The sequence below is a fragment of the Pseudoliparis swirei genome, chromosome 12 (genome assembly GCF_029220125.1).
Source record: "Pseudoliparis swirei isolate HS2019 ecotype Mariana Trench chromosome 12, NWPU_hadal_v1, whole genome shotgun sequence".
In the NCBI taxonomy this organism is placed as follows: Eukaryota; Metazoa; Chordata; class Actinopteri; order Perciformes; family Liparidae; genus Pseudoliparis; species Pseudoliparis swirei.
This window is the reverse complement of record NC_079399.1, coordinates 6,018,454-6,090,045: the sequence shown is the minus strand read 5'-3', so window position 1 is coordinate 6,090,045 and position 71,592 is coordinate 6,018,454. Positions and strand designations below refer to the sequence as shown.

Genomic DNA, 71,592 nt, shown 5'->3' with positions numbered 1-71,592 from the left:
CAAAGATGAGCAGACAAGAAAGTTAAGGAAAAGTTTCTTCTTTTAAAAAAAAGATATATTGGTAAATTACCTAGGTTGGTATTGTAGCCTATATATAGGTAAATATTCAAATTGTTTACAACATTACTATTACTGTTATGTATAGCTACATCTATATTGACTAGTAAGGACAGATGGTCTTAATGTTATTTGAAATCCAGCTTTCAACATCCCTCATGTTGACACGTTACTCTTTAACCCTCCTATTACCTTTGGGGTCAATTTGACCCCATTCAATGTTTAACATCTCTAAAAAATTATTAACATAATGTTTTTTGCTTCATATTTCATGACTTTTCCTAATTTATTGGGGACAACTGGAAAAACCTAAAATTCACGTGATATGTTTTCGATGTCCTGAACACAACTTGTACACATTGGTGTTCTTTGGGGTCAATTTGACCCCAGGCTCTTTTTCACCGTGTAAAACATATAAGAAATATCAACTTTTTTATTTATTTAACCCTCCTGTTGCCTTAGGGTCAATTTGACCCTATTCAATGGTTAACCCTCCTGTTACCTTTATATTTACTGACATATTTTACCCTTGGGGTCAATTTGACCCCAGCAATTAAAACCTCCAGAAAATTATTAGAATTAATATTGTTTTCCAAGTTTAAGTGTGAGGTACTTTATGTTTGTTTGTTGACTACCTAAATAGCCCTTTAAATATATAAAAAAGTTGATATTTCTTATATGTTTGACACAGTGAAAAACAGCCTGGGGGTCAAATTGACCCCAAAGAACACCGACATTAAACATTGAATGGGGTCAAATTGACCCGAAAGGTAACAGGAGGGTTAAAAGGTTGTTTAGGTAGTCAACAAACAAACATAAAGTACCTGACCCTTAAACTTGGGAAACTATATCAATTCTAATCATTTTCTGGAGGTTTTAATTGCTGGGTAAAAGATGTTAGTACATTTGAAGGTAACAGGAGGGTTAACCCGAACACGCTCAGGATGTAAACGACAACAATATGCTGCGCGCCGCGATGCAGATCTTGTGACCTTGAGGCAGCCGCTCGCCGTTTCCCGTCTTCGTGCTCGCGCTCTCTGCTGCCTCTAGCTTTACGGAGGCCGACGCCATAATAAATCTGTTCTTTTATATTCAACCTTTTAAATTTACTTCTAATGGATTTTTTCTTTCTTTTCTCCAGCTCACAATAGATAAGGTGTTGGAGCAATTAGCCTCCCAGCATGCATCTGTGATACGTCACGTCGCGTACTACACGGCTCTCGGAAAGCACCGTGTTTGACAAACTAATAACACTTTATAAATGAACTCAAAAGACCTTTTCTGCAAATGTGCTGCGATGAACACCTGCTGTCTGAAACACAAGCGCTGACTCGCGTGTAAATAATTCCGCTTTTCTTAACCCAGCAGAGGTCGTGTTGTTCTTCAGACTCCGTACTGTTCGTAATGTCGTTAAAACCCTGGGAAGGTGAAGGTTTTAGTGCTGCTGCTGCAGTATTTAAATGTGTTCTCTCTCCATGCGCCTTGGCTCGTTGTCAGGAGACAAACACACACATTACACACACCAGCGGACCATTAGACGCTCAGTAAATTAAGCATGAAAAGCACATCGACGGGTCAAAGTGCAAACATGTAAATATATAAAAGCAGCGCGCGTTTGTAATTCATTCAACTGTTCATCCAGCAGCTGGGAAAATTATGTTTTTAAAGCAGCTTGTGCGAGTAAAAGAGAGTGCTGGGTCAGGGGTTTGATTATTTATGTATATATATAGATATATGTGTGTGTATATATATATATATGTATGTGTATGTATATATATGTGTATATATATATGTGTATATATATATTTATATATACAGGACTGTCTCAGAAAATTAGAATATTGTGATAAAGTTCTTTATTTTCTGTAATGCAATTAAAAAAACAAAAATGTCATGCATTCTGGATTCATTACAAATCAACTGAAATATTGCAAGCCTTTTATTCTTTTAATATTGCTGATTATGGTTTACAGCTTAAGAAAACTCTAAAATCCTATCTCATAAAATTTTAATATTTCCTCAGACCAAGTAAAAAAAAAGATTTATAACAGCTGAGTGTTTGTCAAGGCTCAGGAAACCCTTGCAGGTGTTTCGAGTTAATTAGACAATTCAAGTGATTTGTTTAATACCCTACTAGTATACTTTTTCATGATATTCTAATATTTAGAGATAGGATATTTGAGTTTTCTTAAGCTGTAAGCCATAATCAGCAATATTAAAAGAATAAAAGGCTTGCAATATTTCAGTTGATTTGTAATGAATCCAGAATGCATGACATTTTTGTTTTTTTAATTGCATCACAGAAAATAAAGAACTTCATCACAATATTCTAATTTTCTGAGACAGTCCTGTATAGGTGTATATATATGTTTGTATATATGTTTATATATATATATGTATATATTTGTATATATATATGTATGTGTATATATATATATGTGTATATATATGTATGTATATATTATATATATATGTGTATATATGTGTGTATATATATATATGTGTATATATATGTATATATATGTGTGTATATATGTGTGTATATATATGTATATATATATGTGTGTATATATATATGTATATATGTATATATATGTGTATATATGTATGTTTGTATATATGTTTATATATATATGTATATATATATGTGTATATGTATGTGTGTATATATATACACATATGAGTATATATAAATGTGTATATATGTATGTGTATATATATACAGTATGTATATATATATGTGTATATATATATATAGTCACGTTATATTTAACGTTACAAAAGTAAACAGGTTTTGGGGGGGGGGGGGGGGACGGTTCCGACAGACTACAATAACTCAAACTTCTTCCTTCTTAAAACGTTTTGTAATGATTGTTTGCGACAGCAGTTTTTTCATCGTATTTAATGTGTTTGGATGACATTTGAGTGTTAACGTACTTCTGTGTTATCCCATAATAATTGAACGAGTGAATTAAAAACCGACTCCCTGCGGGATTGTTACCGAGCCACGTGAACAGATTAAAGGGCCCTAATGAAGACTTTGACTAAACCCATTAACAACGGACAGATTATACTTTTAATATCACTCTATTGATTTTCCTCCTTCGGGGTCATTCAGTTCACAACAGAACAACATTAAGATCAACTTGCAGATATAATCCATCAAAGTAAAGAATTAGCCGCCTTTTAAAAATGTTTTATTAAAGCAACTAATTAAAAACATAAAGAAAACACTCCTACGTTGGCGTGTCCCGGGGATTATGAAATGACCCCTGCAGCCACGCAATACATCATCTTGATAAAAATATAACACTGAATATGCATAATTAAAAAAATATTGTCACTGTGATTCATTGCTTATACGAAGTATTAAAAACGTTGCCGGGTGATTTCCACTGCGCCGCCTGGAAGGCAGGAACCAATCAGAAAGCTGCTTTGGGAAATGGTCGTCCTGTAAAAGGATTTAAAAATACATCATCCAAGAAACTGCTTTACGTTGGGAGCCTGAGATAAGCCGTGTGTGTTGCACTTTGATCGGTGTGTGCGTATATATGTGTGTGTGTGTGTGTGTGTGTGTAGTCACTGTGGCTTTGTGTTGTGTGCACAATGATAAGAAACAGGAAGAAGATGGTGGCATAAAAAAAGAAGAAGCGGAGGATTTATTGATGGTTCTCGTTTATGTCTCGCCCTCTTTTAAAGGTTTAATATTTACATCCGACGGCTTCGAAATTGTGATTTATTGTCGACTGTGTGAAGAACAAAAGTCCAATGTCACCAGCAAATGACTCTGAGTATCCTGTGTGTCGTGTTACTGACCACGACAAGTACACGTGTTGCCGAGCAGCACAAACACACATTGAAACTAGAACGGGCACTCGGTAGAGCGCATACCTTCACATATCACAAGATTGGGCATTGAATTATGAACATTTTGGCATTAGTTGCATGCCAATTGGATAGAAATTGACCGGTCTATGGTAAAAAGAAGATTTGGACCTTTTCATGACCTTGACCTTGACCTTTGACCCGATCGATCCCAAAATCTAATCAAATGGTCCCCGGATAATAACCAATCATCCCACCAAATTTCATGCGATTCGGTTTAATACTTTTTGAGTTATGCGAGTAACACGCATACAAATAAATAAATAAATACACGGCGATCAAAACATAACCTTCCGCATTTCAAAGCGAAGGTAATCAATAAAATATGTTTTATTTTATCCCGTTCGGAGCTCAAAATCTGATGTTTTTATGTAAATGAGCCCTTTAAAGCCGTTGGAAAAACAGACTTTGTTCTTGAGGCACGTGAACAGATTAAAGGACCTCATGAAGACTTTGTCTAAACCCATTAACGACAGACGGATTATACTTTTAATATCACTCTATTGATTTTCTTCCCTCAGGGTCATTCAGTTGACGACAGAACAACATTAAGATCAACTTGCAGATATAATCCATCCAAGTGAACAATTAGCTTCTGTAGTATATTCTCGTGACACCAAATATGTAGTATCTTCTCGTCGACCGTGGAAGATTGAAGAAATGATGATGAAGAAGGAAAGTTCGAGCGACTCAGCACTTGATAGGGATACAAAGTTTATTCTACAAGATACAGGTCAACAACAGACGCCTAGAACGACTGGAGACTTTCAGGAGCCGGATTGCGAAAGTCCAAAGATGTGACGTTCTGCTACAAGTTATATAGGGAGAAGGAAGGGCCGTTTAAGGTCACAATCTATAGGCCGGCCACGTCAGCTGGGGCTAAAAGTGTGCTTCTGACCCCCACCCTACATGGTCATCTTCTGCACCAAGGCCTTCACCCCAGTGGGCTTCTATTCTCAGAGCTTCCCCCGACCTACAGCATTGATACTTGACACTGTTGTACACCACAAATTCCCCACACTTCCTTTTCCTTATTTATTTTCATTAAGGCAACTATTTAACACTCCTTTGTCGGCGTGTCTGGAGGCTGACGGGAAGCTGTTTTTATTTAGAATTTATCTCTGCAGCCACGCCAATAAAACATGATCATCTCCACTGCGCCGCCTGGAAGGCAGGAACCAATCAGAAAGCTGCTCTGGGAAATGGTCGTCCTGTAAAAAGATTTTAAAATACATCATCCAAGAAACTGCTTTATGTTGGGAGCCTGAGATAAGTGCAACACACACGTGTTGCACTTTGATCTGTGTGTGTGTGTGTGTTCTCAATGATTAGAAACAGGAAGTCTGTGGCATAAAAAGGAATCAGAGGATTTATCGACGTCTCTCTTTTGTGTCTCGTCCTCTTTCAAAGGTTTATTCATTATATCTGACGGCTTTGGAGTCGACTCGGTGTGGATATCCGTTTCTTTTGGGTGTTTCCTCCCCGTAAACGAAGCAGGAGTCAGATTCACAACAAGCTGCTCAGAGAGTGGATCCCTGTGAGCGAGACACACTTACAAGTGTACACAAACATTCCCGCCCACGCGCCGATAAAGTATCCGCAAATATCAGCTGCTGTCTCTCCGCGAAGAAGCCGCGGAAGGAACTTTCCTCGTGGGGGTCAGAGGTCACCCACGAAGAAGTGTTGACACCAGCTGCGCCGAGCGGCCGACGCGCTCCAACCTCCCGGCAGACAAACGGGTTTCGTTCTGGACAAATCTTCTTCTGTCTTTGTGCGTTCCGTCTCATGATCACTGGGTCGTCATTTCTTTGGCCATATTGCTGATTTCCATTCAAGTTTCAGGTTTTAATTTGTCCTTTTGGCAGATTTCAACCGGAAAATTCACCGAGCAACCGTCGAGGAATGAGGAAGAAGATGTTGTTTTCCTCTCCCTTCATCGTCACAATACCATCTGGAGACACACACACACACAGACACACACACACACACACAGTCAGTCTTGTTTTCATGATCTATCATTGACTTACTATCATTACCTGACTTACCATAAACCTAACCATAACCTAACCAGCCTAATCCTAACCCTCCCTTTAATTTAAACCTAACCATAACCTAACCAGCCTAATCCTAATCCTCCCTTTGATTTAAACCTAACCAGCCTAATCCTAATCCTCCCTTTGATTTAAACCTAACCAGCCGAATCCTAATCCTCCCTTTAATTTAAACCTAACCAGCCTAATCCTAATCCTCCCTTTAATTTAAACCTAACCAGCCTAATCCTTACCCTCCCTTTAATTTAAACCTAACCATAACCTAACCCTCCCTTTAATTTAAACATAACCATAACCTGAAACCATGAACTATTTACCCTAAAGTACAATGAATCACATTATGGTTGAAGACTTGTTTGTCCCCTAAAGGAAGGTGAGTCCCCACAATGTGACTGTAATCAAATTAATGTCCCCACAAGACTGGTTAAACACACCACACACACACACACACACACACACAAACACACTGCAGCTATTACTGCTTCAAAATGGTTTACAGTCTCAGAAATTAGTCACCAGCACTGACCCTGACTAAGCACTAACAATTCAACACTGTGTGTGTGTGTGTGTGTGTGTGTGTGTGTGTGTGTGTGTGTGTGTCGTATTCGTAGAAGTACTCGTTATTGTGTCACCAGAATAAAGCTTTTCCTTTTTGTTCTTGAAGTTCTGCTCTTCGCATTTTTTTTTACATTCCTCATTTGCAACTTCAGCTTCAGCTCCGGCGGCGACACACCGACGCCTCAGAGTTACAAAGCGTGTCGAGACTCAGAGTGTGTGTCAAACAGCAGCCACACACACACACACACACACACACACCGCTGATCTGCCGTCTCAACCGGGACACGTACTGCAAAACACATTTGCATTTAATGATCGATGTCTGTCGCTGCTTTGAATATTTCGTGATTGCATGTCAAAGACACTCACATTGGAATCTGTGATAGTGCTGCTGCTTTTTTTACATCTATAAAAAATCTATTAAAACATTAAAACGCCCTGAAACCCAAACGGTACCGCCGATGACCGACATGAACCCATTATTCCAAAGGGATTTCTGTAGGATTACCTCTGAGCACCAATCAGGATTTAAAAAAACAGCTGGATTCAAATGTCATGAGGGTTGTTGGGTTGTTTCCTCACGTTGATTTTCATAAATGCTGCTTATTGAATGATGAACATTTGATGTGTGTACAGGATTTAAAATAAAGTCTTCAGGGCTTTACCAAACAAAGACAAATAAAATAAGGGTGTCATTTATGTGATTCAACGTATTCTCACATTCATTATGTTCTACTTCCAATCATATTAATTTCTTGATTTACTTATTTAAGATGAGATGAGATGAGATAAGAAGAGATGAGATGAGATAATCCTTTTTTGGTCCCACAGGATCACAGCAGCACATTAGAGCATTAATAAAAAAAAATAAAAACCAATACTAAGTCCTAAATCCTTTAGAGCTTTTTGGTATTTCTACAGCCAGCCTGACGCAATGCATTTATCATCCATGGATTTATTCTGATTCCTCTTTCTAAAAGAACAACCCGATGCTGCCCTCTTCGTCTTCGTCTGTCGAGTCGTAATTCTAATTACTGTGCAGTTAATGGCAATTATGTCAGTAATGACACATGCACACACACACACACACACACACACACACTGTGGAGGTGCGCTCTGCTCTGATTGCACCTCCAACATGGAGCAGGTGTGTTGTTTTTTAATGGCGTGCCAGGAAGGAGGACGATCGACTCCCATCACCAGTAGGGGCCTCTTCTCGTGTCTCTCTGGTCGGTCTCCGCCTTCACACCTGCTCTGTTCTCATCGCCCTTCATCATCCTCTTCCTCCGTCTGTCCTGTCACTCCTCGAAAGAATAATAAAAATAAAAAAATTAGGTCGTCGAGACGAGATTTAGAACGATGGGGTGAGAAGATCAACACACACACACACACACACAATTGAAATACTTCAAATCAGAGAGGCACACTCTACCTCTCTATTAGAGGCCCTCCCATGTACCTGGTTGCCACGGCGACCACAGATGAGGAAACGTGTGTGCGCTCCATGGACATGTGTGTGCGTTTCGCGGCCGCAACATTCCGTGTGCGTGGCGAGCGAACGCGGCTTTGTGCGTCTGTTTGAGGGGAAATGAACAAAAGAGGAAACGATGCCGTCTCTTTATAAAAAAAGATCTGTTAACGTGTTATTGAGGCGTACTGGAGGAACAATATATTATAAAAGTAGCAGAAATATGAATATTTCTGAGTGATATATTTAAGAAGGAGATGACCTATAAGACTTATTGGTTATTGATATATATCATTTTGGTTTTTCCTTTGTAGACTTAATGCAAAGACCCAAGACGAAGCAAAAAATTGTTTCCTAAAATCCCAAATCAGAATCAGAATCAGAAACAGTTTTATTGCCAGGAATGTTTACACAAACGAGGAATTTTTTTTGGCGGAAGGTGCAACATTTTAGACATGACAAACAACAATCAACACGACAGCAACATTGAACTTAAGTATCAGATGAGATAAGGTAAAGATAAAGATAAAGTGCTCAGACAACAAATAATGTTAAAGTGTTTAGGTGTGTGCTTCAAGTGATGTGTGTTTTAGTTAAAAGTGTATGTTACATGTGACGTGTGTTTAAGTTAAAGTGCATGTTAAAGTGGCATGTGTGTGGAGGAGGCCTCCAGGAGGGAAGAAGAAGGAGGAGGGAGGAGGAGTAGGAGGAAGAAGAAGAAGGAGGAGGAGGAGGAAGAGGAAGGAGCGGGAAGAAGGAGGAGAGAGGAAGGAGGAAGAAGAGGAGGTAGTCCTGGGGGTGACAGTCAGTGGGGGACCCGGGCTCCATTGATGAGCCCGACTTCAATAAAATGAATGTATCGTAACACGACGGGAAAAACGACCGATTTATATCCAATGTGGTCGTGTGAATTCATCACAATTGGAAATGCTAATTAGGAACATTTGAGGTGCCAATTTTTTTTCTACACTGTTTTCTCCCTTGTGTTTTTACTTTATTGGTAGAAGCTCCTTTTTTTATTTTATAAACATCTTAAATGTAGAGTTGTTTTCTGTTAAAATGTAAAGATATTCACTTAACAGTACGCAGGGCGGATATTTCAATTTTTGAGATGTGAATACAACTGTATAATATCTACAATGGATTTTTAGTTCTTAAAACTTTAAATTTTCAAAAACATATTTTTGATAATCAAAGAAAAAGTCCTGTATATCCAGTTTGAATTCAAACATCTGGTCTGCTGCAGCTACTGACGCTATAAATACATATTGTAATATTCAAAAATTGTGAAGTCAATGTATTCATTGGGCTTCGAGCTAAATTCTAACATCGGCCTATAAAGTTCCTCGTGAACTATTTACCAGGACATCCAAATTTAGCACGTTAGCACGTTAGCCCTCGACATAAAGTGCAGCCGATGGGAATGCCGTTCATTTAGCTGTTTTAAAATCATAAACCAGATTTATTTTCTCAAACTATAATGAAGTCAAAAAGATGAGAATTCATCTTTTGGGGATCTTTGAAAAGCTTCGTTAAATAAAATAAAAACGATCATTCCAAGGTTGAGACGTTCCCCCAATACGTCGGTTGGATGTCTAAATGTATAAACTACTCCCCAACATAGTGCGAAATAACTATGCATTTGATTATTGTTTATTCAAGTGAAGAAATATTGTACATAAGAACATTCTACTTCCTGATGGCGCCGCGGACGGCCGCCTCGGTGTGTTGGTGCGCGATGTTTTTTGTTGTTTTCGTTTTAAATACTGTTTTCTGCTGTGATTCCCAGAGCTCTTTCACCAGAGAAGAGCTCATGAACATCAGGGGAACAACTCCAGCGGATTTATTTCCAACGTTTTTAACTTCTGTGGAGTTACTGGACATTTTTGTAAAAGGTGTGCTCACCTTCGCCCACGCGGTGAAACGCCGGCGGAGAGGGAAACGCTCAGGGCGCTTATGCGGCTACGGAAGCGGGATCTCGTACAGCGGTGCCGGGCATATTTCTCCAACGTCCGCTCACTGTGCAACAAACTGGACGAACTCCAGCTGCTGGTGGGGAGAGACAGAGACTTCTCCTCATCCTCCGCCCTGTGTTTCACGGAATCATGGCTTAGTGGATCGATACCAGATTCTGCGCTCCAGCTCGCTGGCTTCCAGCTGTTCCGAGCGGACCGGGACACAGAGCTCTCCGGAAAAGCAAAGGGTGGAGGAATCTGCTTTTACCTCAACAACGGCTGGTGCAACGACGTAACGGTGATCCTACAGCACTGTTCGCCGGACCTGGAATCTTTTATCATTCACTGCAAACCCTTCTACTCCCCACGTGAGTTCGCTTCATTCATCCTGGCCGGAGTTTACATGCCGCCGCAGGGAAACGTGCACGAGGCACAGCGGACCCTCGCCGAACAGATACGGTGTGTGGAGCGGACCTTCCCGGACTCTTTAGTTATTGTACTCTGGGATTTTAACAAAGGAAACCTCAGCCACGAACTCCTAAATATAGACAGTTAATAAAATGCCCTACTAGAGAGAAGAGCATTCTGGACCACTGCTACACAACAATCAGCAGGGCCTATCACGCCGTCCCTCGAGCTGCACTGGGAAACTCTGACCACGTCATGGTTCATCTGATTCCCTCATACAGGCAGAGACTAAAGCTCTGCAAACCTGTGGTGAGGAAGTTCAAGAAGTGGACCAGTGAGGCTCTGGAGGATCTACGGGCGTGCTTGGACTGTACTGACTGGGATGTCTTCAGGACTGCTACCAACAGCCTGGATGAGTACACAGAGGCTGTAACTTCCTACATCAGCTTCTGTGAGGACAGCTGTATTCCATCCAGCTCCAGGGTGAGTTATAACAACGACAAACCCTGGTTCACAGCGGAGCTCAGGAAGCTAAGACTGCAGAAGGACCAGGCATTCAGGAGTGGGGACAAGGACCTGTACACAGAGTCCAAATACAGGTTTAGCAAGGCGGTGAGAGATGCTAAACGTCTGTACTCTGAGAAACTGCAACAGCAGCTCTCAGCAAACGACTCTGCTTCTGTCTGGAGAGGGCTCAGGCAGATCACCAACTACAAGCCCAAATCACCCCACTCCATGAACAATGTGCTTCTGGCAGACGAGCTAAATGAGTTCTACTGCCGCTTTGAAAGACAATGGAGCAGTCCTGAGACCATCCCCACAGCCCCATCAACAAGCCACAGACCATCAGCCCACCCTCCCCAGCCCATCAGGGGCTCACACCTCTGGAGCACCCTCCATCAACTCAGCGACGACCCTCGTCATCCTGGGGAGAGCGTCAACAGGCTGTTCAAAAAGCAGAACCCCCGCAAAGCAGCGGGCCCGGACTCCGTCTCCCCCTCCACCCTGAAGCACTGTGCTGACCAGCTGTCTCCGGTGTTCACCGACATCTTCAACACCTCCCTGGAGACATGCCACGTTCCAGCCTGCTTCAAGGCCTCCACCATCATCCCCGTCCCCAAAAAACCCAAGATCACAGGACTCAATGACTACAGGCCCGTCGCCCTGACCTCTGTGGTCATGAAGTCCTTTGAACGCTTGGTCCTGTCACACCTCAAGACCATCACCGACCCACTCCTGGACCCCTGCAGTTCGCCTACAGAGCCAACAGGTCTGTAGACGATGCAGTCAACATGGCCCTTCACTACATCCTCCAGCATCTGGACTCCCCAGGAACCTACGCCAGGATCCTGTTTGTGGACTTCAGCTCTGCTTTCAATACAATCATCCCGTCCCTGCTGCAGGACAAGCTCTCCCAGCTGCACGTGCCCGACTCCACCTGCAGGTGGATCACAGACTTCCTGACCGACAGGAAGCAGCACGTGAGGCTGGGGAAACACGTCTCAGGCTCCCGGACCACCAGCACGGGTTTCCCCAAGGCTGTGTTCTCTCCCTCTGCTGTTCTCCTGTACACCAACAGCTGCACCTCCAGTCACCAGTCCGTCAAGCTCCTAAAGTTCGTGGATGACACCACCCTCATTGGACTCATCTCTGGTGGGGACGAGACCGCCTACAGGTGGGAGACTGACCACCTGGTGACCTGGTGCAGCCAGAACAACCTGGAGCTCAACGCTCTAAAGACAGTGGAGATGGTTGTGGATTTCAGGAGGAATGCAGCCCCACCTGCCCCTCTCATCCTGTGTGACTCCCCCGTCGACGCTGTGGAGTCCTTCCGCTTCCTGGGCTCCATCATCTCCCAGGACCTCAAGTGGGAGCTGAACATCCGCTCCATCACCAAGAAGGCCCAGCAGAGGATGTTCTTCCTGAGGCAGCTGAGGAAATTCAACCTGCCAGGGAGAATGATGGTACAATTCTACACGGCCATCGTTGAGTCCATCATCTGCTCCTCCATCACCGTCTGGCACCCTGCAGCCACAGCCAAAGACAAGCGCAGGCTGCAGAGCATCATCCGCTCGGCCGAGAGGGTTATCGGTTGCAATCTGCCTTCCCTCCAGGTCCTGTTCACTTCCAGGTCACTGAAGCGGGCCAGAAAGATTGTCGCTGACCCCTCCCACCCTGGACACTCCCTGTTCGAGTCCCTCCCCTCGGGGAGGAGGCTGCGGTCCATCAGGACAAAGACCACCCGCCACACCAAAAGTTTTTTCCCGTCGGCAGTCGGGCTCATCAATGGAACCCGGACTGACTGACTGTCACCCCCAGGACTACCACCTCTTCTTCCTCCTTCTTCCCGCTCCTTCCTCTTCCTCCTCCTCCCTCCTCCTTCCTCTTCCCTCCTCCACACACGTCACTTTAACATGCACTTTAACTAAAACACACCACTTGAAGCACACACCCAAACACTTCACATTATTTGTTGTCTTTCTGTCGTGTTGATTGTTGTTTGTTTTGTCATGTCCAAATGTTGCACCTTCCACCAAAAAAAATTCCTCGTTTGTTTGTGAAAACATTCCTGGCAATAAAACTGTTTCTGATTCTGATTTCTCTAATATTATAACATAAATCCATTTAATTTGAAACCTTCAAAATAAAAGCACGGGATATTTTTCTTACATTTCTTGAAGAAAAGGGGATGAATATGTCTTTCAGGTTCTCAGGGCCCACGTAAAATGATGAGGCGGGCCGGTTTTGGCCCGCGGGCCTTGTGTTTGACACCTGTGATCTAATGTGAGGCAACCGAGATCAATTCATGACATAATTGTTCCCTCTTTGGTTACGAGTGGGAAGTAATAATATTTGAATAGATCTCATTCAGCTCTCAAAGCAGATTAGTATAGTTCAGATGGAGATACAACGTTGCATTCAGGGCCCGGGGTTTAACCCGCGAGCCCGGCAGCACACGAGATGACCTACATCTCAGCCCGGGCTTCTAGGGAGAGATCATGCTGTGATTCACACACACGCAGAGGAACGAGGACGGGGATGGCGTCAGCGGCGCGATGCGAATACATCGAGGTCGACCCCGTGGAAACTTCTAACGAAGAGTCGTCGAAAACTGAAATCGGTATTTCTTTACACGAGGCCGCTCTCCTCTAAAGCCGCGTTCCAGGTGCACGTTAGTCTCCACGGAGGAGCCGGTCTCTGATGTACTTCAGCACGCGGCTCGCAGGATGTTTGATTCATAACGTGATTCAGTTCCAGCCGGTGAAGAGATAATATAAAACCGAGAGAGAGAGGGGGGGGATTATCGGTCTCAACGTGGCTTCTCTTCTACGTATTTCATTTCATCGGGATTCACATATTGTGCTGAGGGGAACGAGGGCGGCCTTCACCTCGAGGCCATGAAGAGCTCAGAGACTCACGGAGGATCAAAGACGTGATTAAGGGTGGAGGAACCTGAGATTCTAACCTTACATATATACGTGAATATATGTATATATACTAGTGCTGTGAAAAATAACGCGTTAACTCAGTTAATTCAATTACAGGTTTAACTAGTTATTTATTTTTAACGCATTTAACGCATGCGCAGAATGAGCTTCCAATCCGTCTGTTGTTGGTCGTCGGGACGAAAAAAAAGCCACTTGCAAAATGAGCTTCCAATCCACCACTTCAATCTGAACTCTGTCCGCTCTCATGCAGACGGTCTGTTCATCGGTAATGATCCTTCCGCAGGTTCACCGACGGAAACCTTGTTACGACTTTTACTTCCTGTAGATCAGGGTCTCAACACGTCGATCGCGACCTGCCAGTCGATCGCGGCGTAGTGTCGGTAGATCGCATGACATTAAAGAGATTGGCCCGCCCCCTGACATGTTCTCTAGAGCACGTCTTTGTTCTTTTATTAAACTAAACGTCTGTTGTTGATCGTATCTCCACAGCAGCATGTCATTTCTGTCTCTTCGCGTTGCGTTAACACTACACGACCGGTGGCCCTCACCTCGGTGGTCATGAAATGCTTTGAGAGGCTGATAAAGGACTACATCTGCGCCTTCCTCCCTTCCTCCATGGACCCGCTGCAGTTTGCTTATCGCCCAAACAGATCCACGGATGATGCTGTCTCCCAGGTACTGCACACCACACTCTCTCATCTGGACAGCCAGAGGGGGGGCTATGTGAGACTGCTGTTCATTGATTATAGTTCAGCTTTCAACACCATAGTCCCCTCCAGACTGGCCGGCAAGCTGATTGAGCTGGGACTGAACACCCCCCTGTGTGCTTGGATCCTGGACTTCCTGACCGCCAGGCCACAGGTGGTCAGGGTGGGCAGACACACCTCCAACCCCCTCACCCTGCACACAGGATCCCCAGGGTTGCGTCCTCAGCCCCTACTGTACTCCCTGTACACACATGACTGTGTGGCCAGGTTCAGCTCAACACCATCATCAAGTTTGCGGATGACACAGTGGTGGTGGGCCTGATCTCCGACAACGACGAGAAGGCCTACCTGGAGGAAGTTGCTGATCTGTCACTCTGGTGCCAGGACAACAGCCTCCTCATGAATGTCACCAAAACTAAGGAGCTGATTGTGGACTTTAGGAGGGTACAACAACAGAGGACGTACTCACCACTGGGGATTAACGGGACTACTGTGGAGAGGGTGAGCGGGTATAAATACCTGGGAGTCCACATCACCGAGGATCTGACATGGTCAACGAACACAGACACTCTGGTGAGAAAGGCAAGGCAGCGCCTCTACCACCTCAGGCAGCTGAGGAAATTTAAAGTTTCCCAGAGGGTCCTTCTACTCTGGAGCTGTAGAGAGCGTCCTGACAGGAAGCATCACAGCCTGGTTTGGCAACTGCTCCGCTCAGGACAGGAAGGCTCTGCAGAGAGTAGTGCGTTCGGCTGAACGCACTATTGGAACTACACTCCCCACCCTGCAGGACTTGTACACCAGGAGGTGCAGAACCAGAGCCGGCAGGATCATGAAGGATCCTCACCACCCCAACAACAGACTGTTTCAGCTGCTGCGGTCAGGCAGGCGCCTCCGTAGTCACGCTGCAAGAACAGAGAGACTGAGACGGAGTTTCTTTCCTCAGGCCATCAGGATTGTGAACTCCGACCTCACCAGGACCCCCACATAGACCCACACAACTGCCCCTCTTAGGCACACACACACACACACACACACTTAGTGTAAATATTGTACTGTAAATATTGTGTTGTTTTTTATTGTAAATAGTGTGTACTTGTTGCCCTTGCACATTCCTGCTGAGCATTGCCACTTTCATTTCACTGCACACCCTGTGTGTGTATGTGACAAATAAAACATCTTGAATCTTGAATCTTATCGATCTCCGTCTCGCACGCCACAGAGCTCCGTGCGCGCGCATCGGGACCGAGCAAAAAAAAAGTCACTTGTCAATCTGTCCACCTTTAGATTGTATCATGGTGGAGTTAATGGTTGACAAACAAGAGAAAAATGCTCTGTTTAACCCTCCTGTTACCTTTACATTTACGAACATATTTTACCCTCAGGGTCAATTTGACCCCAGCAATTAAAACCTCCAGAAAATTATTAGAATTAATATTGCTTCCCAAGTTTAAGTGTGAGGTACTTTATGTTTGTTTGTTGACTACCTAAATAGCCCTTTAAATAAATAAAAAAGTTGATATTTCTGATATGTTTGACACAGTGAAAACAGCCTGGGGTCAAATTGACCCCAAAGAACACCGACATTAAACATTGAATGGGGTCAAATTGACCCGAAAGGTAACAGGAGGGTTAAACATTCTGTTTAGGATGAAGATGTATTAATGTTCCATATGGAAGAAAATTGCTAAATAACTACTGAGTTGCAGCACCATTGTATAGAAGAATGTATAAATGTATATATCCGTCTTTTGTCATAAATCTCTATGTTCTCACAAAATATACCGAGAATATCGGTAATATGTGATTAATCATGATTAATCCACAAAAACCTGTGATTAATCCGATTAAAATTTTTAATCGTTTCACAGCCCTAATATATACATATATACATATGTATGTATATAGATATATATTTACATATGTATGGATATACACATATATATATATATTTACATATACTGTATATACATATGTAAATAATATATATATATATATGGTTCTTTGAAATAAGTTTTTTTGAGAAATCATAGGTTAGGGCACTTGTAAGCTTGATCGCTTCAGCCTCGACCCTTTCGGTCAGCCACTTTCTTCTTTTGTTGAATTCTTGCTTAGATGTCACGTGACAATGTTTCCATGGTGACGGACAAGGTCGCGGAGATCGAAGGCACTGACAATAAGTGACTTGATAGCTGTCACTGTCTGTCTGTGATATGCTGGTCTAACTTATTTGTTTAAGACAAGAATGACGGCGCCAGCCATGGCAAAACCCGCTACTGCCCCCTACTGGCGAACACGAGTATCGCCCTGCAGCCACTTCAGGTGAAAGCAGGATAAGGAGGTGAAATAAGGATGATTGGGGCAAGGTACTAACACACTGCAATACAATAACAATTCTCATGACAATATTTGCCCTTCAAATATCCAGGGTGCCACTTATGTATATATGTACTTATGTGTGTGCATATATATGTATGTGTGAATGTATATATATATACATATATGTGTATATATTATATATACACATATATATATATATATATATATGCTGTCAGGTGCTGAGCAGAGAGAGGACTGATGGTGTCTAGATCTTATTATATGATCAGAAAACTTATTTCCGTTTCTATGATTCAGGATTATCTGTTTCTGTGTTTCAAAGCCAACCCACCAACATCTCCTGAGGCGCCGTGGTCCCCGGGAAGGGGCCCCGACCGCCACAGAAAACTGTCACGCTTGTAGTACTCGGCCTTCTGGGAGTTCCGGTGCCAACTGGGTGCTCTAGAGTTCTGCATGTGAAAGGATGGGGGACCGGAGGACCGGCCTCATCTGAAAACAAGTGGGCTTTGTTGTTGGGATTCTGTGCTCGTCACCGATTGGTCGGAACAAACACCACGTCGGAGGCCGAAGGTCATATTTGATTCGTCCAAAACAAAACATGCAAAAAGTATCGAATAACCGTCACCACGGTGGCTTCAGAGATTACTCATCAGGTCATTTCTGTATTTCTACAGTGGAGGATGATCAACTTGTAAATATGATAAACAAACACGTTCATCTGAGCATTTAGCACAAAGATGACATTCCAAAAAGTTCGGGGTTGAGCGAGTTATGATTTCACATAATTTGAAGTGAGGCGCATCAATTCCCCGGCTTCCTTTAAACACCCAGAGGCTACACTTTAGTTATGATTAGATTCGACTGACCCCACAAATACCTCCCTGGGATTTGGAAACAAGTCTTTGTCTCATTCCAATTTTCTAATGGCAACAATCCCAGATCCAACTCGCTGCCAAGTGTTCTTGGCTCGCTTTATACATCACGTGATGATATGTCTTCAGATGTTTTACAGATATCCATCTGGACGGACGTGGAATGGGCCCACTGGGGGTCTGTAAAGCATCTCTGTGGTCCAGTGTTACCGGGCAGACTGAAGGCGACTGTACATGACTCCCCCTACAGGAGTCAGACAGGCTGCCATGTTATTACAGTGTATTACAATGTGTATGACACGGTAGCCGAGCGTGAGATATGATCGTTAGCAACGCAAAGTACCAAGTAAAGACAACTATACATTAATTTTGGATTCTGCCGGATGCTTTGCAAAACACTCAAAGTATATATATACTTTTTTTTGTATGTCTATTTTTTTTTGTTAATATGTCTAAACAAATAAAAAATGTAAGTATCAAAAAATAGAAAAGTCCACTGGAGAAAATAAATAATTCATGGGCTGACACACACACACACACAAAGCTGAACTCAGATATCCAAAATCTTGTTTTAATGAACTAGCAATAATGTACAATATTAAAAGTTGACTAAACAGAAAAATAAAAGAGACGCCATGATATTCACAAGAAGTTCGTGTCCTCGTGACTCCTGAATCCAGCAGAGAGGGGGAGGAGCTGCAGATTCTTCACCTCTCTAATAAATCAGTTCCGCTGATTTCTGTCGAAGAAGTTGAGATTGTTGCACGTTGACTTCATGTACTCGTGATTTTAAGCGAAAAGGTATACAATGTACCTCTGCGGGTTTCTTGTTTATAAAAATACAATAAACATTTTTCTTAAATCCTTACTTTTGAAAAATTTCGTCGGTGATGCGGATAAGTGCGCGAGAGGCCGCGGTCATGATTGTAATTGTGTGTGTTTACCTACATGGGTGTGTGTGCCTGCTGCTGCTGCTGTGTGGGGACAGGGGAGGCGACGGCAGAGGACGCCGAGAGTGAGGAGGTGGGGGGTTGAGGGGCGGAGGAAGAGGAGGAAGAGGAGGAAGAGGAGGCGGCGGCAGCGGTGGCGGTGGCAGCGGTGGCGGCTGCAGCGGCGGCCGCGGCTGATGATGAAGTCTCTATCAAGCTGCTGTGTGTGATGAAGCGCAGTCGCAGCTTCATGGCCGGACGCAGAGTCATGATGATTTTCTCGACCTGGAGAAAGATGGAGAGAGAGAGAGAGAGAGAGAGATGGAGTGAAGCACAGATTTACAGATTAATTACCAGCTCCATATGCATCACATTCATTTAAGTAGCATCAACCCTGTTGAATCTCTTCACCCAATACATCTCACACACACACACACACGGTATTGTCTCTTAAATTTAATTACACCGGTCCAAGCCTCGAGCACAATGGCGCTATAGTTTAATCTACTCCAATTAACTCTGGCGTCGTGTCTGGCCACCAGCGGGGATGCTTTTCGCCGCACAGGTGGCGACAGATTCGAGCTAAAAATACGGGAAAATTACAACAATCGTCTCCCGAGGAGCCGCGGGGGTCACAGCTGTCATTCTAATTAAAGTCGGTGTGAAGAAGGTCTCCATTCGTCATCTGATATGTTGTGACATTTAAAAAAAATAAAAAGACACACACACACACACACACCTGCTCCTTGACGCTGTCCCCGGTGTACATGTACTTAATGTGGTACAGGAAGTCACAGATGGGGTCCATGTAGCTGAGGTGTTGGCAGTGCTGGTCCACCGCCTGCAGCATCTCGTAGAAGGCCACGCTGATCTGACGCACACACGGACACGAGCAGACGTTGAGACAGTGAACGCCTCACCACGACGGTCTCAATGTGATGACACATTCTATATGAACCGAGATCGGATAAACTTCCAATCATACTTCTGTTTTAGGTGGTTTAGGTTATTTCAGGGGAACAATGAGTTGGAATAGTTACACAAATCAATACGTTTCTTTTCTAAACATAGTAAATATAAAGCTGTGTGAGGCCCTGGTGTTTTTGTCCCGTGAACTAGACTAAAGGCCTTTTTCACCAGCATTTCTGACTGAGTATCTGTGACGTGTGTGTGTGTGTGTCTGTGTGTGTGGGGAGTTGTTGGCATCAGCGCCTCTTGAGAAAGCAACAAGCACAAACACCACCGGCCAAACCACAGGTGTCAAACACAAGGCCCGCGGGCCGAATGCGGCCCACCACGTCATTTCATGCGGCCCCTGACGGCTTAAAAGACACATGATCACCTTTATATCCCGTGCTTTTATTTTGAAGGTTACAAATTAAATGGATTTGTGTTATAATATTAGAGAAATGTTCTTGTGTGCAATATTTCGTCTCTCAAATAAACAATAATCAAATGCAAAGAGAGTTATTTAACAACATGTTCGGGAGTAGTTTAGATACCGGCCCTTTAAGAGGCTGCCGTGATGCTGATGAGTTTGACACCCCTGTGCCAAACAATGGTCTTCTTCTCAACGGGCTCTGCATTCGTACAGCTGAACATATCAATCTGACGTTAGGGAACATTATCGTGCGTTATTTTGTGCGTTTTAATAATAGTTATTGCACTTGTCCTCTCCGGTGAGACGACCGTGTACCTCCAGCATGCATCGAGTCCTCTCCTGCTGGAAGCGCTGCAGGAACGGCCCGACCAGGTGGTACACGTAGAGCAACTGGAACTCCGTCTGCACGACGGGCTTCAGGGTCTCCGACAGGAATCTTCAAACACACACACACACACACATTATGAAACATGACACCTATGACTGAAACGGGGACTCAAAGAGCATCAAGGAGGATGAGAGGGTGAGGGGAGACGTCCTCACTTGGGGATCAGAGACAGCTGCCCGATGGACGAGTGGTGCCACACGGCGTGCGCCAACGCCAGCACGTAGCTGCAGTTCATCTCGCTGTAGCTCTGGTGGCAGGCGGTGAAGTCCAGCAAGGCGAAGGGATAACCGGCCCACTCCGTCTCCGACGTCAGCACCGGGGAGCCGATCACGGACACGATGCGGTCTTGGAGAACGATCCAGTAGGGCTCCTAGAGGGAGGGGGGGGGACACGGGGAATAATCTGGGCGTGAATTCATCAGATGGTTCGCGGACTAATCCGATCTGTCGGGGAGCGGTTCTGCTTACAGGAAGTGCGGTTATCACAAGTCCGATGGCGTTCATCCACGCTGTGATGTTCTCTCTGGGAACCAGAGGCTGGCTGAACGGGGGAAGAGGTTGTGAATCATCACACACACACACACACACACACGACCAAAGCGCCCAATAACCGTTCTCATTACAAAAATAGCCGGGTTCTACATTCAGGGGCGGAACCTAAAGTCCGTTGTACCTCGTCAACACCACGTCGAGCAGAGCGTTGCCGACGTCTTTCCCTGAGACGGCCAACGCCATCAGCTCCACGCAGGTGACGTGCAGGGCGTGGGCCGCGGGGTTGGGGAACTCGTTGAACCGCCAGTCACAGGTGGGGAAGGGACCGGGAGACTTGCCCGCCATCGGTGAGAGAGAGAGTTAGGGAGGCCAACGGGCCCTCAGAGGACAGAGGCACGAATGTGTGACGCGTCCCTGCTTTTAACGACACGCTCGAACTCCGTCTATCGATCCACGAGACGCCGCTTCCATCTCGCGTTCGGCGCCGGACTAAAAAGCTACATCGGCTGCAATAAAATGAGATTAAATTAAGTCGTAAAACTACGATCTTGCTGACCATAAATCAAAAAGCTATTAAGGGACACTAGACATATTTGCAGTGGGGTAAATGTATTATTCAGGGACCCCGGGGGACCCATTACTTTTTATTAGCCAGCACCAGGGTCAGTCAGAGAGGGCTGTCTTCGACTAGCACGGGGGAGATTCATGAAGGATATTGTCCACCAGGCGTCCAATCAGCTTGCAGTAGTAGGTGTCGTCGGGGATCCACACGTTGTCCTCTCTGGCGTTCATGCCACACTTCAGATAGGTTTCACTCAGGCACCAGCCTGGGGCGCGGTTGTCCTAGAAAGAAACCCCCAAAGAACGTCATCTGACAAGCGTTGGAGTTGTTATTACATAAAGAGGAGAAACCAACGGAGAATGACTATATGCCGGAGAAATGTACGGTTTGGATAAATAATACATCCTCTAAACGACGAAACGAAAAAGCTCTCGTCTCCGGTGAGCGTGTCCTCCTCCCTCTACCTTCAGTGACGACATGATGGCGTGCACCAGTTTCCTCTTCAGGTTGGTTCTGTCTCTCAGATGTCGCTCGTAGTAGTGGAGTGTGTTGTACAGGTAGGTGACTGGGCGGTCTGCACACACACACACACACACACACACACAGAGAAGCACATTCACATCGGCGTGCACAAACCATCTCCCTCTTTCATCCCCGTGTATTCCAAGTGAACCGCACTCACCGTGGAACTTGTACAAGCCTCCCAAATGGTCCAGCAGCGTCTCCAGAGACTTGGAGACGGGAAGCAGCTCCAGGAAGCGGTGGATGACGATGTCGAAGACGGGCAGGAAGCGCAGGCACACGTTGCCAAAGTAGATGGGCAGGTACTGCGGCTGCAGTTGCATGGGAGGGTTGACTTGCTCCGCGAGTCCCTCAAAGTACAGCTTCTCGGGGTATTTCTGGGAAAGAAACAACAAAACACGGTTGACCTCAGACCTGGGTTTCTCTCCATCAAATCAGATGGATCTTCCGTGGCGAGGATGTACTTTTACACTTTTACAAGCGTGTTGTTGCGCACCTTGTGGTAGCTCATGTGCTTGTTGTGCCAGTCACTCTGCAGCCAGTGCTCCGGAGAGTTATCCTTGACAAAATCGTTGACCCGGTTCCGGAAGTCGTTGGGCTTCAGCAGCAGCAGCTGGATTATGAAGTAGCAGACCTGAGCCTCGTTGCCCTCGTGGCTGCGCATCGCCTGGACGCAGAGGGGAAAAGGGACGGTGAGACACACAGAGCGCGTTCATAGTGTGAATATATTTCTACAGCGCGCGGGCGTCTCCTCACCAGACACAGGATGAGTCGGTCCAGGGTGACGATGTTGTACTTCCAGACCATGTCGTTGAGTATCTCGATGCACTTGTTGAGCTGCTGTCCGCCGGCCGACGTCGAAAACTCGTAGACGAGAAAGTCGGCGAACGTTCTCACGTGGGCCACCAGCGCACGAGCCCCGATGCGCTCCAAGACCCTGAGGGACGCACAAATCAGTCGCGAGTAAGCTCATCATCATCATCATCGTCTCAAAGCAGCACTGTATTCTCCCGCTGGGGCAATTAGCCACAGAGGTTGCTTAGCGATATGCGAACGTTTCCCCCCCCCCCTCGGGCCAATTAGTTGAAACTAAATGCCTGAACATCGGTGGTGAGATGCAATGTGTCGGTGTGTGTAGTAAATAAATGTGTGTTTACGCCATCGGACCTGAAGCCTATCTGGTTGATGTAGTCCGTCTCCAGCAGCATCTTCCACAGCAGACAGAGGAACAGTGGGGGGGAGCCCTGCATGGAGAAGTGAGTGATCATGTCGTTCTCGTTGGCCATGGACTTCCACTTCCTGTACTCCTCCTCCACGTTCTTCTTCAGGTTGAATCGAGACTCCTGGGGAACGTTGTTCTGTTTGAAGAACGCCTGATGGGGAGAGAGCGAGAGAGAGAGAGAGAGAGATTCATGATAACAGGAATAATGCATCCGATTTGAGGTGAAATATATTAGAGTTGGTGTCATTGAAGCCTAAGTGACCGTAGTGCACCTGTAGTGGCGCTGGGAAGCAGGACAGCGTGTGTGAGGCCCAGTTATGAGGCGTGAAGGTCATGATGGTCTGGAGGATGTCTTTACACCAAGTCCCCTGGATGGAGTCGGAGCCCGTGAAGAAGTCTAGACACAGATTGACATTGATTTCAGGCGTCCCCATGCAAAACCATGTTGACATGGTCGAGTCTTGCATGTATTTGGGCATCACGATGATAAAAAGACGACCTTTCACAGGAATACGTGTGTTGCAGTTTGACAGATCCCTCGTGACATTGTTTTAAAGCATTTATCTTTCACCTTATGTCTTCACCTTTTCATTCATTTGCCGGCGTGCCTCTCTTAACTTCAAACAGAAAGACGCGTGAACGAGGGTGACGAAGGTCAGCGACACAATCGTCGGCACTCGGCAGAATATTTCATTTGAACTTTACAACAAACAATAGTAGAAAGAAGGCAGAATCCATTACACCTGGGAGCTCGTATCGACCTGCACTTAGAATTCAAGTTCCTGTCCTCTGGTTCCCACCTCAGACAACTATTAAAAACAAACGGCTATAAATCACCACCTCTCCAACATTCTCTTGTCCGCACGTTCTTTCTTTTCTTTTAAATATTGGAACTTTTTGACTTCTTGTGTTCACCTTTAACTCTTGTACGTTTAATGTGATAGTTATGCATGTTTCTTATAATATATATATACACATCAGTAACCTGCCTGAGAATTACATTGTTCCATGAAAGTGTAACATAGTAATATATATATATATACACACATATTTATATATATATATATAAATAAATATATATATATAAATATGAATATATATATATAAATATATATATATGTCTCGTGTGTCTCACTTTTGTTTTTATATCTACTTGCAGAACAAGAAAAAATAAAAAGATCTTGAACTTGTAACAAACTGGAGAATAACATAAAAATAAAAGTAGAAGCAGAGCGAGCGCTAACCTGTGATGTGCGTGGCTCTGGCCAGAGTGAGGATCAAGGCGCGGTTCAGCTCTTCGGACTCCGCCGACAGAACCGTCTTTGGGTCGTTGAGGAAGCGAGTGAACTGGGGCTGCACCTCCGAACTCCCCAGAGCCGTGATCAACCGCAGAGCCGTGCTCTCGACACTGGGGACGAGACGCAAAGTCAGACGTCTACGAGAGAGGCCGTTATCGCCCTGGAGACGGCCTCGTTGGTGTGTAACGTTGTGAAGTATACAGGTGCTCAGGTGGTACATCTTATTTTAACGATACAACACTCTTCCAGACGCATCATTCAACAACCCGGCTAACTATGCACTGCATCATAGCGATGAGGCAGAACATGTGAAGAAACCCGATGCTTCACCTTTTCTGCAAAGAGACATTTAATGTCTCTGCAAACAGAAAGACCAGGACACGATAAAATAGACTAACCGTACATTTTTCTGCAAGATCGGTGGATCGTGTGCAACTCACTCTGTATGAATAAACAGTCTCCAGTGTAGAGAACACTGGTTCTCATTCTTTTGACGTCGAGTGTGCGACCACGTTACCATAGATGCAGCTGGTTCTGGTTGGTCTGAGGCACGGCAGCCAGGCTGTGCAGGTGACTCAGAAGCTGGACCCGGTAGTGCGGCTGAATGTGGTGCATCCTGTAGCTGAACATCTCCAGGAGCGTGTGAAGGATTCCCCACGCGTGAGACTTGAACACGTTCGGCAGCAACTGGCCTGGACGGAGAAGCGAGAAGAAAGAAAGAAAGAAGAAGAACAAATACTTTTATTGTCATGTTACATATAGTTATATACAGATATGAGATGGATTCTCTGCATTTAACCCATCTTTAGTTATTGTGGACACTTCGACATGAAGCTGTTGGGTATAGCGGGGATCGAACCGACTACCCTGCGATTGCAGGACAACCACTCTCTGAGCTCCAGCCGCCCCAAGAAGAAAGCGTCACATCATCCAACCTGCTCAACACAGTGGCCCTGCAGCGAGGACTGAATTTAAAATCGGACCGGGACGCGGCGGAAGAGTTGCAACACTCCTGTAACGGCCGACAAATTATCCTTCAGGTTTGTAAACTACGCTCTGAAAAGTTTTCCCACACGGCGGTGAATTAAAAAAAAAAGGGTTTCTGTAACTCACTGATGAATCCTTTGATGCCCAGGGACTCGATCTCCATGTAGACCAGCAGCCGGCTGTATGTTTCCACCAGCGCGGGGGCCAGGGTGATGCTGGATTTGGCTTGGGCCAACTTTATGACCCGCGTGGCAATACTGTGGATCAGACTGCAGAGCGGGGGGGACAACGACACACATTAAACCATCTGCTCTAGTCTTATTTTAAAATTATCTTCACATCATTCCGTCTGTTTCTTTATCCACGCGTCATCCCCTTGCCTCATCTTGGCGTGCACCGTGAGCGAATCCAGCAGGCTCATGGGCAGCGGGGTGACCGACCCGGACGCCATGCAGTTGGTGCCGGGCAGGTTGATCCTCATGGACCCGTTTCCGTAAATGGTCTCGACGAGGACGCCCATCGGCAGGGTGAAGCACTCGGAGTTGGTGCTGTAGGCGTTGCACAGCAGGGCGATCTTGTAGTCGGACATACCCAGAGTCTTGTTACGCAGCGACTGTTGGAGGAACCTGGCAGACGGGAGGCGGGGAAGCAGAAACGATGAGAGCGTCGACAGATGACGGTAGTTTTGGTTTCGGGGTATTTACTGGATGCTGAGCACATATTTCAGGATGCGTTCATTTGAAAAGAGGCGTACTCGTGGTGTAGCTTCAGAGAGTGGGGAATGGGTATCTGCAGTTTGGAGTTGTCGTTCTGAGCTTTGCGGTTCAGGTGGATCCAGATGCAGGTCATGGCAAAGGAGTGAGTCGACTGGGGCTTGTTAATGTCTGGAACCGGAATGCACTGGAGTGGGAGACAAGACAGGGATGAACGTGACGGCACCGCCGCTAAATTATGATCACGAGCACAATCACTTCTACAGAAATCCGTTCAGACCTCCTTTTCTGGGTAAAGCAGGTCAAACAGCTTCATGACGGGCAGGAAGTCCGCCAAGGCGTTCTTCTGAATGCTTCCCGATATGAACTGCAGCAGGACCCACATCAGGTGGTCTCTCCCTTTTATGAGACCTCTACCTGCAAGCTACAGAGGAGGAAGTCAACGACACGGGTCACATCAGTGGACACGGGTTCTGAATTTGTTTTTAACCCACATTTCAGCGCAATAAAGACCAGAGAGCTGGTATTAAGTTCCTCCTTTTTACCTAATTTTACTGGCATTTGGTTGATTTGAATATTCTATGGCCTGCTTTTTATCTTCTCCGTTTGTTTATTTATTCTATTGCACCATCTTTTACTGTGTATTTTACTTTGCTCTTTTGGCCCCTGTTGTTACTAAATTGTATTAATTGACTACTTTGTCTGTGATGAGCACAATATAAATAAACTTTACTTAATTACCTTCAGCCGATGGTTCTACATTTATCTTCAATGGATCTGAATTAGTTTATTCCTCTTTGATAACTCTTAATAGTTTGGGCTGGCAGCTACTTCTTAATTAATTTATGATTTATCATCTTGAGCGTGCATGTCACTTCTCTGACAAGATATCCTCTTTTTAAAAAGGTGTTCGATATTTTAAAAGTGTTTAGGCTTTCTGCCCCAAAAAATAAAAAAGTTCAAACAGAACTCTATGTTGTACGTTACAAATATTCATAAGAATATGATATTCCCCAAATCAAGACAAAATGCTTTTACCCAATACTCTGCATTGACAACTTCCTGTGCCACGCCCCCCCCCCCCCCTTACCTTTTGATGCAGCGACAGCACCATGTGAGGGAAGCTGGCGAACTGAAACAACACAAAGAAGATGAGCTGGGAGGAGAGGTGCTGCCACAGCAGCTGGCTGGTGCCCCCGATGTCGGCGTCAAAGTGCTCCTCGGTCTCGGAGCGCTCCATGGCGTACACCACCAGGTCCACCAGCTGCTCCTCCAGCACCGGGCAACGCTGCTTATGCTGACGGGGGAGAGGGGGAGGGTTGGAGGAAAGAAAAAATAAAGTGGGAATAAGAGAGAGAGCGGAAGTTAAAGGGAAAAGGGAAAGATGTCCCGAGGACAGAAGGAGAAGAAGAGGGTGAGGGGAAACATGGGAAGACAGAGAGGGTAAGGAAGGGGGGAGGAAGAAAGGAGGGAGGGAGAAACCATTGTTAAATTACTTCATATCCACATTTTCATGTTAATAGATACTCAAACAATTGTTAGACGTATAAAAAACAACATCATCCCATCCCTCGCATGCAGCACGGCGTCTCCTCCCCGCCTCCGTCAGCTGGGTAAACATTCCCCACCTTCATCCCCACAGATTCATTACGTCGAAGCAGATGCTACACATTAAAACGTCCACTTAGCTCGAGCTATTTGCCAAGTTGTCATTTTTTGGACCAGTGAGATACTGTTCAGATGTTCTGCTGCAGCTCCAGAGCAAACACGGCGCAGCGATCTCACTGGAAGGGTTTTTTTTGTTTCACGTGGCGGCAGAAAATAAATCACAGAGTAAGGTTCGTGCGCTCGAGGGCCGTTATGATATGTGAGACTCGACAGCCAATCAGCACTGAACTCACAAGCTAATCCGGACAAATAAGTATAAACATTTGTCGAGAATGTAATTGGTTTTACAATATTGCAGTTATTGAGCTGATTGCTTAACACCCCCACACGTACCTGTTGATGAAATGTGCATTCCCCGTGTAAATAAAGAGAGTAAACGGGATTAAAATGACGGAAATAATGTTAATGCAACGGCGAAACCAGCGGAGGTCTTGAAGATCAAAACGTGTCGGAAACTAGAACGGGCACTCGGTAGAGCGCATACCTTCACCGCAACCACTTCTTTGGTACTTTGCATGAGAGTGTGGGGAGCTTGATGTCATGTGAACATTTTGGCATTAGTTGCATGCCAATTGGATAGAAATTGACCGCGCTATGGTAAAATTAAGATTTTGACCGTTTCATGACCTTGACCTTTGACCCGATTGATCCCAAAATCTAATCAAATGGTCCCCAGATAATAACCAATCATCCCACCAAATTCCATGCGATTCAAGAAGATTTTGACCTTTTTCATGACCTTGACCTTTGACCCGATCGATCCCAAAATCTAATCAAATGGTCCCCGGATAATAACCAATCATCCCACCAAATTTCATGCGATTCGGTTTCATACTTTTTTACTTATGCGAATAACACGCATACAAATAAATAAATAAATAAATACACGCCGATCAAAACATAACTTTCCGCATTGTCAATGCGAAGGAAACAAGACATTTATTTACAGAACTACATACGAAAGAAAATGGGCAAAACGGGAGAGAATGGAGAGACGGATGGTGACAGGAAGACACATTAACAAGGTCTTAAAAGGGTAATAACTTTGGTCTTTTTCCACCTGGTCCCTATTTTCCCATGTTTGTGCGTCTAAGTGACTAACGGGGATGACATTCTTTGGAATTGCTCCGGTATTGAGCGAGACCTCTAAACGGGCCGCTCGGGCCCATCCCTCACTCTTTATTTACTTCCACTAGAAGTACTGTTGTCTTTACTGAAGATTTACTCAGATTGTTTTTGTCATTAGTGTGTGATGACATTATGGAGAGAAACTTTGCAATTAACTTTTTGCTTGAAGCTCTGACCACACACACACACACACACACACACACACACACACACACACACACACACACACACACACACACACACACACACACACACACACACACACACACACACACACACACACACACACACACACACACACACACACACACACACACACACACACACACACACACACACACACACACACACACACACACACACACACACACACACACCTGGCTGGAACTAAAAACACAGTTTTTTGGTGACAAAAACTGAAGTCCAGAGAATTTATATCCGTCTCCGACTGAAATTAAACTTGTATGATGAGCGCCAGTTAACTCAGTTGACATTAACCCTTGTGTTGCCTTCGGGTCAATTTGACCCGATTCAATGTTTCACCCTCCTGTCGCCTTCGGGTCAATATGACCCGATTCAATGTTTAACCCTCCTGTTACCTTTATATTTACTAATATATTTTACCCTTGAGGTCAATATGACCCCAGCTATTAAAATCTCCAGAAAATTATTAGAATTAATATTGTTTTCCAAGTTTAAGTGTGAGGTACTTTATGTTTGTTTGTTGACTCCCGATAGAACACCGACATTAAACATTGAATCGGGTCAAATTGACCCGAAGGCGACAGGAGGGTTAAATATTGAATCGGGTCAAAATGACCCGAAGGCAACACAAGGGTTAAGGACCATCCAGGGTTGTAAAATAAATCTGAAATGATCAATTTAGGGAAATTGGGCATCGACTGCAGCACGAATAATATAAATAAGAATAGAGGGAATGAGATGTAGAAAATTACTAGAAGATAAAGAAAGGAAACTCAAACATGAACATAACAACCAATTCCAATATTGCATAAATATTGCCATTTAACCATTTATGGCCAATTATTTTCCCTTTATAAAAGCCTCTATTATTATAATTTTACAGAAAATATTGGCCATCTGAGGCTTCAATCAATACATGTTACTGTATTGTGTAGTTATCCTGCTGCTGTATTAAAACCAGAGGTATGGTTTGCACATAAAACAAAATCGATGCAACTGAAAACGACTTCACTTACAACAATAAAGAAAGAAAGACATTCATGGTTAATGATCTGTAAACACTGATCAACCCGCTGTCATACTTTGAGTCAGCTTGTCTGTTTGTGTACCTGCCCAGTATTTACTTGGCCACATCTGCCTCTTTCCAGAGTCTCTCCAAAGCCCTGCTGTGACCATCTCAAGCTCTGGAACATTTCTCGTCACTTCATCTCAAGTTATATATATATTGATTTCTTTTCTTCCCAGTTTCCCATTTCTATGACATCAGCGTGCCTCAAAAAGACAGAAAAAGCTAAGCGTCCAACGGGCTGGTTAGTTGGGAGGTCAGGTGACCGGGAAGAGAAACAACGACATACCTGGGCAATGTTCAGAGTCTATAGAGCGCATGGCAGAGAGACAAACAAACACAACACACAACCAGAGGACAATAGAGAGAGAAAGAAGGGGAAAGAAAACAAAGGGGGGGGGGGGGGAAAGGAGAGACATAGAGAGAGAAAGTGGTGACTAAGGAGCTAGGTTGTTCACCGTCCGTTCAGCAGAGTTAGCGTCAACTCAGCCAATTCAAAACAGACAAACTGCATTCTGGGTTATTTGTTCATAGCCGAAATGAGAGGGACGTTAAGAATCGGAGGTCTGGGTCAGTTTTGATTGTTGCATCATATGAGCATCAACCGTTCTGAGAGCTGGTCAGTGAGCTGGGCTGAGTTGAAACTGCATGAACCCAACAGGGAAAACGAACACCAGTGCATTATGGGTCAAGCGCACGGCACGTCTGATATAGCTTGTGTTACCAGGGTAACCAGGGAGGAGAGCGGTGTGAAATAAGAAATAAAATAAATGTTTAGTTTTTTTTAAAGAAAGGAATATGAGGGATAAAAACTGGGTACGGAACAAATAAAGCGAAAGAGCAGAATTGGATGAGGTCGAACAATAAGGTCAAGGAGAGAAAAAACAACAGATGAGGAGCAACGAGGGGAAATGAACAGAAGCGGCAGGTAGGGGGACGAGTGTGAAAAGAAAAGGGGGATTAACTAAAAGGGGTGAAATGGACAGGAGCGGTGAGTGCAGGTGAAGGGCCTGTTACAGGAGCAACGCAGCTTAAGCAGCAGAGAGGGTCGTCATACCTGCTTGTTGAGTCCTAACATGTTGCACACCATTTCTCTTGAATATGGCTGTTCTAATACGTAGCGCAGCAAGCCCGTCTGTGGCTCAAACAGGTCCTACAAGAAGTATAAAAAACATACAATTTAAAACTGCTTATGTCTGCATCTGTGTGTGAATGCCTGCGGATTATGTGAATATATTACCTTGTCAAACGGCAGCATGCCCCTCATAGGGAAGTGGAGGGTAGTGGGGTCTAATTTCCAGGAGTTACAGATGGCCCCGCTGTTGTTCACTACTGGTAACAAGCTGCACCGACCTGTGGACACGTTCACACACGGAATAACTACACTTCAGTAGAGCTTCGGCAGAACGTGAAGAAGAGTTTGACCCAGACGAGAACTCTCGATTAACAACTAAACTGAAAAATCTGAAAAATGCGTCTCTTACCACAGATGGAGTTTATTCTGGCTGTGGGTCTGAAACTGTCCACAAAGTCTGATATCAAACTGCCGAGAAGCTACGCAGAGAGGGAGATAGAAATAAATTAGAAATATCGGCTTAATTATGACATCATAGCTGCACAAACACACAATACACTCGAGCGTACCCAGTGTGATAGCTGCCCTTCTGGATACATTTTTCTAATTTCTGCGATGGCAAAGTAGGCTGGCAGGAGGCAGGCATTTCTGTCTAGGATGTACTCCACCACCTGGAATACAAGAAGTAAGAAGTTAAAGTGATAGATTTGGTGTGCTTCCAGATCATTATTCAAACTAGTTAAGAAAAATAAAGAAATCAAGTTATATTTAATAAGAATGAAAATCACCTCTCTGGCGGTCAGAAGCTGTTGAACTATAGCCGAGCTGACAGTGGTGGGAATGGTTTGTATTTTATCCAGTACAGCTTTCAACAGATCTCGAACACCCTGAAACACACACACACACACACACACAGGGTGATGGTAGATTTAAAATCCCACCACTGTCAGAGGTAAGGGCAACACGTCTCTTGAAAAGAATGAATTATGCAACTTTGAGATGTGCCAGAAATGTACTTGTTGATAATTGATCATTGTGTGTGTGTGTGTGTGTGTGTGTGTGTGTGAGTGTGAGTGTGTGTGTGTGTGTGTGTGTGTGTGTGTGTGTGTGTGTGTGTGTGTGTGTGTGTGTGTGTGTGTGTGTGAGTGTGAGTGTGAGTGTGAGTGTGTGTGTGTGTGTGAGACCTTATAGTCCATCCCTCCGATGATCTTGCGAATCAGTTTAAAAGTTAAGGCCCACAATTGAGTCCTCTCCCACTCCAAACTGTCCGAGCTTATCAGAGCTACACACACCATCCTTCAGACAGACGAGATTCATCAGATGCACAATTAAGACAAATAACTGACAACAAAGCATTACATTGTATTTGTACATTTAATTATCGATTTTAAAAACTCAGAGGAACCTTGCATGGTAAAAACAAACAATATAAACATGAGATGACAAAACAGTAAGAAATGAAAATAAAACATACATATCTAATATCACAGGTTAAAGGCAGATTTATGTCAAATACATGTTAATGAGACTTTATGTATCCTATAAATAAGTAATATTTGTAATTATGGTATTATCATAAACCTTAGGGATGATTCATCCATTCTATGTATATCTTAAGGCAAGAACAGTGATACTGCAGCCTCAACATACAAAACTAAAAACAATTAACTGGATAAAATGTCATTCTGTCAAGCCCCAGAGTATATATTCATACTTATTTAGTGTGTGTGTGTGTGTGTGTGTGTGTGTACCTGGGCGGTAACAGACTGGTCTCCACAGCCATCGCTAGACAGTCATGGAGGAAGGAGATCCTTTTGGGACTGTGCTGGCTGTGTATGAAGCGCACTATCCACTGCACACACTGTTCATGAGACTCCTGCAGAAAGACATGGAGGGAATTGATACATCCAGCCAATCACACGTCATCTTGTGTGCAAGCGTGTGTGTGTCTTTCGATACCTGTGGCAGAGTCCCCCAGTATTGCCTGAAGGCTCCCAGACAACTGATCAGTTTAGTCCTCTCATCTTCATGAGTGTCCATCAACATCCTAAAACACAATAGAAATGTCAGAGCATTTTTATTTATTAGTGTACATTGGAAGATATTCTTGTTTTTTCTGCTCAAACATAAAGCGTGTAACTCTACATCAACATTGCACTTTCTACCGTGCAACTCGTCAGACCCTGCTTCAACCACATACTGACAAAACGACAGATGCTGCGAGAGTGTTAAGTGCCCCATCTTACCCAGCGAAGGCCTCTTCTATCATCTCGGTTTTCTGAGGAAAGGAAAAGAACAATTAAATTGAGAAGATTTGGGAGGAAAATGGGTTTGATTCGATTTTTTCATCATAACAGTAATCACAATAAAAACAGTTATCTGCTCTGTTGCCTCAATACTATGGACTGTAACTAATAGTTGTAGGGAGTATACTACTTTCTTAGTATAACTTAATATCACAAAACCATTCACAATTGGTTTGAAAATGAAAACACCCTTTTCAAGTGAGGAAACGATACATTCTAACGGTAATCTGCAAGTCTACATATACAAATAATAACATTAACGCTAGTTAGCTACGTGAGTTCCTCTCTTAGCTGTTTGTTTGTTTGTATATATCTAGATATATTTAGATATATACAATAGATATCTAGATATCTATATATATCCACTGTATTCAGGAGTTCTGTGATCTTTGCTTTGTTGTTCCGGCTACTAGTTTTCACATTAGGTTTATTAGTGGACATATGATAAAGAAGGCTAACGTTGTCTGACATGCTACCGAATGTTAGCATTAAAACCAGTTAATAAAGGCACACATTACCACAACATCCTCAAAGATGCTCTGGAGCTGCGTTTCCATCGATAGCGCCATGTTTTCATTAACAAAAGTCAGATATTTCAGAGAAACATTGTACAAAACGAGCGAGTTACTGCTTTCATCCAGTCAGATAAAGCTCTCAACAAGCTAAACGCTAACAGCCACTACGATGCGTGCGCGGCAAGACGCGCAACCTCATAAACAATCCGTAGTGATCGTGCGCCAGACGCACAGTTCCGCTTTATATTTGTCATCATGATGCGTTCGCGGAACCCAAATTCCTGTGTCATTAACGTGTGAACTTATTTATATATGATTGAAAAAACAAAAGCGTGTGGCAGAGTGGTAGAAAGATGAAATGTAAAACTTAATACGGGATGGAAATGAAAAGACGATATACAAAACACATGACCAAAACTATTTTGCAATCTTACATATCAAACGTATCAGCCCTGTTTAAAGTATGGATTACTTTGCCTTAACAAAGCGACTAAGAAATATTTTAACGATTATTTTTCAGAAGTGTTGAATGTATTGCTAGTTGTACATACAGGTACTAGGCAACGAGCACTATGACACACTTACACGGTCACGTTGCACAGGTGTAATGTGCACAAACGAGTCAGGTCACATTCCTTTTCACACACGGAAGCTCGACGCATTGCAAGGAGTTCATAGCTGTCGCTGAGGGATAACATTCAGCTATTCAGACTTAATCCGCTCTTTGAGTTTTGTTTGTTGAAGCTGATTCATTGTGATCGTGCGGGGACACATCGGGTCACGGACAGGAGGGGGACCCAGCCCCCGGAGCCCTAAAGGCGGCGGAGCGGAGATGTTTCTGGGGAACTTGTGAAAATATGAGCGCTCCTCACAGCCATGTGGACGGTGTTATTCTTTCTGAACCTGGGAGCTCTGCACTGTACAGGTATGCTTTTTTAAATGAGGATTATGAGTCCTTTAGTTGTTTTCTCCTGAACAATTATTTACGTTTTTATAACGATAAGTAGCAGCTCAAGTTATATGAAGTGTTACTTTGAATATGGCACCAAGTGAAATGTGCAGATTCAATCAATCATTGACTGAGCTGAAAAGAGAAGATATGATTTAGGGCCCAGGAGATGTTTGATGTGTACCCAATTCAAAGGGCTATCTTAACACAAAGTGTTTCATATCCTGCATTGGAAACATTACGCACATATTATTAAGTAACTAATTAATTTGTGGTGCCAGACTGCCAGGTATAAAACTAGCATTATGAATCTGATATTTGTTTTCTCCTATCCACTCTTTAACAATTATTGACATTTTTATAACAATAAGTAGCAGATCAAGTTATATGAAGTATTGCTTTGAATATGGCATCAAGTGAAATGTGCAGATTCAATAAATCGTTGACTTAGCTGAAAATAGAAAATATGATTTAGGGCTCAGGAGATGTTTGATGAGGGCTACCTTAACACAAAGTGTTACATATCCTGAATTGGAAATATTACGCAAATATTATTAAGACACATATTAATTTATGGTGCCTTTAAAGCCCCTGCAGGATTGCCATAGTTACACAAGTGATACAATAATGAAGAATTAATTGGTCAATATTAAATAAACATTATCTTTAATGATAACTATATAACTAATTAACATGTAATATGCACAAAGGTTCCAAGGCATTGATGAACTTACGCCTTCATATTTTATTGTGTTTCATAAGAAGCAAATAATATCACAGCACAACAATATGAGGTATTAACAAGTACTTTTATCATACTGTCAATACAAAAGGAAGTCTGCCTGGAAACTGGAAATATTCTGATGACAAACACAAGTCCATATGTGTCTCTTATCATTCTCAACCCTTTTCTCCTCAGTCTCCCGCTTTCCCCCCAGCCCAATCAATGTGACTTTCTCTTCAGTCAATCTGTGGAATGAGCTGCAATGGTTCCCAGGAAGTGGCACACCGGATGACACGCACTTTAAAGTGGAGTATGCCATGTAAGTAAAGTAAAGAAAATGTTGTTTATTTAACCGAAGTGGCCCTGAGAACACATGTATTGTCTTCAAGCTGCTTATACTTTAAGTTATTTCCTCGCTGGCCCATTACAGTAACTACGTTGGACTACCTGGTTAAACATTAAATCAATATCTTCATATACGCCGACCTTCAAGAAGTCTCAAGGGAATTTACAGACAAAAAGAAGCAGATAAAAGAGACGAAGACAAAAGAAAAAAAGTAACTAGATCTAACGAATGACTCGTGTGTGTAAGCTGAAGCTCTTCGCTTGAAGGGGGGACATGCACAAGGAAACCGACGTGATTTAAACTCACTCCCTTTGTATGTATTGGACTCAGTCATCGTCTGATCTCTGTGGGCCTGCTCTGTCTTCCCCCAGCTACGGGGACAGTGTCGAGGGCAGCAAGGGCAGCAGAGAGAACTGGAGGGCGGTGCGCCGGTGTACCAAGATAGTGCGGAGCCGGTGTGATCTGAGCGATGAGACGTGGGACCCGGAGGAGGGATACTACGCCAGGGTCCGCGCCGTGAGCCGGAGAGCGGTCTCCGCGTGGGCCTTGACGCGCTGGAGATTCGATCCAAAGACGGACAGTAAGTAAAAGTGAAATTCTGTCTGAAAATGACACAATGATGCAATCAATATTTTTTTTAACTGACCTCAAATTAAATATGTATTGCCCTATCTGCACAGCTAGTTTTGGGCCTCCACTGGTCTCTGTGGAAATAGAGGACAACAACGCCATCATCACTCTGATGGGACCAATGAGATATCAGCCTGATAACCACTCCCCAGCGATTTCCATGGCAACACTATACCCCCAGATGACCTACAACCTCTCCATTGAAAATCGCGGCACCACAGTGAGTACAAATATACACTACCGTTCAAAAGTTTGGGGTCACCCAGACAATTTTGTGTTTTCCATGAAAACTCACACTTTTATTTATAAAATGAATTGCAAAATGAATAGAGAATATAGTTGAGACAAGGTTAGAAATAATGATTTTTATTATAAATATTAATTTTGTTCTTCAAACTTTTTATAGTTTTATAGCTTCTCTCACCAGCACAACTGTTTTCAGCTGTGCTAACATAAAAAGGCTTTAAAGGGTTTTCTACCCCTCCGTTAGTCTTCTAAGGCGATAACACAATGTACCATTAGAACACTGGAGATGGACCTCCATACACCTATGTAGAGATTTCATTAAAAACCAGACATTTCCACCTAGAATAGTCATTTAGCACACAAACAATGTAGAGAGTGTATTTCTGATTAATTTAATGTTATCTTCATTGAAAAAAACTTGGCTTTTCTTTGAAAAATAAGGACATTTCTAAGTTTCTTTTTCTTTTTCTGAGTGACCCCAAACTTTTGAAGGGTAGTGTGTATATATGAAGGTTGTCCCGCCCTCCGGCACAGACAGGCTGTTAAACCAATCATCTGTGTGTCTGTAGCTCCACGTCCCAGTGGTCTCCAATTCGTACACGTATCGACTGATGGAGTACAACACAGAGTACTGCTTCTCCGCCAAGTCCAGATTCCAGTCCATGCCCGCCAAATGCCGGTCCTCAGCACGGCACTGCATAACCACGCCTCAAGGTACAACCATTAAGTGCATATGTGGGACAATTAGAATATGTTGCTCCCTTCTTGACAGGTAGACAGGAATGTGACTCAACATGGTGCCGAAGCCAAGGATAAAATTATTGTTTGTGCGTGAGACTTTTATTGTTGGTGAATCAGTTTGTACACCTCCAAATTGAAAAGACATTAAAAAAAGTCGGTTTTCGCTTGATAACTGTACATTTTAGATTATTTTCAAAGAGTTCAAATATGGTGTGCACATCGTACTTCGTGTATGCACATCTATGTTTGTATTTCCCTCCAGACCCTTTGATTGGCCAGCTGCAGATCGTGGTTGTGGGTATTGTTATTCCATCGGTGTGCATGTGTATGCTGGCGGTGGTTGGCTACTTCCTCTATCGCTACCTGATGGGGAAAGGACAGAAGAGCCCATATATACTGGTAAAGCATACACACGCTGGCAATTTAACTACTTTATTTTTCAATAAAGTACTCTTAAAAGTCAAGTTGAAAGGAAAAATGCCTTCTTAACCTTTTTTTAAACACCTCCACAGGTCCTATTGTGCACCTGTTTAAAGGAAATGGATACTTTATTTGTATTTTTAGATTTTTGAAGAAAAACATTCCTGTAAATGTGCCAGAGTTAGCCAAGAGGCTATTTTTCATCTGTAGTCCTGAAAGGCAGATGTCACAAAACAAACCTAAAAACAGAGATAAGATTACATATACAAGGTTTATACAATATAATGCTTTACGGCTGCACAAACAAGGAATATAGTGAGAATATTAATATACGTAGTATCCTCATTTAAAGACTCTTAGACATCGCCAACTGCGAACAAGATGTGCAACACAGAGATTCACACATATCAACATTAAATGATATTTTCTTCCTGTAAAACACTTCTGTTAGTACTCATACAGTTCTGATGAGGCCAATGCAGAAGTGCCACTCCTCCGATGCTAAACATCAGCCCAATGTATAGAAGTCTATGACTAAACTACCCCACTCCTCCCTTGAGCTTGATGTTTACTTTGTGAATTATCGTCCCATTTAGAGTAAAATAGTCGGTGAAGCTGGGTGAAGCTTTAGGACGTGGCTACTTTGTGATTGTCAAGGTTGCGACATACTAAACACGCCTTTGTTTTAGATGCTCAATCCAACACGGAGGATTTGCTTTAAATCCTTCTTGTCACTGTGCACCACTCAGATATCCAGTTTCACTGTCGAACACTCACAGTACAAACACTCAGAATGAGTTAATTTTCTTTTTACTGGGACTTTAATGTCATGAAAACTTGTGTGAAAAGGGTTAAAAGGGCACAAAGACTTTACTTGTCCTGACACACAGCGATAACATGTCCTCTGCGGCTCTGGACCCTTCACCAGGCTGGAAGTGTCGAACACAAAATGTGTGTGATAGGCAAAGTGGCATACAGTGATTTAGGGAGTATGTATCTTTTAATCTCTTAATTATTATCTTTATTTAAAGGAGGCCCATGTACAGTTAAAACATAAATGTCACCATGTGATGGTCTGTAGCAGAGTGCAGCTTCAGCTAATTTGCATCTGTAGACCCTTGACAGACCTTACAGCATAACACGTAATAAACAATGACAAATAGTACAGGATAATACACACAGTGCAAAGTTACAATGAATAAAAACATACTATTTAAAAGTAATTATTAAAAACCATTAAAAGTAAGTAATACACACCACTAAAATCAAGTAATAAAAACCATTAAAGGTAAGTAATACACACTATTAAAAGTAAGTAATACACACCACTAAAAGCAAGTAATAAAACCATTAAAGGTAAGTAATACACACTATTAAAAGTAAGTAATACACACCACTAAAAGCAAGTAATAAAACCATTAAAGGTAAGTAATACACACTATTAAAAGTAAGTAATAATAACCATTAAAAGCAATTAATATGAGTCAGAATAATTTTTCTCAATGAGTACAGCGCTGACCAGCTTTCAACTAATTTCTTTGATTATTTTTAAAAGTGCTGAGAGAGCTGCAGCCCTTCATCACGTCAAGCAGGGTGTTCCTCTCATTTGTGGCTTTTAATTGTTGTGTCTAATTAGTATGTGGCACATATATCACACAATTGTAACTCTTGTGTGTACTGTTTTGTTGTTTTTCTATTTAAGTTTCAAAAGCTAAAAGGTCAAACTTTTAATGCCGCTGTACCTCCTCTCTCAACCACCAGGAGGCGACTGCTTTTCATCCGCCCGTTCTGACGTTTCCCCCTGAGAACCCCAATCTCATCGTCATCACCATCATCAAGGAGGTTCACACGAAAACCGTCAAACCGGACCCCGGCCCACCGGGATACGCCTCCCAGAGGCCCGAGGAGCCCTGGGATGACCCGACTGTCGACTACGTGTTCGTTGGAGTTGCTCCCGAAACCGCTCCCGGAGGAGGAGGTGGGAATAACCTGAGAGGGGAAGACCAGAGACCCGCCGCCGGACACAGGGACGAGAAAGAAGAAGAGTGCGTCGTCGAGAAGCGAGCAGAGATGAGCACACCTACGCAAGAGAGGGCGTGGTTACTGGCGCAAACTCAGGCGTCGTTACTGGCAACCATGCGAGAGGAGGAGGAGGAGGTGGAGGAGGAGAGACAGTTTCCAGGTTTGTTTATAAGCACAACCCAACAAAGTGGCCTCTTCCGAATGCCTTCAAATCTACCGACGACGGAGAGGGAGATGGATGGAGGTGCAGAGAACAGATGTGAAAATGAGGAGATGCCTCTTCTTTCAGCGTATGCCAGTCAGCGCACCACAGACACGCCTCCCTCCCACTCGCACCCCTCAGATTTCTTACCCGATGACTACGGCGTTATGAGATTGGAGCACGGAACAGACGACGGTGATCATGAGGAGGAGGCAAATATTTGCATTGATTGGAATCCCGAGACCGGGAAACTCGTGCTGCCGCAGATGGACGGGTTGATGCCGGGAGAGAAAGGGGGAAAGGAGGAAGAGGAAGAGGAGGAGGTCGTTGAGTTGAGGTTGGAAAATGTGTTTGTCAGGCAAGGGTCCGAGGAAAAGGCAGAGGCCCAGAGAGAGATGGAGGCAGGTGGAGGAACGGGGTGGGAGGCGGATGACCTTTTGTCCAGATGGAACTTGGTCATCGCGATGGACCAGTAGATGATATTCATCAATAGATTTACCCCATTATACCACATTATTATTATTTTAAAACTCTTATTCTGCACTTATAAATGTACACTTCCATTTTTTGAAATTTTATTTTGAATAAATTCAAATTAATATATGGAAAGCAATATTTAGTAAAATATTCTTAAGAGCACTTAGTTGGGTTACTTTAATACTTTAATGTGAATGTTTCCGCTTTAATGTCATGACTTTATCTGACAAACAAATCACACTCATCAATGTCACACTGCGATCGACTCTGAAGGAAATTATCTGCGTCTTGAGCAAACTGTAGCTCACTAATCAATTCAGTTATTCGGGATAACCGAGACATCCAAAGTATTTTTCCTCTTTCTTTTTTTTTGGAGACGGATAATCTGTAATTTCGTGGCAATACGAAAAATGTGAAAAAAAGATTACGACTTGATGTATGGGACCAAAGTTTAATGAAGATAATCTGTGACCATACAGGTCCATATTTACCTGATATTGTCTAGCGGTAGCAGTTGTGGGTATTTTCAGGCTTCAGGCCCTGTTTCAGTCTCAGGATCATAACGTCATTATTTTCCCACTGTGTCCGTCTGTGAGTGCAGCATTCCCTTTTAATACAAATCCATCACTGCTGAATATGTTTTATGAAGGAAATACTAATGAAAAATACAGTATCTATCTTTGTGATTTAATGTGTTTATATATGAAGTCAAAACTACAGCATTTACTCTTTATTCTTTTTCTACTCAGTGTAGAGATTATAAAAATAATGAAGCGGCCTAAAAAAAAGAAAAAAACATTATTTTCTATCTTTTCTGTTTTTGTAGGATACTTTTTCTTTTGTTTTGAGCCAAGGTGTTCAGATGCTTGACAGGATTTTTTTCCGTTAATGCTGTCACATCTATAAGTTGCGCAACTGATTCTTCTGTACAGCGTTAACACAAGTGTAAAATATGTAGGTGATGAAAGCACATTTCATTAGCATTTTTTTGTTTGTTATTCAGAAAGAAAGCTACATAAATGATTTAATTATGTAATAATGGAGGAAAACATGAAGGTGTATACCGAAACATTATATGAAGGAAATTTTGTCTTTGACTGTCTTCCCTCAGCAGTTCCTGACATTGTGCTTTCTCATTGTCTCATTTGGGAACTTTTCGGAGAATGAAATACTGTAAAATCTCTTCCTGTTTACTGGTAATCTGCATGAACCTAAAGCTCCAGTACGGGGAATTTATAAAACTCTACGGGTACTTTTAGGTTCATGTACAACTCGGTGACGGGGTTGATGCCGTTTATGAAGATGTATCCATTTTGATCAAATAGTTTTACCATGGGGAAGAAGTTAATAATATGTTTTTCATAGTTTTGCATGTTGCAAGCCATACATATTGTAAATTATAATAAAGTGAACTTGTTAACTTTGCTGTTCTGCTTTTATATAAACTTTTAATAATTTGATAAAAGTTTAACATTTTCTCCTCGCTAGAGGTTTGTACCCTTATCAGCTTTTACATGTTCTCAGGACGAATCTAATCCAAAATATTCACACACGGATAATTTTTGTCTCCACAAGATGCAACAAGGTAATAGCGACATCAGCTGGTCAAATCGGGAACACCAATAATTACGTTTTCTGTAAAAAAATATAAGCAAGGACACTTGCTCATGTTCAAATTCATTTTCATTCATTACAAACACGTTTTTTTCGAATTTACAAATGTGATGTAAAACCACATGCAGTATAAAACATGTTCGGAGCCATATAGGTTCTTAAACTAAGCCCCAGCAGGGGGTCATTGCACCACAGCTGCAGCTCAATATTTACAAGCATTTAATATAATTTACATTTAAATCTATTTAAACTCATTTAAATGTATTTACATTTATTATAATTTACTTTATTTATTTTCCTTGCTTAGTAACGTCAAAGTCCCTTTAGGTGGCGCACTCTCGTTAACCGGTAGCTCTTCCATTCCTCCCAGTCCATCATGGCATCATCCTGCGTCGCTTCGACATTTAGTTGATTATATCACATATATTGATTTATTTAACGAGTTTTAGGAAATTGTCGACAGAAAAATACAGTGTATAAACAATTTATTTATTTTATTTTATTTATTTTATTTGCTCAGTAACGTCAACGCCCCTTTAGGTGACGCCAGGGGCGTCGTTAGGCCTATTTTGAGAGGGCTTCATATATATATTTTATTTAGATAGATATAATTCTATATAAATTTCAGTTCACTTCATTTATGTTCAATTTATTTAAATGTAATTTATTTCAGATTAATGCAGTTCGATAAAAAAAAGTCTTACTTGGACAATGACATATGCAAAAAAATATATATATTTTTAACTTTGCCAGTAAGACAGTCTTTCCGTTCCACAATATATATGCAAATATACAGAACTATTCATTAACATTTTTATATTTACAACATTTTTTTCCTCGTTGAAAAATATTGATTTCTATTCATGTATGACATAATGATAACATGAGTCTATGTTATAATTTGTATATGATTTCTTTGACTGTATTGCAGTTAATTAGTCCTACAAACGCCCCTGGGTGACGCACTCCCGTTAACCCGCAGCTCCTCTGCCCGTCCATCATGGCGTCATCCTGCGCCGCTCCGTCATCACCGGGCGGGGCTTCGGTGGGTCGCACACTGCCAGCCGTTGGGCACTTCCGCCGGGCTCGGGTTACCTTCAACTCGGCATTTAAATTGAGCTGCAGCACCATCAGTTGCTGCTACATTCAGCGTCGCGCTGAGACAAGAAGATAAGCTACTTGTATTTTTTGTTTTTTGTTTCATAGCAGTTGGTCCTGAAGAGGAGCTCCTCCGTGTGTTTCGAGGGTCTTCTGTGGGCAGGAGAGCGGGAGCCGTTGAACAGTAACGGCGGTTTGCGCTCTGACAGCAGCTCGGTGCATCATTTTTGGGATTCCTCCGCTTGCCGATGGACGAAAATTGAATAGCGGTCACGTGAGCGGAATGATCTAGTTTTCGTTCATTGAATATAGATTTGGTACGAAAACAAAGTAATTATATGCGAAATTATTATTTATATTGGCCCGGGAGCACAAGTGGAGCTGCACTTGGGAGGACCGATGGACTCGATGACGAGGGCGCATTTGAAGGGTCAGCTTTAAAATTGATATATAACAATTAAAAAAAGATTAATCAATTGTATTCTTTATTTTATTAACTTGTTGACGAAGACAAAGTATATTAAAAATAATATGGGTAGAATATAACACCAGACCAAGGCTCAATATTATCAATAACAACAACAACAGTGATTCTAGTAAAGCAGAACAAACAGAATTTAATTAGGTTAGTTCTTAGCTTCTTCTTCTTCTTCTCTTCTTTCAAGTGAGGAACTCCTCAGCTCCATCTTTTATCATAAGACAAGGACCCCTCAAGGACATTGCATACTTGCAGACCTTTCAGGATCTCTGACACCGTCTACTAAGCAACCATGTTCAGCTGGCTTGGGACCGACGACAGGAGGAAGAAGGATCCGGAAGTCTTTCAGACCGTCAGCGAAGGACTCAAGAAGCTCTACAGAACCAAACTCCTGCCGCTGGAGGAGAGCTACAAGTTCCACGAGTTCCACTCGCCGGCTCTGGAGGATGCGGACTTTGACAACAAGCCCATGGTCTTACTGGTGGGACAGTACTCCACCGGCAAGACCAGCTTCATACGGTGAGGCAACGCACACACACACACACACACACACACACAGGCCCCCAGAGAGGTAGTGAGGTCGACACACCCAAAACTGGCTTTTCCCTGAAGAAGTTTTGTCAAGAATGATGAAGATGAGTTCATGCGAGAGGGAAAAAAACCCATAAAGAGCAATATGAGACAAGTCATCTCACACACATAAGCACACGCAACCCAACTGTGAGGCGCCACACCTGCACGCTTTATTTAATCCTTTACTTGTTCATGTGTCGGCCAATAAAAACACACACGGGCAAGCCCACCTCATACATATGGAGGCAGTACTGCAGTCTGATCAGGTGTGTGTTTGTGTGTTTGTGTGTGCAATTGGACTGACAGATGGACATGTTTCACATTAGGGTTTGTTCTTGGGACCTACTTTAAAAAAACACCTGGGGGAGATTAGAATTAAACCACGAAGACTTAACAAAGATCATCGCTCTATCCGAGAAAGTCAAAGCATAAAAACAATGCTCGAGTGAAAACAGAGTTGTGGGCCCTGGAGTGCCTCTGGTCATGGTATACGTGTGTGGCAGCCAGGCGTCGGGCCTCTTTGAACTGCAGGACTGCTACTAACAACTTGGCCTTTTGACACACGCACACACACACACACACGCACACGCACACATGCAGAGCATAGTGGGTAATTAGTGTGGTAAGCCTTTTAAAGCCAGAGAGAGGATGCTGTTAGTGTCTTCCTGCTATAAGACATCCCTGCAGTGTTCACTCTTCCCCCGTCTTCTGTCTCTCTCGCTGACACTCTCCCCCTCTCTCTCTCCCCCTCTCTCTCTCTTTTGTCACTCTCCACCACCCGGTGACAACACCCACATGTCCCCCGTCCCCCCCGCACCACAGATATTGTAACAGTAAGATGCAGAATGCTGAGTAATCCTCCATCGGCAGCGTTTTTTTTCCTTCTCGTTTCGCATCGCGGCCACTCTGGATGTGGGGGCAGTGCGGGGCTTTGAAACCGTCGGAGGGTTTGAGTTCCAATAATGAAGTTTAGTTCCATCACATTTTGGCTTTATGCGACTTTTAAAAAGTCCTAACATGTGTATGAATCTCTGTTTGGCGGCTTCAAGAAAGAGAAGATGCTATCTCTAATTGGCGGTTATTCACAGGCCAGTTATCTGGGCCTGTCTTCATTTTACGGCTGAATTTAAAAAAAAAAAAAAAAAAATTATGTTCTTCTGCAGAGTATTTTTTTTAAATCAAATTATCCCTGAATCCAAGTTTTTCCTAAAAATCATTGACTTCATACTGTGAATGTTCACCTTTTATGTAACTGATGGCGTATACTGCGCAGAATGTGAGGGATTAAAGGGAACGATGTGTGAGCTGACAAGTGAATTCCACCCGTGTGTGTGTGACAAGTGAACCATCTTTACATCTGGCCTCAGTTAAAATGCATACACGCTCACACTTTTAGATTAATGGATTCTACCCTCAAAAACACAAGTCAGCTGCGTTGCAACCGTTGCAGAGGAGATCAAAATGCCGACGGAGCTGTACGTCGGACACGATGAAGCATTTGCAGCGAAACACCTTCACACATTCGTCTTATAGCCCTCCTGAAAAAAATGTGCCGGGTCAAAACTAATGCATGCGTGCATAAACTTTTAATTTCTGGATGTCTGTCTCTTGACCTTTTTCACATTCTCGTTCAGCTGTTTTTCGTCTGCTTTCAAAACAAGCAGCTGGCAGGGTGGCGTGTTGCTTCTCCATGTACATATTCGTTTAAACATCTTTATTTTACCTTTTTTTTAATTTATTAAGAAACTCCAGAAGTAGTTGTGACTTGTTTTAAGGTGATTGTAATTGCAGTGATTTCCTCTTTTGTTACCACGCCACCACTGACGGTCGTCGCCACGACCTCGCTGTCTCTCCACCTCCGTCTGAACCAACCGCCCAGCAAACTTAAACCCAACTCGATGCTGCAGAGTTTGGGCCTTTTTTTTAAGCCAACGAGGCTGTAAAATTCCCCTAACTTTGTTCCAGCAGCTTCTAATTCAAAGCAGATCTGATTCATGAACTTCTTTTTCCCATTCAGACGCTCTAATTAGATTTAGATGTAGCTCACATCTGTCCCGCTGTCTCCAGTTGACTGGGTTTTTATTATATATTTATTATATAATTCATATATATATTTATTATATGTATTATATATAGATATGAATTATATAATACATATATATATATTATTTATTATATAATTCATATATATATATATATGTGTGTATATATATATGATTTATTATATATATTTATATAATTCATATATATAAATTATATAATAAATATATAAAATAAATCCTATATACAGGACTGTCTCAGAAAATTAGAATATTGTGATAAAGTTCTTTATTTTCTGTAATGCAATTAAAAAAACAAATGTCATGCATTCTGGATTCATTACAAATCAACTGAAATATTGCAAGCCTTTTATTCTTTTAATATTGCTGATTATGGCTTACAGCTTAAGAAAACTCTAAAATCCTATCTCATAAAATTTTAATATTTCCTCAGACCAAGTAAAAAAAAAGATTTATAACAGCTGAGTGTTTGTCAAGGCTCAGAAAACCCTTGCAGGTGTTTCGAGTTAATTAGACAATTCAAGTGATTTGTTTAATACCCTACTAGTATACTTTTTCATGATATTATAATATTTAGAGATAGGATATTTGAGTTTTCTTAAGCTGTAAGCCATAATCAGCAATAAATCAGAATAAAAGGCTTGCAATATTTCAGTTGATTTGTAATGAATCCAGAATGCATGACATTTTTGTTTTTTTAATTGCATTACAGAAAATAAAGAACTTCATCACAATATTCTAATTTTCTGAGACAGTCCTGTATACAGGAATGATTAATTCATTTAGACTAACATTGTTTGCTTCAGAGACTTTTAAACGTGTATGTCTTTAAAGTCCTATTCATGTCTCATAATAGCTGCACACTTGTTCATTGTCTCGGATAGCATCTTCTGGAGGCTCCGTTTATCAAAAACATCTCGCCTCTTGCCTTCTGTTTTGTGTAACGCTCCATCACACCATCTCGCCTCTGCAGCTACCTGTTGGAGCAGGATTTCCCCGGCATGCGGATCGGCCCCGAACCCACCACGGATTCCTTCATCGCGGTGATGCACGGCGACACCGAAGGAATCATCCCCGGCAACGCTTTGGTGGTCGACCCCAAGAAGCCCTTCAGAAAGCTCAACGCGTTTGGAAACGCATTCCTCAACAGGTAAACGCACGTGTGTGTGTGTGTTGGGGGAGAATAGAGGAGACGAAAGGTAGAGTGAGAGTACGCGTGAAAATCCACACCACAGCTCTACATTCCTGTGTGATTGAATTTCCCAAATGCTCACTGGTCAGGCTTTCTTTTTTAATGGCTGTCGTGTGTGTGTGTTTTGAGATAGAGAGAGCAAGTCAGTCATCTGTGCACCGTCATCCCTCTGGAAAAGGAAAAGTGCCAAAAAGAGTTAACTCTCTCGGTGGCGTCCTCGCTGTGAAGGCCCAACATGCTGAAACTAGACAGGAGAAGCGCTGCCTGTCAGACGAGATTCGGGGTTCACAGTGAGGACGACCGCTAACCTGTTGGTGTTCATCCAGCTGGAGACGGAGGGATGGAGGCGAGGTGGAGGTCTGGTGTGGGATGATTTTTGTTGTTAAACCGTTTTTACACTTCTCTCCTCTCTTCCTCTCCTCTCCTCTGGTGTGTTTTTAGGTTTGTGTGTGCCCAGCTGCCTAACCCGGTGCTGGAAAGCATCAGCGTGATTGACACACCAGGAATTCTGTCAGGAGAGAAACAGAGACTAAGTCGAGGTAAGACTCTTTTCTTCTTCTCCTTCTTCTCTCTCTTTCTTCAGTTTATGTTAATGAGGATGAACGAGTGCCAGCGTTCGTTCACTGGACCCATTCAGCTGCAGCGGCCTGTCGTCCCACTGAACTCTGAACCGCCAAGTCAGCGTTTCCTTTGGTGGTGTGTGTTTATTTTAGCGTTTAGCTATCAGGAGGATTATGGTTCATTTATTTCAAAGAACAGGAAGCGGCGACGAAAAGATGAGCTTTGAATGCTCTCTCGCTCTCTCTCTCTCGCTGTATGCTGTACAGTTGAGTAGATGGAAGAAAAAAAAGTTAAATAAAGATTTTGTGCTTTAAACGATAATAAATAACCATAGCCACATGCATAAAGAGAACTCTGCATGTGCGGGAACCATTTGTGTTGTTAATGATACTTTAGTGTGGAGACGACGGTGGGAAGAGAAGTTTTAGGTGTGAAAGATCTCGCAAGAATTCCCGTGGGGCTTTCTTACAGTTTGATATGTGTCCGGCGCGGCTGGCATTCCCAGCCCTAAAAGCTGGCATCGCCATACCAACGGCTAACATACAACAAAAGGGCCGGCATAATGAAAGACTGCTATAATTTAGACTATTTCCCCCACATTCTCCCACTCTTTCTTTCACTGTCCATCTTTGAGTTCTCTCCCCTTGTTTGTACTCTGTACTCTTTTTGCTCCGGTCTGAAGGTTTCTTCTACCGAGCGGGGCCCGTATTGATCGTGCGCCTCTTAGCAACTCTATTGGCCGACCCCACGCTGCATTAATCATTGAGCGCTGACGGTATCGCAAGGAAAGAAGGTTTTGTATGTTGTCGTTACGCCCCGATGCCGATATCGGGTATCTAGCCTTCGCCGACTCAAGAAGCTGGATTGGGTATCTGTCACAGTGGGAATCTATTCAATTCAATTCTATGTTAAATGCTATATATATTACATTACTTGTGATTCTTGATTCACGTTTTTGCCAATTTAGTGCTGCGTTCAAAAGGTTTACCCTTATTTAGAAGATGTAAAAAAAATCTAATTGTAAGTGTACGGTTTTTTAAATTTTAATAATAATTTAAATACATCTACATTTATATGTTTCACAGAGTTAAAGCAAAGTGGAAGTCAAGCCTGATGTCGCTTAAGGCCCCGGGTCCACGTAGCTTCCTAAAAAATAAATAAGAAAAAAAGCGTTTGGCCGATCGCACAACGAGTGACATCGTCAAGATATTGTTGTCACAGAACGATTTTTAACGGGTTGAACCGCTCCCCAGAACCTCGCCGGTGCTTTTCCGCTGGAAAAACACACACGAGGCATCCAGCTCATTCATTTAACTCTGGCGTTGGATCGGTACTCCGGTCGTGGAGTTCAGTGTTCCTGAGCCGGGTTGGGTCTGGATTCATGTTTTGTCATGGGAAGGTTTTTCCGTCTGCAGCTTTTCTGTGGAGGGAACACGATCACTCGGCTGACTCTGTTCCACTTTCTGTCCGCGGGGTCAAAGTGTCCCGTGAACGTGTTGTCGGACCAAATAAACGGCACAGCGAGGCGTGACCCCGCTGTTGCCCGTTGGATATGAAGAAGAACCCCGCAGGTTCAACTTAACGCCTACTGAGTCAGCACAGCTGTGTTTTCTCTATGTGTAAGTGAAGATTTAAGTGTGTGTGTGTTAATTTTTCATCCAATCCCCTCCTTTTTTTGCACTTCATCTGTACGCTGTGTGTCTCTTCATGCTGTCATTGCTTTTCTTCCATACCATTGCATTGTATTCATCACTGTGTTCAATGTCTGTATGTATTTATTTGTGTGTGTGTGTGCGCAGATGAGGAGTCGGGCTATAGCTGCCTACATAGATGTCTTTTTGGAGGTATTGTAGATAATAAACCTTCCTGGGCATCAACCAGCTACAAAAAGGCTAATTAAAGCGATATTTTGAAGAGTTTATGGACTGCTACATGTTCATCACTGGACTCTAGTCACGTGATTTGGGGGAGAATTAAAAAAAACATTAAAAAAGTTGACCTTGTTCGTTAGCCGGTTGTATATTTTTTACAGATTTATCCTTTTTTAGTTGTTTACAGAACAAGATATTTCAATAATTACTTCCCGGATGCCGTGATGTTTACGTTCATAATGCTCAGAGCATGAATCCTAGTTTTTTTGTCTTAATTGACACTTTTGTCCATGACTCAACAACTTGTCATGTATTTTAGTGACATTTTTTTGGGGGATATGTGTGCTCTACAGAGGAGGAATTTTGAAAGCACACAACTAAAACAGACAAAGAAATTGGGGGGACAATTCTAAACCGTTAAAGTAAAGTAAGTACTCCGAGAGCATTACTCCAGTGCCGCCCTTGGACCCAATATCGGTTTTGTATATAAGATACAAAATTAAAAATAAAGATTTTTGGGATTCATGAACTTGATCGTGCATTTGACCCCTTGACCTTATTTAACCATACCACCTAGCCATGGGACAATATGACAATTCATGGCCCGTTTATCCTGACCAAGATAATTGAGATTCAGAATATTTAATCCCCATAATCATCAAAATATACTTAAAACATGCTGTAATCACTTTACCTTACCTTTTGTTAATAAATAAATACATATTCTTTTTATAAAAAAACTAATATTCATGATGGAAATTCACCACTTCAGTCTTGTTTTTCCCCACATCGTGTGAAAAGTGCTCTCTGAAGAATGATCCACTAAAATTCAAAAATATCAATCGCTCTCTCTCTCTCTCTCTCTCTCTCTCTCTCCCTCCCCTCCCCCCCCTGTGCTGAGTTAGGAACAGGAAGGCACGGCTCAAACCAATTTGCATATTTTACACACTTGCTCACACCACAGTGAGGAATTAATATAAACACTCGACAACACCTTTAAAAAAAAAAAAAAAATCCTTGTTGGCGTAGAAGCCTTTGGCATCACGTTAGCGTGAACACAATAATACACATACCTCCACATTAATACACAGAGCCATTGTGGAAGTCTTTTACCGTGAGTGCTCCTCTTCTGGGAGGGGCCGCCTTTCAGCCACTTTGTCTACAGTTTTTTATCGCAGCTTCGAGGAAGGAGTTTGGACCAGTGGGAGTCTAATTTTAAATATACTCCAAAGCCATAACACGTGCAAAAGCTTGTAGAATTAATTTGTTTTCACTAACAAAGCCTGTCGATAAAATCCATCTGACATTCACTGCGCTAACATAAAGCTCCTTCCTATCAGTTGACCGCAGATGCCTCCGAGTCGCTCTCCCGTAATCTCAGCGGGTCGACCGTTGAAACTCGAGCTCACTAATCCCTCGTTCTGTCCTCGTGTTCTTTGTTCTCCTCTCATATCCCGTGGAATTTCTCCACGCGAGCGTCGGCTTTTGTCCTTGAGAAGGACAGAAAGTCAAAAAGGAGGCAATGATGGATCCCCGTTGACAGATTAATCAGCGATTTCATTTATCCATGCAGCGTGGAGGCATTAACCCATGGATTCACTCATTGGAGCGTTCATTAAGGCCACGATTGTATTTCAGGAGAAAACAATCTGAGCAAGATAATCGAATATCATTGTTTTTGGCCTCCATCTGTAAACGGACATTCTTCTCCCTCAGCATGTCGTAATGTGTCCTTGGTGTTGCGACCTCTGTGACCCGAAGCCATCGGAATAGCTTCTTCTCGTGGGGGGAAAATTGCAACATCGCAGCCGCTGTTCTTGGCTTCATAGGTTATACACAGTGTTCATCGTGATCCGTAACGGTAGCATCAAGTCAGGTGCCTCTCTTAAACGTGGTATGAGATGGGATCAAAGAAACAGAAAGTCAAAGGGATACACGATGAATTCTCTCTTTCTCTCATACCCCCTTTTAATCCAACTCTTCCCGTCCCTCCTAATTCTAATCCTAACGTCTTTTTTTTATTTGTTTCTGGACGCTGCCCCCTCTCAGGCTACGACTTCGCCGCCGTCTTGGAGTGGTTCGCAGAGCGAGTGGACCGGATCATATTACTGTTTGACGCCCACAAACTGGACATCTCCGATGAGTTCTCCGATGTGATCAAAGCCCTGAAGAACCACGAAGACAAGATCAGGTGCTGCAGCCGGGAATAAATGTTCTCTGTCCACCTTTTATGCCAACGTTTCAGTGCCAGCAGCGCTTTGCTTTCAGTCGACGTCAATGCCTCTCTCTCTCTCTCTCTCTCTGGTTGTTTTTGGCAGGGTTGTGCTGAACAAGGCGGACCAGATAGAGACCCAGCAGCTGATGAGAGTGTACGGAGCCCTGATGTGGTCACTGGGGAAAATCGTCAACACCCCTGAGGTATAGTTAGTTTTGTTTGTTTGTATTTTATTCAGTCAATCAAATCAAATACAATACAATATTATCTTATATAATATACAAAAGAGAGACTGAAAAGGTATAGGTAGAAGCAAAAAAATGCTTATAAATTCCTATCCTAAATTGAAATCAAAATAAATCAGAAAATTAATATTAAATAAAGAAGAAAATAAAACAAAATAAAAAACAATATATTTATATATACTACCACATACATCTTCCATATTAATATGTTTTTTTAAATTTATAACTCAATTGTTTTATAAATAATTCCCTTGAAAGCCAAAAATTAATTGACCATTCTTACATCCATTTCAATATTATTCCATAATTGGACTCCTACAACAGAAATACATCTTCTTTTAATCCCTTTTTTAGCCTTTTGTACCGTGAACTTACAAACATCTCTCAAATCATATTTACACTCATGTATTGAAAATAAAGTGAGCCGGAGGAGTTTGGTTTTTAAAGCTTTTCACCATCTTGTCTGGTGTTTGTAGCCTCGATGAAACCTTTTCTGCAGTCGATGCCGAGTAAAACTATGAAGGAAAATATGTATAAAAGATACCTGAACACTGGTACTACAGCTCCTTCTGGACTTTATTGTCAAAATTTCAACAACCACTGGTCGCCCTGAACCTTGATTTCATCTCCAATACACAATATTTGGAAATTATTGAATATTGTATCGATCAGTGGAGACCCTTTCTAAATATCGACCCAATTCACAATGAGCCTGATCTATACATTGTGAGTAAAATGACCTTCCTGACCATTTTTACTACCATTTCTATTTCTTTTCTTTATATTATCTTGAATAAAGCGGCCATACCAAAGAGGTATACGTTTGGTAAATCACAACTTGTTTAAATGCATGTGCTGTTGAAAACATACACATGTTAACATAGAGAAGATAACCACATCTGTCAACTACACATTGGAACAGTTTCTGACATATTGGGAAAAATGGGTTACATGCATCAAACCTCGTAGACCTGAATTAATTTTCATAAATTGCTGAATTTACAATAGAAAATGGATCACCCCCTAGTTTATAAGTTGTTTTCCTTTTTTGTGTTGTTTCTGTTTCATTCTGTATTGTTTTTTGTTATTTGTCTGATGTTTTGCATTTATCTTTTCTATAGATATGTATAGATAAGCTGGGCATCATCTGAGAATCCTCACATGTGGTATCAATTGTCTGGAAGACATGTGTAAATATCGAATTGATGCATACTTTCAATAAAAAAAAGAAAACATACACATGTTAAATACTTTATAAACAAGATCAAATATATTAATTGATGTGGAGGTATATTTTATCTCATTTGTTATGTTGATTTCCCGTCCCTCTTCCTCACCGACAGGTGATCCGCGTCTACATCGGGTCGTTCTGGTCCCACCCGCTGTTGATCCCAGACAACAGGAAGCTGTTCGAAGCGGAGGAGCAGGATCTGTTCAAGGACATCCAGTCTTTGCCGAGGAACGCGGCGCTCCGAAAACTCAACGATCTGATCAAGAGGGCGAGACTGGCCAAGGTAAGGAGGCTCCGAGGAGACACTCGGTGACGGAGCTGACGGCAGCGAGAGGTGGCGCGTTGCCTTGGGATGTTATTTGACCTGTGTATATTTTAAGCACAGGTGTGTGTGTGTGTGTTCTTCCCATCACTCACTCGCTCCACCGGCCCCGTCCAGCTGTTAACCTTGACAGAAAAAGCTTGTCGCTGTCACCGGACAAATAGGGCCAGACCAATGTGACCAGTCTCCTCCGAGTGAATTGTTTCCTGTTTCCTCTCCGCACAGGAAGTCGTGTATGAGAGGCGACGGGCCACTGCCCGTTGTCGTTTGAGGAAACGGAGAGGATGCACACACACACACACACACACACACACAGATTCATCAAACCGGGAAATGTGAGCAATTTTCCTGTCTGACAGCTAATAGGGTGTGTAGGTGTGTTCAAGGACACAAGGTGGATTCGGGGAAACATTCACACGCATATCACCACGGCAACATAACACTTTTTTCCCCCCATTATTAGAATGAGTTCCTTGGTTTAATGTTCGTCAAGATCGTGACATGAAGGTTGAGGATGAGAAAACAAAGGACGGATGAGTACAATTGTTAAATCCTTTGTCCTAGTTGATTTGAAGATATTCTTCGTAAATGCTCGGCGCCAGAAGAACAGATTATGATTTATTGCCTCAATTCCCATCAACGTTCCCATTAGAAGGTGGGAATGTCCCCGAAAAGGATTCTGACTTTACTAGAACTATTCCAGGACTTCTCGGAGGCCGACTCGCTGCCACGGTCAAAATTTGCCGTTGAGTAAAATGAGCTTCCGCTCTCCCAATGCAGGTCCACGCCTACATCATCAGCGCTCTGAAGAAAGAGATGCCCGCCGTGTTCGGGAAGGAGAACAAGAAGAAGGAACTCATCGGCAGCCTCGGAGAGATCTACAAACGCATCGAACGAGAGCATCAGATATCGCCCGGAGACTTTCCCAATCTGAAGAAGATGCAGGTAACGAGCTAAGAGTGCTTGTTGGGGCGACTGCGGTCAGCAGGTCTGACTTTCGATCAGAGGGTCGACGGTTCAATCCCCACCCGAGTCGATGGGCCCTTGAGCAAGACACTTAACCCTGATTTTGTTTTGTAACATGTAAAGTGTCTGCAGTGGCCGTTTGTCCAATAAATCAAATAAAACTATTAATCAAATTGCCACTGACGCACCGTGGGGGTTTTGGAGTCAAAAGAAAGTAATGTCCACTTCCGTATTCCATTATTTTTATAATTTATTTACTAAACGAACAAACAAAAAGAAGAAGAAAAAAATGCTGACACACACATGTGCTGGTAAAAAAACCATAGGCCACCCCGGTGCATGCTGGTCCTGAAGCTACCCACACCTACATGTAACCACAGGTGCCCAGTGTTACCCAATCAGTGAACCAATCCAAAAACTAAATATATTTAAACGACAATCACAATGTATTAAAATAAACCCAAACTATCATAAGAAAAAAGCTCTTCTAACTTATCAAAATATATAACCGAAATAGGCAATGATTAAACAATATTACTTTACAATAAAAATAAATACAAATGTCAAAATAAATAGCTCGAACAGTGTCTTTGAGTAAAATAGTTCTATATAGATTAAATGTATTATTATTATTATTACCTTCGCATTGAAAATGCGGAAGGTAACGTTTTGATCGCCATTTATTTGTATGCGTGTTATTCGCATAACAAAAACAGTTTTAAACCGAATCGCATTCAATTTGGTGGGATGATTGGTTATTATCCAGGGACCATTTGATTAGATTTTGGGATCAATCGGGTCAAAGGTCAATGTCAAGGTCATGGAAAGGTCAAAATCTTCTTTTTACCATAGCACGGTCAATTTCTATCCAATTGCCATGCAACTAATGCCAAAATGTTCATGATTCAATGCCCAATCTTGTGATATGTGAAGGTATGCGCTCTACCGAGTGCCCATTCTAGTTATTATTAGTATGATTCATAGATGGAGGGATGGGAGCGATGAGATCTAAACATGGTGGTTTTTCCCGCTGTCTCCTTCAGGATCAGCTCAATTCTCAGGATCTCAACAAATTCCAGCCTCTGAAGCTGAAGCTCCTGGAGGCGGTGGACGACATGCTGTGCCACGACATCGCCGGCCTAATGGAGCTGGTGCGCCAGGAAGAGAACCAGCGGCCCAACCCGGTGGTGAAGGGCGGCGCGTTCGACAGCACGTCGGACGGCCCGTTCGGCCACGGCTACGGCGAGGGGGCCGGCGAAGGCATCGACGACGCCGAGTGGGTCGTCGTCCGAGACAAGCCGGCCTACGACGAGATCTTCTACACGCTGTCGCCGGTCAACGGCAAGGTGACCGGCGCCAACGCCAAGAGGGAGATGGTGAAGTCGAAGCTGCCCAACACGGTGCTGGGGAAGGTGTGGAAGCTGGCCGACATCGATAAGGACGGGATGCTCGACGACGAGGAGTTCGCGTTGGCCAACCACCTGATCAAAGTGAAACTGGAGGGCCACGAGCTGCCGTCGGAGCTGCCCGCACACCTGGTGCCTCCTTCCAAGAGGAAAATACCAGAGTAAATGTAAGATTGCGTCACACCCTCACCCCAAAAACCTGTAGGTAGACCTACCCCCAATTAACATAATACTCCTGTAGCGTTATAGCAAAAATATTTGACCCCATTTCCATCTCCTGTTCCCGCTCTACGGCCGTCATCCACACATCCGCAGTCTTTAGGAGGCAAATATTACAACAAAGTATGCAGTTAAACGGCAATAAAAAAATAAAGATCAATAGTTATTGCTAATGTGCTGTCGGCGTGTGGATTCAAATGGCTTTTTACCAGAGAAGAACATCTGTATGAGACATCAAGAAGGGTCCTCTTTTCTATATGAGCTGTTAGGCTGACCAGGTGTTAGAGATGTTAACTGGTACAGTTATTAGTAAAGAAAAAAATCTAAAGCGAGAAAACACTGGAGTACAGGAGAATGTGAGGTGACCCAAATTACTGGAAGAAAATGGGAGAAATGTGAAGACAAAAAAAACAAAAATGGGAGAGATGCGACGATGTGAAGAGAAAAGAAAAGAAAGGAGATCGCGATATAAAAATGCTGAATATTATTGTATCGTCTTTAATCGATAGAGAAGACGTATGTTTGTCTGCAGTATTTTCCACAATAAAACGTGTCACGGTATCTCGAGATGCTGCCTTAATTTGGGCTTCCCGGCACCACTGACTATTCTGGCTTTTGTTTTCGTGGCGACGTCATAAACGGCTTCGAGGATTTCCTGTCTGGTCACTTGAGAACACACACACACACACACGAATGAAGACAGAGACACCTCACATTATTATAAATAGAAAATGCCAAGTGGTTTGTCTCTTATGATTTATGCATTGTTCTAATTATCATTAACATGTTTGGAGATGCTGTGACTGTATGGACCTGGACAACGAGGTATGGTTTGACGTGTGAAGACATCCTCAGCATAAATGTGTCAGACGGACTCTGAATGTTGAGTGTGTTGACCTCCTGTGTGTGTCTGTGTGTGTGTGTGCATACGGCCACGTGTATCAGTGTTAGTGTTCGTAACGCGTGTGGAGTCTTGAGAAGGATCGGTTGTTCACCTTGTGAAGGTGATGTCATGTAACCTCACCTGGCAGAGTGGAGGCTCAGCTGTTTGCTTCTTTTTGTGATAACAAAACACTAATCAACACTTTTTTTTAATGTATGAAAATGTGGCTTTACAACATGTCTAAAGTGTATCCATGTAATTTGATTCACTGCAGCTGTGTGTGTGTACATGTACATATATACATATGTTTATATAAATATGTATATATATACATGTATGTGTGTATATATACAAAACAGTTTGGGAAATATCCACATCATCACTTGCTCATATTTCACAGAACAAATCGCCAGAGTAAATATAACAAGGATAACTCGTTGGATGAGGATCTGCAAAACAAAGTCCTTGATATTCCCAAGTTGTTTTCATTCCCTGACAGATTGCACCATGAAGTCCTGTGTCCTGGTAAATACTCCATCTTTTCTTTATTTAAGATGGTCACGCACTGCTAAATCTGTACTTCACTGCTTTAGCTGTCGACACTAACAACAGTTCAAAAGTGTAATAAAAATTAATTTACTCTACATTTTGTTTTTACCTTGTTTCGTTTGTGTTTGGTGAATGGCAATATTTTCAGATTAAATTAGATTTTTTTTTAAAAGATGTATATTATGAAGTTGACTTCCTTTAACTTGGTCAGCCGTGAGAACATCTTATGCTACTGGATGAAATGTATTTTTATTTGATTAAACTGAGAGGAAAAATAAGAAACTGTTAAATAAACCTCCAGGATTTTAATTTGAATATAATAATAGCTTGTCTGACAAACAAAAAAAACTAACTTATTAAGGATGAAACAATGTTAATATTATATATTTTAATTATTTCTAAATCCCGCTGGATGCATTATACTGTTATCAGTGATGTACGGACTAAATAATCGTAATATATATGTGAAGAATGGTATTTTATTCTGCTATAAGATGAGTCTTACTGCCACCTAGAGCCATCTGAAAGAGGACTGAACACTAAAGTGAACTTTAAACATGCTTTTTTGTTTTTGTATCCGGAGATGCACTCTAGGGATTCTGTACATTATAAAAACATGTTTAGCTCCAAATAATAACACATTTAAAACAGGGGTGGAGATACTGTCTGGTGCTAAAGGAATAGAAGATAAATTCTTTGTGTTAAACCCGAGGGGTTCATCCTTATTTTGGATTGAGATTAGGGAGACATCATTCAACTGCAGTTGGAATGTGTGCGATGAATTTACACGAGGGGCAGATGTCCGCGTTATCAAGAGCCACGGACATTCACCATAACTTAACACAAGCTAAAAACAAGAAAGACAGGAAACGTAGCATGAAATATTACATTACAGTTATCGTCCAGGGACTTGTGTGTGTGTGGCAGGAAATCAGAGCATCCCCTCGGACTGTGAGACCCTTAAATATATACAGATAAACACACACATGCAGGGAAGATGCAGCACTCTCTCCTCTCACACAGGAAGTTCTGTTCTTGTCTGCCATTTCCTGTCTGTCCCACCTTGACCCTCACACACACACACATAGACACACACACACAACCTCTATCATATACTAAAGTTAATTCATACTTCAATTTTGTATGATTTTTTTTTTCTTCTGGAGGGAAAGAATCCAGAGGAATTAGAAATACGGTAGATTTTAATGACACAAAGCTACTGAGATTTAGCGACAATGGCAGGTGAGGGTTCAGGAACCGTCTCCGGATCATAAACCCCGAAATAGAAAAGAAGAACACTTGTAAATGGAAAAGCAGGACGACTATTTAAAGGAGCATTTCAGTCTTTCCTGGAAATCGAGGAGAAATGACACAAAACCGGAAAGAGGCCAGAGAGAAGGACGCAGACGGAGACAGGGCAAGAGAGACAGCTGGAACATGTTTGTCTCAGCGTCGGGTATCTTATCGTCTCAGGAGGGAACACGGTTCATCACGAGCTGGTTGTCAACGGTAACGACGGCTGTCAGCAGTGAAATATGAACGTTTATGTGTGTTTACGTGTTTGTTTGGTGGGGAGGCACGCACACGGAAGCTATACGTCAGGAACTGGTATCTGAGGAGGCAGGGTGGGGACCATGTTCTCAAAAACACACACACACTGATTAACTACTCTTTCAAGGATTTTTTTTATATTTACCGATTTTCATTCATTCATTGGAAATACTGTCTGAGCTTTGTTAGAAACTGCAGAAATCATCGTATAAGAAATGTGTTGTGATTGCATAACATACACTGCCGTTCAAAAGTTTGGGGTCACTTAGAAATGTCTTTATTTTTCAAAGAAAAGCACTGTTTTTTCAATAAAGATAACATTAATCAGAAATACACTCTATACATTGTTAATGTGGTAAATGACTATTCTAGGTGGAAACGTCTGGTTTCTAATGAAATATCTCCATAGGTGTATAGAGGCCCATTTCCATCAACTATCACTCCAGTGTTCTAATGGTACATTGTGTTTGCTAATCACATTAGAAGACTAATATCTGATTAGAAAACCCTTGTGCAATTATGTTAGCACAGCTGAAAACAGTTATGCTGGTGATATAAGCTATACAACTGGCCTTCCTTTGAGCTTGATGTTTGAAGAACAAAATTAATACTTCAAATATTAATCATTATTTCTAACCTTGTCAATGTCTTGACTATATTTTCTATTCAATTTTCAATTCATTTGATAAATAAAAGTGAGTTTTCATGGAAGACACGGAATTGTCTGGATGACCCCAAACTTTTGAACGGTAGTGTATGTTCATCAGTGCATTCATAATTCTAATCAAACCCAACTGTGCAGAAGTGCCTTAAACATGCATTCTTTCCACTGGCCACCAGGGGGCGGCGACTCCGGGTTGCAAAAAGAAGTCGGATTTGTAAACAAATTAAATGTTTGCATACATGCGACAATAAAAACATATGATATGATATCTTTTGGCTTACAGATTAAATTGGATCATGTGAAGGAAAACCAAAGGCATTTTATAGCGCTGTTTCAAGATTCAAGATGTTTTATTTGTCACATACACACACAGGGTGTGCAGTGAAATGAGACTCACCAGGAGGGGGCAGTATACCGATAAGAAGTAAGGGTAACTCACCTCTGCTTCGTGTGTGTGCGTGCCTGTGCGTGTGTGTGTGTGTGTGTGCTCGCCTGAGAGTGGAGTGGTCACAGGGTTGGCCGAGTGCTGACACCCTCCTGTTAATTGGCCCCCGCCCATCTCCATGGTGACGGAAGGTGTGGTGTGAGAGCAGGGCCTGGCAACAAAACAAAATACATATTTATTTCACTATTTCACTGTCCCGGCATTTCAGTTGGCCGCTCCCTTTTTAAGTGACGACCAATCAAACGCTCTCGGAATTTAGTCAAACCGTGAATTGAATTTTGAAGTCATTGTAAGTGCGTCGAGAGATACAATTATAAATCCGGCTGGTATTAATCAAATGATAAAGTAAAGCTTGGTGGAGGTGGCACGGATGTGAACAGGCGTGAGGTCAGACACCTGAGGGAAGCAGCCGGCGTGTTTAAACATGTTAAAAGTAACCCGGAGTTCTGGCGGCCGCTCCGTGAACCTCCTCCTGGCTGAAAGGTCACAGTAGAGGTCAACATCCTGTTAAAAACACAACCCCCGCTGATGATGCATCGCTTCATTTATTTCGATCCTATACAACGTATGCCCGGCCCCAAATACGACCTTTGACCTTTAAAAAAGAACAATCGTCACATTTCGAAAGAAAAAAAGAAAGAAAGCGGGAGACATTTTTCTATAAATATACAGTATCACCTTTTTGACCGATGATAAAATTTAAGCACAGCGTTAACGCTATACATCTTCTTTTGGTGGACACGTGCATCTCATTGTGGTGTTAAATAAATAACGTGGATATACTCCATAAAGTTTGAATCTTCAAAAACAACAATAGCATCTCATCGGACGCTGCAGATTTCTCGTCGTCCCAAACTTCTTCCTTTTAAGAATTATGGAGGCTGCTGTGCTCTTAGGAAACTTGAGAGCTGCTGGCCTTTTTTTTTTCGTACTCTTGGCCAGATCTGTGCCTTGCCCCAAGTCTGTGTCTGAGCTCCTTGGGCAGTTCCTTCGACCTCTTGATTCTCATTTGCTCTGACATGCACTGTGAGCTGTACGGTCTTATAGAGACAGGTGTGTGCCTTTCCTAATCAAGTCCAATCAGTTTAATTGAACACAGCTGGACTCCAATGAAGGAGTACACCCAACTCAAGGAGGATATGAGCGTCACAGCAAAGGGTCTGAATACTTGTGACCGTGTGATATTTAAGTTTTTCTTTTTTAATAAATTAGCAAACATTTCTACATTTCTGTTTTTTTCTGTCAAGATGGCCTGCTGAGTGAACATTAATGAGAAATAAAATGATTTTTTTTGATTTTAGCAAATGACTGCAAGGAAACAAAGAGTGAAACATGTAAAGGGGTCTGCATACTTTATCTGGTGGCTTTTACTTGTGTGTCTGCGTGTGCGTGTGCATGTGAGTGGAAGTGCGTGTGCTGTTTCCTTTCAGTTTTCATCATCTTATGCAAGAGGCGTCCCAATGAGGAATTCCCTGATACGTTATCGTTAAGGAACTTTATGCTTTTGGTATTTTCTTTAAAAAAGCAAGAGCAGGCACCAGACTGGCTGAGTACGTGTTATCTACTCTGGAAGCTCGGAAGTTAAACTATTCATCAAAACGATTCCCAATGATTGATATGTGAACGGTGAGGTCAAGGTATTGAGAACTAACGTCACTTAAAGGGGAAGTTACCGATTTAACACATCAAGATTATTGAATTAGTGGATGATGTTTACCAGGAAAGGAGGGTCCGATGAAAGACGTTATCGAGTTGCATCATGGGAAGTGTAGTATCCAGTGTTTTTGGAGCTTAAGTCTTACTATAGGGTCTAAAAAGTTCCAATATGTTGTCCTCTGATGCTTCCATCTGGACTATTCTTCTTTTAACTAGAGTCTCTTGTGAGTTCTCTCAACTTAAAGTTACATACTACACTCAAGTGCAATATAAACAGCTGGAATACTCAAGTGCAATATAAACAGCTGGAATACTCAAGTGCAATATAAACACCTGGAATACTCAAGTGCAATATAAACAGCTGGAATACTCAAGTGCAATATGAACAGCTGGAATACTCAAGTGCAATATAAACAGCTGGAATACTCAAGTGCAATATAAACAGCTGGAATACTCAAGTGCAATATAAACAGCTGGAATACTCAAGTGCAATATAAACAGCCGGAATACTCAAGTGCAATATAAACAGCTGGAATACTCAAGTGCAATATAAACAGCTGGAATACTCAAGTGCAATATGAACAGCCGGAATACTCCACAGTTGCAATTATTGAACTTTTAAAAAAAAGAAGTATTTTTCACTTTATTGCAGATGGAAAGTTTGTTTTAATCAGTTTTTAGATCAGTTACCATCAGTTTTTCTTTCTTCGCTGTATATTAGGCCCGAGGTCACCTGCCACCACAGAATCTTTGCTCCACTTGCTCCACTTGGGGTTTAATTCTGCATATTTCAAGACTTCTTCTGCCTGGACTCTTTGTGCTTTAATTGCCTAACGTTGCTTTGTTGCGAGTCAGGGCCGAGCATTCTCTACAGCCGGCAGGGTGTCGTCCTGGAGTACAGGGAGGAGCACAGGGCGCATGGAGGAGCACAGGGAGGAGCACAGGGAGGAGCGCATGGAGGAGCACAGGGAGGAGCACAGGGAGGAGCGCATGGAGGAGCAGAGGGAACATCACTGGATGAATGAGCATCTGTTATCTGAGCCGGAGGAGAGCCTGCATGAGAAGAGGATGTGCAGCAAGGTGACGGTGGATATTGTTTGCTAAACATTTTCCTCCTTTAACAGGATCTAGTCTCAGAAGAAGAAGAAAAAAAAAGTATAAAAAGTATAAACAACCATGTAATAAAAACGGTATTTTTTAAGTTGTTAGTCATGAAAAATAAATAATCAAAAGCTCTTCTACCTTCAGTTGCTTCTCTTCATTACTGAGATGTATAAATAAGTTCCTATTCTATTTAAAGTCTATAAAAGTTTTTTCAAATGTCCCAAACGCAGATTTTTTTCTCAGATCAGTCTTTCTGCTGTTGATGTAACACTCAAACTATAATTAAAACTAAAGTGTGATTGGAAGAAAAATATAAAAGTAAAAAAGAGAGAAAGACTAACTCTCCACATGCCTCTGCTGCCACCTAGTGGTCACTCAGTTACCGTGACGTTGTGTTATAATTAGGCCTCCCCATCCTCTCCATCCTCCACATCCTCCACATCCTCCCCATCCTCTCCATCCTCTCCATTCTCCCCATCCTCCCCATCCTCTCCATCCTCCACATCCTCCCCATCCTCCCCATCCTCCCCATCCTCTCCATCCTCCACATCCTCCCCATCCTCCCCATCCTCCCCATCTTTCACATCCTCCCCATCTTTCCCCATCCTCCACATCCTCCCCATCCTCTCCATCCTCCACTTCCTACCCATCCTCTCCATCTTCCCCATCTTCCCCATCCTCCCACCCTCCCCATCTTCCCCACCCTCTCCACCTCGCCATCTTCCCCATCTTCTCCACACTCCCCATCTTCCCCACCCTCTCCATCTTCCCCACCCTCCCAAATGTCCCCATCTTCCCCATCCTCCCAACTTTCCCCATCTTCCCCATCCTCCCAACTTTCCCCATCTTCCCCATCCTCTCCACCTCTCCATCTTCCCCATCTTCCCCACCGTTCCCATCCTCACTGCATCACCGCAAAGAGGTGGATTTCCCATCTCACACGTCTTCTCACTCTTTTACCAAAATAAAATTGCTGTCCCCTTAGAGAATATTTGGATTTGACAAGACGTGAGGTTATCGGCTGTTTTACTATATTTTCTTTTTTGATTTTCCTGAAGGTTTTGAGCCATGAAGGCCTCCATATAACACATGCACTGTGTCTAACACATGTCTGTTTTAATATAAAGGTCAGACGTTACTGCTGATGGAGGTACTGTGTATGCCGTTTGCACACGGCCACGTCCGGGCACTGTGGTTGCATCACTCCTCTTCCTCTGCTCCAAACCACAGGCTGCAGCTTGAGGTGGATTTCTGCAGCAGTCAGCCTCCTCATATTCACGATTTCACTTGGTATTGACGACCATGTAGTCCGTTGTGTATGTTACGGTACGTGGTTGAGAGAGTGAAGCTCTTTTCAATCCACCACACATGAGACATTGCGTGTGTCTCACAAGTAGAACCTGACCCTGTGGTTTGCAGTCTAGCTGGGGGCCCTCTCCACCTCCATCTCTCCATTTCCTCTCAAGAATCTCAAAGATTATGTTTTTCACACAGAAATAACATCCACATGATATGCGTCCGCTTCTTTTAATAATTTAAAAGAAGCGGCGACCTTAATTTATTACAACATTATAAGTCAGTATTAATGACAATATTTTTATTTCACAGACGAGAACATGTACTTAGAAATAAACACGTTGGTTACATCTAGAAAGAAGATTTTCAAATAAAAATCTTAACCTGTGCTTTAAGAAGAGTGACATAACTTTAAATGCTTTAAAAAAAAGAGATTTTGGACATTATGTTTGTATATTATCTCGTATGAGACCGAAGAAAATGTTTCAGAAACCATATTATTTAAAAGAACCGACCAGCGGCAGGGAAAGGAACTTTACGTTTACACCACAGTGAATCCACACACACACACACACACCGACATACACACATACACACACAAGCACACATCAAATTACGGAGGTATGGATATGTTTTCTATTGTATCCCCCCCCCCCCCCCTTCCTTGTTACTGAGAAGTGTTGACCACATGCCGCCAGAATGCAATCAGTTTGCATGCTGGGTAGTTTCATGTTCTTTATGATGTTTGTCATGGAACACACACACACACACACACACACACACACACACACACACACACACACACACACACACACACACACACAGCATAATAAAAGTGAGGTGCCATGAGAGAGCCGGACAGAAAGAAGACATCTTCAAGACAACAAGATAGACGGGGAGGACATTCACGATAATGATGATGATGATGATGATGAAGAACCCCGTGGCTCTGATGACCTGCTCCTTGCTCTTCTTGTCTCTCGCTGTCCCGGCATATCAAGGTACGCTGTCTGCATGCCACTTTTTATTCATAAAAAAGGTCAAATCTATCTTCAGGTCAACGTCATCATTTCTTAATATCTCTCTTGGGGCCCAATTACAGGAAGTTGCGTGTCACGCAGGTCAAAATAATCAATGATACGGGCCATAATTAAAAAATAATTAGATAAAAACCAAGAAAAGCTGCCTTTAAAGGCCGAGTCAGCCGAATAAGGTTAAGACGCCAGCAGAGGAAAGGTCTAAAAGTTCTCTAATTATTTTATTTTTTTAAGAAGTGAAAACTTTTACAGTAGATTTAAGTCTTTTTAAAATAGAAATACTATTAAGTTAGGAGCATTTAAATGATTTAATAGATTGTTTTTATATTTTTTCATCAGTTTCCAGCCTTATTGTTCTATATAAAGTAAAACTATGTCGATGTGATGGTTTAGAGTTGAACACCGCTCGTTAATCCGACCTGCTCTGTGTCTTTCTGGGTTCCCCATCAGGCAGCTTCGGTCCAGACGAGTGCTGCTTCAACTTCATCTCCACGAGGCTGCCGAGAAACAAGGTGGTGAGCCACAAGTTCACCGACGAGCGCTGCTCAATGGACGGAGTCTTGTGAGTGACGTCTTATATCTCCTGTTGTGAAACTTCAACCAAGAATCCAGAGCAGAATCAGATTTATTGAGCTAATAATATTAAAGTTGCTCCGTTTTAACGATGCTGGAGAGAAAAAAGACACGCATGCAGGCTGAAATTCCACTGCTGGGATTTATGTTTTGTTTTTGTAATGGTTGCTGAGGTGGGGTCACACCTATTATGGTATTTATAAATAGGCATGTTTTTATATGAGACTGTTTTTTTTAAAGCGCTTCCTAAATAAAAAAGGCGATTCAGAATTATCTGACAAGCAACCATGTGCAGTGGTATAAAAAATGGAGGACGCTTATACTTGGAGACGCATACAAAAATTGCTGTGCAACTGCATTCTCTGTGCAACAGGAGGCGAGCAAAATGCGTAGTGTACCTTTAAATGTTCAGGAAAACTATGAATTCAAGTTTTGGTAGCTTTCAATATATTCATTTAAAAAACCCACGGGATGATTCACGTACAGGCATACCGAAATGTAAGCAAACGTATGTACAGACATACGTGTGGATGTAGATTTAGATATAATAGATAAGCAACACATGATAACAGATGTTCAGTATCTGCTTGGCATCAATTATATTTGTCTCCTTTTTAGCTTCACGATGAGGAACGGAGCTAAAATCTGTGCCGACCCGTCTGAGCCGTGGGTCAAGTTCCTGGTCAAGGCCAGAGAGAGGCTCCGGAGCAACCAACCCGGACGCCATCTTTAAAGCCACACCTACAGAGAGGCGTGTTGGTGGTTCATTCTCATATAAAGCTTTCTATGCTAAGATAACAATAAATGTCCCACATTTTTTTATAATCTGTGCTTTTGTCTGTTTTAATTTGGTTTTAAAGCGATTTATTAAAAATATAGTGTTCTGCTTTGTTATTAAATACAAATTCCTTTCTTTTTTTATGTCTCTTTGTTTTCACTGCACCACATAAGCACACGCAAGCACGCACGCACGCACACACACACACACACACACACACACACACACACACACACACACACACACACACACACACACACACACACACACACACACACACACACACACACACACACACACACTCTTTCATCAGAAATGATTCAAGCACACTTTATACTTCATACTCAAACACTCGTGACACGTCGGAGTTGATGTGGTTTCCGGAAGAGAAAGCCATCGGAAGTTGAGCTCTGCAGGACGAAGGCGTGTCGTCAGGCACAAACAGTCACGTGTCGCTCTTTTAGGCCCCTGCAGTTCAACGTGTGATGAACCCCTCTGGCCAGCAGAGGGCACTGTTCTCAGCTCTGTTTCACGTTTTCTCCACGTGGAAATATGTTTCATATAAGTTTCTAAAGCCAGATTTTTGTATTGCTCAATGTCGACTGCAACAGCAATTAGATATTGTTTCATCTTTCTTTTTAAATTGCACAACTTAATGACAATAACTATGCAAAGTTAAAGCCTTTTGTCGATGAATTAAAACACACATCACGGCCTGTTGGTTACTAGTGCTCCAACTCTGAGAGACATTTCTGGACAAACTGACCACAAAGTCTCCTCCTGCCCCAGAAAGACGCCTCACATGACGTCAGGGTAGGACATTTACATATTTTGTAGCCCACTGACTGAAATCCAGGAGCAGTTAAAAATAAATTGGAGGCCCTTTTTGAAATTTGTGATATAACATTTAACCTTTGTTCAAAACTAATAAATATTCTTATTTAGGCTTACAGTATATGAGCAATAGAAATGGCAATAATAGGACTATTAGGCGGTAGGCTACAGATTCAAAGTGTGTTCTTAATAAAAATAAAATCAAACAATATATTCATATTAGATGTTATTTTAATTTCTTTGTGGTTATTTATTGTTATACTTTTTTAAAACAACTATTACAAATGATAACCTTTTCAGTTGTTTAAAACAAAAATGTATTATATTTATTGTTTTTTTGTGTACCTACCTACAGGCAATACCGATAGGACAGACACAACAACGAACAAAAACTAAACGCTATTAAATTATCATAATTATTAGAGGAAATTATAGGGGAATTTTTTGCCCCTCTCCTCGTGATATCAGGGGGGAATTATGTTTCTTAGGGGCAGTTTTCACTCTGCTTCTCTTTAAATAGTTTGAGACCCAGATGTAAACGTTCTTATACTCTGGATGCTAATTCACGTACGCGTGTGTTTTCACATCTGTTACACGTACACACGCGATACTAGGAGGACCACTCAGAGGACTTCACCGCACAGCTGACCCACACGAGGAGACGCTCTGGTTACATCCATGGAGGACCTTACAGCATTGATTTGCATATTAATGAAGGGGGAGATAATCAGGCGGGAGATGGGGCAGCTCGAGAGCTTCTCGTCTACAATTGTGATGATCGTCACGTTATTGAATTTAAAAATGTCAAAGGCCGCGAAATCTCACTCAAACACTCTGGACTGGGGAGAAGCAGTCGGTACGTCTATTAAATGACATAAACACAAGAACATGGACATGTCTGTCAGCCTGACCTGCAGAAAGAAAGGAGGACAAGGTTTTTATGAGAGAAGAACTATTCACATCCTTTACGTGGGGGAAAGTACCGAAACATTTGTGTGAGAAGAAGAGAGAGGAGAGAGGAAAAGAGAAGAGCGGAGAGAGAGGAGAGAGGAGAGGAGAGAGAGGAGATGGGAGAGAGGAGAGAGGAGAGGAGAGAGAGGAGATGGGAGAGAGGAGAGAGGAGAGGGGAGAGAGGAGAGAGGAGAAAGGAGAGAGGAGAGAGGAGAGGAGAGAGAGGAGAGGGGAGAGAGGAGAGAGAGGAGAGAGGGGAGAGAGAGAGAGAGAGGAGAGGGGAGAGAGGAGAGAGAGAGAGGAGAGGAGTGAGGAGAGGAGAGGGCAGAGAGGAGAGAGGAGAGAGAGAGAGGAGAGAGAGGAGAGGGAGAGAGGGGAGAGGAGAGAGGAGAGGAGAGGAGAGAGACGAGAGAGGAGAGAGGAGAGAGGAGAGAGGAGAGAGGAGAGAGGAAGGAGAGAGGAGAGAGGAGAGGAGAGGAGAGGAGGAGAGGGGAGAGAGGAGAGAGAAGAAAGGAGAGAGGAGAGGGGAGATGGGAGAGAGGCGAGAAAGGAGAGAGGAGAGAGGAGAGAGGAGATGGGAGAGAGGAGAGAGGAGAGGAGAAGGGAGAGGGAGAGGAGAAAGGAGAGGAGAGAGAGGAGAGGAGAGAGAGGAGAGGAGAGGAGAGAAGGGGAGAGAGCAGAGAGGAGAGGAGAGAGAGAGAGGAGAGGAGAGAGAAGAAAGGAGAGAGGAGAGAGGAGAGAGAAGAAAGGAGAGAGGAGAGAGGTGAGAGGAGAGAGAAGAAAGGAGAGAGGAGGAGAGGAGGAGAGGAGGCGAGAATAAGGGAGTGTGAACAGTCCAGTCATTGTGGTGATGAGCCAGTCGGGGGCGACGGACACAATGGGATGTCAGCACACACACACACACACACACACACACACACACACACACACACACACTCATGTTAACACCTAGTGAACACACATGTATATAAATAATTGTGTGATGTCAGCTTTCCTTGACAGATGGGATCGACAATTATATCCTGAGATAAGGGATGTGTGTGTGTGTGTGTGTGTGTGTGTGTGTGAGGATAGACAGGACAGGGAAAGATTCATAAAAGGTATTTTTAGCAACAAAAAAGTGTTACAGCATGTACCAACACCTATCACTCAAACACACGTACACACACACGCACACACACACGCACGCGCACACACGCACACGCACACACACACACACATACAGGCCAGGCTCTGCTGAAAGCAGAAAAACTAAATAAAGGCAATGTTAGTCGACAGAAAACAAACAAAAATGTATTTCAATTTGTCTCCAGAGCAACAGTTAGGTTTCACATAACCGCCAGTTGAGTATGTCACACACACACAGACACACACACACACACACACACACACACACACACACACACACACACACTTAGCTCATTGTTAGCAGACAGAGGGACGTTAACCCGTCACAAACCCATCAGAGATACATTTCTGAGTCACTGGCGCAGATCTGAAAACTAGAATGTCACGACACGTCGAGTAACTTTTCTGGTCACGTTGCCATGGCGATAAGCATCGGCACATGACACCGATGATGCCTTTGGCTGAACAATCCAATGGTGATTGAGTTCAGCGGTCCAGATTCCTCCGCTGTCAGACTCGTGAGAGGATAACGCTGCTTTGCATAACAAGAAAGAAGCAAAGCTGCCTTCCATGGCCGCTATCTGTCGCGTGTCAGAGAAGATTAGAAGGAAATTAAAAGTGGGAATTGAAGAGACATTAAGAGAGGGAGACAGAGAGAGTGGGGGAGGGGGGGGAGAGAGAGAGAGACAGAGAGAGAATGAGGGAGGGGGGGGGAGAGAGAGAGAGATCGATATCTTCCGTATAATTACCTACAGCTTCCTGGGTTGCTAGGTAACCAAATAAAGACCAAAGAGACAGACAAAGCACACACACACACACAAACACACACACACACACACACACACACATACATAGAGAGAGGCTGAGAATAATTCAAGGTAACACTCATTCTTTTTTGTGTGATTTTGTGATGAAGTATAGAGCTCACACCAACAGAAGAGGAAGAGGGGAGGAAAGAGAAGGGGAAACCAGAGAAAGAGAAGAAGAAGAAGAAGAAGAAGAAGAAGAAGAAGGGTTGTGGGAACATAAATATATGGTCTTTAGAGGATTTGGTTGCATTAATAATTACTGAGACCGACCGACACGTTTACTTTGTCCTGCTTTCCTATTTACCGTCATCTCCTCTATTATATTTG

General features: G+C 42.8%; 4 protein-coding genes across 5 annotated transcripts; 3 read left to right on the top strand and 1 right to left on the bottom strand.

Moving 5' to 3' along the window:
• Window positions 1–18,294: 18,294 nt before the first annotated feature.
• med23 (mediator complex subunit 23) lies at window positions 18,295–34,369 on the bottom strand. 2 transcript variants are annotated; one of them, XM_056428599.1, is made up of 31 exons: window positions 34,203–34,369; window positions 33,625–33,656; window positions 33,338–33,425; window positions 33,130–33,254; window positions 32,563–32,674; window positions 32,167–32,265; window positions 31,948–32,049; window positions 31,788–31,857; window positions 31,544–31,656; window positions 31,361–31,456; window positions 27,328–27,534; window positions 26,518–26,661; window positions 26,279–26,424; window positions 25,905–26,150; window positions 25,651–25,793; window positions 25,055–25,229; window positions 24,484–24,647; window positions 23,512–23,636; window positions 23,185–23,390; window positions 22,774–22,954; window positions 22,514–22,684; window positions 22,178–22,394; window positions 21,960–22,069; window positions 21,650–21,776; window positions 21,115–21,280; window positions 20,910–20,982; window positions 20,598–20,812; window positions 20,370–20,490; window positions 19,413–19,544; window positions 18,689–18,958; window positions 18,295–18,483 (listed from the first exon to the last, which is right to left on the bottom strand). In XM_056428599.1, the coding sequence occupies exons 1-30, from the start codon at window positions 34,251–34,253 to the stop codon at window positions 18,689–18,691; spliced, it is 4,227 nt and encodes a 1,408-aa protein (XP_056284574.1). In that variant the 5' UTR covers window positions 34,254–34,369; the 3' UTR covers window positions 18,295–18,483. The 2 variants fall into 2 exon arrangements, with proteins under 2 accessions (XP_056284574.1, XP_056284573.1); XM_056428598.1 differs by having other exon boundaries at window positions 18,693–18,958.
• A 404-nt stretch (window positions 34,370–34,773) lies between these two features.
• On the top strand, window positions 34,774–42,376 carry il20ra (interleukin 20 receptor, alpha). The gene is made up of 7 exons (XM_056428610.1): window positions 34,774–35,124; window positions 36,068–36,191; window positions 36,590–36,798; window positions 36,899–37,068; window positions 37,664–37,808; window positions 38,098–38,234; window positions 40,017–42,376. Exons 1-7 carry the CDS (start codon window positions 35,076–35,078, stop codon window positions 40,953–40,955), a joined length of 1,773 nt encoding a protein of 590 aa, XP_056284585.1. The 5' UTR covers window positions 34,774–35,075; the 3' UTR covers window positions 40,956–42,376.
• A 1,290-nt stretch (window positions 42,377–43,666) lies between these two features.
• On the top strand, window positions 43,667–58,534 carry ehd3 (EH-domain containing 3). The gene is made up of 9 exons (XM_056428631.1): window positions 43,667–44,098; window positions 44,334–44,665; window positions 47,753–47,929; window positions 48,413–48,510; window positions 52,453–52,594; window positions 52,722–52,821; window positions 54,207–54,377; window positions 55,197–55,361; window positions 56,426–58,534. The coding sequence occupies exons 2-9, from the start codon at window positions 44,439–44,441 to the stop codon at window positions 56,951–56,953; spliced, it is 1,608 nt and encodes a 535-aa protein (XP_056284606.1). The 5' UTR covers window positions 43,667–44,098; window positions 44,334–44,438; the 3' UTR covers window positions 56,954–58,534.
• A 7,492-nt stretch (window positions 58,535–66,026) lies between these two features.
• On the top strand, window positions 66,027–67,682 carry LOC130202851 (C-C motif chemokine 4-like). The gene is made up of 3 exons (XM_056428655.1): window positions 66,027–66,156; window positions 66,643–66,754; window positions 67,384–67,682. The coding sequence occupies exons 1-3, from the start codon at window positions 66,069–66,071 to the stop codon at window positions 67,496–67,498; spliced, it is 315 nt and encodes a 104-aa protein (XP_056284630.1). The 5' UTR covers window positions 66,027–66,068; the 3' UTR covers window positions 67,499–67,682.
• The last annotated feature ends 3,910 nt before the right edge of the window (window positions 67,683–71,592 follow it).

What these genes read in the sequence shown, in the direction of transcription:
- med23 (XM_056428598.1), bottom strand. Translation starts at nt 34,253, where the DNA reads ATGGCGCTATCGATGGAAACGCAGCTCCAGAGCATCTTTGAGGATGTT. An exon ending in CAGAATAAACTCCATCTGTG is followed by an intron (nt 31,657 to 31,787) that starts GTAAGAGACGCA and finishes ACGTGTCCACAG; the next exon opens with GTCGGTGCAGCTTGTTACCA. An exon ending in CAGCTGTCTCTGATCCCCAA is followed by an intron (nt 20,491 to 20,597) that starts GTGAGGACGTCT and finishes GTGTGTTTGAAG; the next exon opens with ATTCCTGTCGGAGACCCTGA.
- il20ra (XM_056428610.1), top strand. Translation starts at nt 35,076, where the DNA reads ATGTGGACGGTGTTATTCTTTCTGAACCTGGGAGCTCTGCACTGTACA. An exon ending in ATTCGATCCAAAGACGGACA is followed by an intron (nt 36,799 to 36,898) that starts GTAAGTAAAAGT and finishes CTATCTGCACAG; the next exon opens with CTAGTTTTGGGCCTCCACTG. An exon ending in TTGAAAATCGCGGCACCACA is followed by an intron (nt 37,069 to 37,663) that starts GTGAGTACAAAT and finishes GTGTGTCTGTAG; the next exon opens with CTCCACGTCCCAGTGGTCTC.
- ehd3 (XM_056428631.1), top strand. Translation starts at nt 44,439, where the DNA reads ATGTTCAGCTGGCTTGGGACCGACGACAGGAGGAAGAAGGATCCGGAA. An exon ending in AACCACGAAGACAAGATCAG is followed by an intron (nt 52,595 to 52,721) that starts GTGCTGCAGCCG and finishes TGTTTTTGGCAG; the next exon opens with GGTTGTGCTGAACAAGGCGG. An exon ending in CCAATCTGAAGAAGATGCAG is followed by an intron (nt 55,362 to 56,425) that starts GTAACGAGCTAA and finishes TGTCTCCTTCAG; the next exon opens with GATCAGCTCAATTCTCAGGA.
- LOC130202851 (XM_056428655.1), top strand. Translation starts at nt 66,069, where the DNA reads ATGATGATGATGATGATGATGAAGAACCCCGTGGCTCTGATGACCTGC. An exon ending in CGCTGTCCCGGCATATCAAG is followed by an intron (nt 66,157 to 66,642) that starts GTACGCTGTCTG and finishes GTTCCCCATCAG; the next exon opens with GCAGCTTCGGTCCAGACGAG. An exon ending in TGCTCAATGGACGGAGTCTT is followed by an intron (nt 66,755 to 67,383) that starts GTGAGTGACGTC and finishes TCTCCTTTTTAG; the next exon opens with CTTCACGATGAGGAACGGAG.